Raw genomic sequence first — 55,767 nt, 5'->3', positions numbered from 1 at the left:
TTTATATGTACTGTATCTATATACAATAAATGAAATATACAATTATAAAATATACTTTATAAAATAAAAAAACATATACAAATAAAAAAAAAACAGGATAAGATGTTTTATGTTAATAATTCAGTGTAAGGTAATATGAAGAAACAGCGCCTGCCACTATGGTAAGTGACATCAGATCGCCATGGTGACGGTAGTTCCTGCATCATGTTTATTTTCTAATCGCGTCCTGATGCTCTGACATGCTGGTACTGTATATAAAGCCGAGTTTACTCTGTGAGCATTTGTTTCTCAGAGTTTTAATTTTTAATATTGGCACCTGTCCATGGTGTTACCCCGCCTCGTGGGATGGGCTCCAGGATTCCCAACAACTCTGAATACAGGATAAAGCAGTATAGACAATGAGTAAGTGAATGAGTGTCACCTGGCTGCAATACAGCAAACACTCCAGAAAACAACAACATTGCTGTACTATCGTGTGCTCATGTTGTTGTGTCTTTTGGTCTGAGATTGAAAATGCCAGCGTGGACACTAATCAAACCAGAACTAATGTATCATCATTTTTAGAAAACCAAACTTTGACCAAAAGTTACTGTCTGTTGTCTGGTTCAGGTGTAACCAAGTCTATTAATAACATGGTTTGATAATATCATGATATTAAATCAGGATAGAAACTACCAAGGAGGACATTTAAAGAGCATATTTATTGCAATTTATTTTTGAAAAAAAAAATAATATCTATTGCAAATCGCTATGTATATCTAGCAAAAATAACAAACAAAAATATGTTGATCAACATATTTGTTGTTATGAACTGAATTAGAGAGAGGACAATGTGGCTGTTTTGTAAAGATTAAGTGTGAGATAACTCTCTGATCATACAGCATGAATAAACGGTAAAGCCATGATATCGTAACAGCCCTATTGAACACCTGTGCATGTAGCTGTGACATAACTACTGAGGATTTATATGCAGCTCCCAATAATATATCTAGTGTAAATAAATCTACAATGAGAGATTTCTCTTTACAAAATCTCACTGTCTCTTCATCTCCCATCTCCCTTCATCTGCCATCTGATAATGATCTCCACTTTTTCACCGTGGAGATTGAGGTATATATGATGAAGACCACATTCATGACAGTAGATGTTTTGGTGCTGTAGATGAAGCAGGTAGAGGAAGAGGCCCTTTTCAAGAGAAGACTGTGTTTGGAGGAAGAAGATGAGTATGACGAGGTTTCACTAATTTTGAGAGAAGCTCCTCTCTTTTTGAGAGCTTGTTCCCTAGATTGGTGCACCATCCCAACATCATTGTTCATGACAACAATTAGGTTTATTGGGAGAGAAGAACAATGAGGTAACAAATAATGGATGAAGAGGACAACATTGAAGAGGCACCTCCCTGTCAAAGGCTGTATGAAGAGGAAGAGCTGACTGATTTGGAGAGAAGCTCATCTTCTTTGGGAAGCTTATTCCATTCTCAACTTCATCCTCAACTTTGGACATTGAGCACTGGAGGCAGCTGATCAGTGATCAACACTATCAATTAGAACTTCATTCTCAGAGATTTCTCTAACATGTAGCCATGTTATGGAGCTGGTGATTATCCTGGTTGTAAATGATAACCAAGGCTTTCAGTTTTAGAAACAAGGCCCCTAATATTAGGATAAATTACCGTAATCCCTTAAACCCTGAAACCTAACCTATATAAATAAAAACCTATGAACCCAACCTATATAAATAAACAGATTTTTTTTTGTATGAAATTAAAATTTTTAGCCTCATGTTTAAACCTTCTGTCTATGTAGTCCAATAAGAAGATCTATAACTCAGTTGGGAAATTTTAGTAGTTTATTTGTGCTACAAAGGCTTCTAATAAGGATGATGAGAATGGCTTTTCTGTTTTCCTTTTAACTTACAGTCCTCATTCACAGTTACTGTGTGAATATTATGTCTAAATTGATTAGAGGTAAAATTAGCTCAATAAGACCTGTTTTGTGGCAGCATGGTGGTGTAGTGGTTGGCACTGTCACCTTGCAGCTCCAGGGTCAAGTTTCGTTTCCCACCTCTGGGTTTGTGTGCATGGAATTTGCATGTTCTCCCAATGCTTGGTGGATTTCTTCCAGGTACTCTAGGGGACTTGCAAAAGAAGCAGTTTACTGAGTTTATGCAAGCAGAGCGAAGCACATCAGGCAAAACCAAGAGAGGGAGACTGTTAATGCGTGGATGAAAGCTCAGGTGGATATGGAGAAGTGCCGTCTACAGATGCAGAGGGAGGAACAATCGAGAGTCCAATGAGATGTTGGTGCAGATGATGGACAGACTTTTTAATTTCAATCTCTTTTTTCAGCATCACACATCCTTGCGTCTACAATTTACTGTTTGCTGAGAACCGCTTGCCAACGCTACTCACTCTGTGCACCATGCACAGGAACCAAATCCATCCCCATCCTTCCACAACCTAAAGGCTGTAAATCTTTGGAAAATATTTTTTGCTGTTTTTTTTTTTTAGATTAGCCCTTGTACCTTATGCACTGGTTACATGGTACTGTATACTATATTTCACATACTGTTTACATTTTATACTGTATTGCACATACTGTTTAACTTTTCTATTTTATTATACATATTATTTACTTTTATATTTTATTGGAAGTTAACACATTTTCTAAAATATAAAATTACAGTTCAATGTTTTTTTTTTTTTTTTGTTCCTCTTGCACACTTCTTTCCTATTGTATGTATGCAGACATCCCCAATCCCCTGGAAGATCCTCCTGTATGCTGGCTCCTGGATCATCTGGGAGGCACAGGGTCTCTGTCTTGCATTAATACATTGCACTATACAAGTATAAGAAAATTGAGAAATAACCTGTTTGTTAAATTTTTATATAAATATCATATTTGGCAGCTTCTTTTTATTAGAACACTTGCACAAAGATATTTTTATTAAATAATTTTTAATAAAACTTTATCTTTAACCAGTATTTTGTCTGAAAATACACTATAAAACACAAAACATACAGTTGCAAGAAAAGCTATGTGACGTTTTTAGAATTGCATGGATTTCTGCATTAATTTGTCATTAACTGTGATCTGATCTTCATCTAAGTCAAGGGTATTGACAAATATAATGTGCTTAAAATAATTAAAAACAAATTCTGATCGTTCATATCTTTATTGAACACACTCATTTAACATAAGTGAATTCTTGTCATTTTCTTTGTAAATGACAACAATACAGAAAGTAATGGAAGTTCAATTGAAAAAAAAGTTCTAAAATGTTTGCATATGATTTCATGAATATTGGCACCTTCACATGAAAATGAGCAATGAAGGTTACATGAATAAACAAGTGTGACTTGAACACATTAAGGGGGTGCTCTATCATTTTGACATTTTTTAAATATTCAATTCAATTCAATTTTATTTGTATAGCGCTTTTAACAATTGTTATTGTCGCAACGCAGCTTTACACAATCAAAAGAATTATTTAAAGTCTGTATGGAATGTGAGTGTGTATAAATCAAAATAAGAAATGAGCAGATCGTCCCATGTGAGCAAGAGGGTGACAGTGGCAAGGAAAAGCTCCCCGAGATGGTTATAGGAAGAAACCTTGAGAGGAACCGGACTCAACAGGGAACCCATAACAGTTGATGTTAATTGATGTTAATATGGAGTCCAGTTAGTTATTAAAGGCTCAGGTAGACTTGTAGGAAATTCCAGTCCTGAACTATCGAGCAACTGCAGCCAAGTCAAGTCCTCAGAGAAACAGCTGTCAACATCAGTCGAGGCCAGGTAGAGTGAAACCGTCCTCTGACACCAGACACATCCCAAAGAGACACACGGGGCATCCATGCGACGAGATCTCCAATCAGAAGCGGGGCACCAGGATGGGTCAGACAGGTCCGGAGGGCAGAGGGAGTCTGGATCACTGGCAGCTCAGGAACGACATGTGTAGCTCGACAGAGAGAGAGAGAAAAGGGAGAGAGAACAGGAGAGGGGAGAGCAGAAGAGGAGAGATAACAGTTAGGTATGGTCGCAGTCACATGATGTATTATGTGTATGTATATTTAGAGATAAAATTCATTGCGCTTTAATGTGTATTTGACAAACAAGGGCTTCTTCTAATACTACTATCCAGCAGGTGGCAGCAGATTTATGACATAAAAACTGTGCACAATTCCAGCATTACTTAGCAGCTATAATCACAGTTCTATAAGATAAAATAAAATAAATTTGCCAGTTTTCTGAACTCACATAACTCCCTCACATTCACACATTCTTTATACCTCTTATCCTGAATAGGGTTGTGCAAGGTCTGGGGCACTAGGTGGGATACACCCTGGACAGGTGCCAATCCATCGCAGGGCACAAGCTGCCTCACACACTTATACATACACTATGGACAATGTGGCAAACTCACACAGACACAAAGGCGCACTTGAACCTTTGACCCTTGAGTTACACAGGTCCCTGGGATAGTGACGATGAGTGAGGAAGTGAGGAAGAAACTACCAGTTTCCCATACCTAGTTGTTAAAATACTCATTATAATATTTTTATTATAATTATATAATAATTTACCTATACTAAGTACTAATGTGTTTTAATAGGGTTAATACCAGGTCCAAGTATTTACAAGAAACATTGGTAATAAAGACCAGAATAACACCCAGCTTCCTTATCATGGAATGGAACGCACAGTAGGTGTGATAAGTTACACTATATATATAGTCTTTTTTTTTTTTTTTTTTTTTTTTTTTACACACACAGTTTATATTGACTACTTGTTTGTTTCAAAATGATTCAGATTCATTAAGAGAAACCCTCATATGCACCTCGTGTGTTGTCAGTGGACTCTGTACCTCCACGCTGGCTTTGTGATTAAAGTTGGGTGGGGAGGAGTGAACTTTCCAGTGCTGATCAGACACATGTGCACAGATAGACTATCATTGCAGACCAAATGCCCATACAATTAGAAATATTGTATGAGAGCAGTAATGACTAATGACTTGATAAATCAAAAACGAAAGCTTTAGTCTCAGTCTGCTCTTATATAACAGGAAATACTGGGTCATGGGGAATAGGATCTCCTGTATATTATGTAATATTACCCAAAACCTTACAATAATTTGACAAGTATGTTACTATTTTAAGTTGATATCGATTCAAGTGACCTCAAAGTCCTCATCCCCTTTTTGGGTTTTAAAAATGCACATTTTACACTCATACAAACATATTGAAATGAAACCATTAACATAAAACATGTAATTTCATCAACTCTATTTCTTACTCGCTTTATAGTAAGACCAATAAATTATGTACACTTTTTCAATTGAACTTGAAAAGTGCAGTTAATCATAATCATATGGCAGCAAGTCAATGACTTTAGGCATGTAGACATGGTCCAAAGCTAAAATCATCTCAAACTGGTTTCTTGAACATGACAATGACGTCACTGTGCTCAAATTTCCCCCAGAGTCATCATACAATATCTCAATCCAATAGAGAACCTTAGGGTTGTGGTAGAATGGAAATTGCACATTATAATGTGCAGCTGACATGATCTACACCAACTGAGTGATGCTATCATGTCAATATGGACCCAAATGTCTTGCTGAATCTATGCCACAATTAATAAGTCAATTCTGAATTTAAAACTCCATCCAACCCACATGATAAAGTGGTTGGTGAGTGTATATAAAAAAATATTACATGACTGCCCTTGATATGGTGGCTTAGTGGTTAGCACTGTCCCCTTGCACCTCCAGGGTCTGGGTTCGATTCCCACCTTGGGTCTGTTTGCATGTTCTGCCTATCCTTGGTGGTTTTCCTACAAATATTCATATTTCCTCCCACAGTCCAAATATATGCACATTAGGCTAATTGGTGTCCACAAATTGTCTGTAGTCTGTGGGTGTGGGTTGACCAGAGGTCTCGAGTTGCAAAAATGAGAATAAATGGTGACCACTGGCCTCCACAGTCCCTAGTTGGATTACAGAGGTTCCCAGATGGGCCTTTGCTATGAAATTAGATAATCAGAGTATGCATGAGCAGTACTATGTACTTATGACCATTTCATATTCTTTTTTACTCTTTTTAGGCAGCACAATGTCAAGTACTATTATCTATTATCACCTAATAGCTTTAAGTCTTAGGTTTAATGTCAACTTGAGTTTGGTGTATTCTCCTAATGATTACATTAGTTTTGTGCTGGTACTATGAGTTACTCCATTGCATTTGTGAACACATACTCAATCAGCTCCTGACGTAAAAGCATAGATTCTCAAACAACCTATGGTAGTACAATTTCTTTACCGCAATACTATTTTAATATCCTACCAGTACAAATTTCCATTTATTTGCAAACCTTTACTCATAAATTGATGATATCTCATTATGTTCTAAAAGCTCCTACCAGTACACAGTAAATTACTCAGGTAAACAAGGGTAATATAGTCATTGGAAAATAAATTATATTAGAAAGGTGAAGTTGCTTTCAGATCTTTTAGATTTCAGGAAAATGCTCTGTCCCAGGTTGTAGGTCCAAAATACAAGGTCATATCACATCTGCCTAGTTATAACACCAATGAAACAGAGGAGTGGCACTGACAACAAGACACTTATTGTTGGACTTTGGGTTGTACTATCCTCCATTCACCTGCCTATATAACAACAGTCCTTCCTATACTCAGAAGCATACTGGACAGAGAAAACCTTCCGCAGGGAAAAGCCAGAAAGCGGTGAGTTGAAGAACACGAATTAAAAAAAAAAATACATCCAATTGTTGATTGTATTTAATTCCTCTACTGACATATCTCTTTATTTGTGTTTTAGCTAAAGAAAACAAAGATGAAGGTTTTCCTGGTCCTTGCCATTGTGGCATTTGCAGGTAAATGCAATATGATTTTTATGAAATGTCTGACTTGTTGTGAGTGGCATTTTTACTAGCTGTAAACAAAAAGCGTATTATAAACTCTCAAACAACAGCCCCAAACAGCCTCCAAAGTCATTTATATGTACGCATGTGCTCTCAGGTTGCCAAGCCAACTTGTTCTATGCTGATGAGCCCAAACCACAGTTGGAGCAACTGACTGATGCTTTCTGGGACTATGTCGCCAAGGCAACACACACTGCTGAGGACACACTGAAAATGATTAGAGAGTCTCAACTGGGACAGGAAGTCAAGTAAGTTTAAAACATTTTTTTCATTGACTTAATTGTGTGTCAAGTCTTGTTTCCTTATATATTTCTCCTTTTCCACTCTATAGCACTAGAATTACAGATGGTGCTAATGTGGCCAGTCAGTATGCTGTCACTCTTCAGAACCAAATGAACCCTCTGGCCCAGGAGATCATGGCCAAAATCACCAAGGAGGTTGAAGTTCTGAAGGAGCGTGTCGAGCTGGACCTGGCCACTGTAAAAGACAAACTGGATCCCTATTCTGAGGACCTGAAGACCCAAATTCAGCAGAGAGTGGAGGATCTGAGAGCAGCTGTTGCTCCCTACGCTGAGTCCTTTGACGCTGAAGCTCTAAAAGCCACCGTGCTGCAGAAGACTGAGGAGCTTAGGGGAAGTGTTGAGGAGAAGGTTAAGGAGATGCAGTCCAAGCTAGAGCCCTACACTGAAGAGCTCAAACAGAAAGTAGATCAGCACCTGCAGGAATTCCAGAAGACCGTGGCTCCTCTGACTGAAGATCTTCAGGCCAAGGTTGCTGAGAGAGCCGCTTTGGTTCAGCAGGGTCTGGCTCCCTATGCTGAGGACCTGAGAGAGAAACTCGACCCCTACGCCCAAAACCTGAAGGACCAGCTCACTTCTCTTTATGAGGCCTACTTCAAGACTAGCTAAATACTCCAAACACTATTTTTCACCCACTGGACTGTATTTTTTATATTAAACATCAAATGTTCAGTTCAATACTATGACATCAATTTCAGTACTAACAATACTTCAAACAGGAGACTGGCTATAAAGCCGTTACTTCCCACTTGTACCAATTGTAGAAACAATAACATTAAAATGTAATTGTTTAGTGTTTAACCATTGCTGCTAAGAATCTATATGATCTTTATGGATTTCTTTGTAATACATCACTGACATTACTTGTATTTATAACTATAATAAAAGTCAAACTAGAATATGTAAAGCACTTGATTGTTAATTTTCTACCAGCTAAACATTTTAACTATTTTAACCGAACTAACTGGCTTTTCATTTAGTCCTTAACAGTATTCAAATTCAAATTCAAATCAAATTGTTGAGGGACGTTACTTTTAAAAGTACAGTGGAACCTCAGATTACGAGCATAATTTGTTCCGGAAGCAGGCTCGTATTCCAAAACACTTAAAGCGCATTTTCCCATAAGAAATAATGGAAATTAAAATAATTCGTTCCACAGCCCAAAAAAATAAATACATAAAAATAATTAACACAAAATATAAAGTAAAAATAAAACAAATTAACCTGCACATTACCTTAAAAAAAGTAAAAATAAATCCTGACAGATAAGTGTTTCCACACTCAGTTGCTGTGTGTGTTTTTCTCTCTCCTGCGCTGCTGTGTGTGTGTTGTGTGTGCGGAGCATAATTTGACACCGTGCCGGTTGTGTGTGAGTGAAGCACCCCCTCTCTGTTACACACACACACACACACACACACACACACATTAAAGGCGAGAGAGAGAGAGTGAACCGGCACGGTGTCAAATTACCTGCGCGCAATTACTGACACACACTAACGACGAGAAAGAGTGTGTGTGTGCGAACACCAGTAAGAGACGAGCACTAAGACCCAGGGAGATGGGAGGGGAGATGATTACCCGCAGCGCAAGAGAAAGAAAAACCGTTGGCTCAGTTGTGATCACGTGACACTCGGCATCAAATCAAGAAGCGCATGCGTTATACATGATACTCGGTGCTCGTAAACCAAGACCAGACTCGTTTTCCAAGTCAAAGTCGTAATCCGAGGTTTTACTGTAATTAATTACATTGCAAAATTACTGTCTTTAAAAAGTAATCAGTTACAATTTTTACATTACTTTCTGATTAAAGTAACTAGTTAGAGTACTTTTCCATTGCACAAAATGAAGAATTCTGTGTGATTCCTCATGCATCTTGTGCCTATCCCACCTACGCGGTTTTACGCGGTGGTCATAAGCACGGGTTATCATGATTCAGAGTTTTGGCGCTGTGATTAGGCTTTCCTCTTTCCGCGCGTCAGTCCGCGCATAGTCAAACCGCATAGGTGAGATAGGGGTATAACAGCAGGAATAACAGAGGGGGGCGGGTTATCAGGGGCAGGGCTTGTAGGATGACGTTCACACACACACACACACACACACACACACACACACGGATTGGAAAGCATTGCTGTCTGACTTACGAATTACATAAATTGTCTAAATAACAGATTACATTTTTGAAAATAATAATATTAATTACATATGAAAATGTAATAATGTAAATTTGAAAACTTAAAACTAAATACTTAAATGGCAGACCTAACGTGTTAGATTACTTGTCACATCAAAAAAGTAATCCAAGTACTCTAACGCGTTACTTTACACGCAACACTTTAAAAATTTTAAAAATGTACAAAATGAAGACCTGTACATGAATACAAAGGTCCATAATACATAATGGATACCTGTACATGTTTTAACAATACAATACAATACAATACAATACAAGGTTACCAGTGTCAAAAATTACAAATTAATTCTAGCATTCTAGTTGCTATTGTGAACCAGTGAGGCAGACAAACATGCAATTGAAGAAGAATTCTCTCAAACTTTCCAGAAACACAATTTGGGATGATAGTCAGGGCTATATTTGAGGGGGGATGTAAGGGGATGCCCCTGTCGAAAACAAATGACAAAAACTATCCCCTCTGTAAAACCACCATCCCTCTTACCACCTTTAGAGTAATAATGCTGTGTATTATGTATAATTTGTCATAAAAATGAAATCATACATAGGGAGTTTTAACTCCCTATGTATGATCATCTACTGTACGAACATTTAATAATGACGATTAGCCAATCAGAATTCTATATTGTAACGTGCTGCTCATAAGCTCACGCTAGTAGAACAGTTCAAGCACAGCTTTTGTCATATTTCAGAAAAAAGAAAATATGAAGGTATGATACATATAATACACATAAATCCTCTCAGTAGAGATGCAAATTAAAAAATTAAGGATTCAGTTTAATAAAGGGGATTTTCGAAATGACTGACACCTTTAATGATTATAAAAGACACATTCTTTACCCAATTTGTGTCATTTCATTCTCAATTTAAAGAAGAGGTTGTGTTTTTTCATTAGACTTTGTGGCTTCACGGACATGCTTGGGTACAAATGGGTCAAAAATTGATTTTCAAATGTCATAATAGTAATGTGATTATTTGTGTGTGTGTGTGTGTGTGTGTGTGTATAAAAGAGAGAGAGAGAGAGAGAGAGAAAGTGACTGGTGCATAGTAATACCAAACTACAGTACTAATAAATTATTTTATTACTAATGTTTATATAGAATTTTATTTTACTCTTGTAATCATGGAAAGGATCAAATGATAGTTTTGACAATTGCATGTTTAAATGCATGTTTTGTTTTGATGGCTCCAAGTTGATTTAAATAGCTTATATTTTGTTAACTGTTTTAAAATATGACATATTTTACAATCATTTTTTGTGGTTAGTTGTAGCAAAAATAAAAAATAAAATAAAATACTTAACCATCATCCCCCTTGAATTTTTTTTTTTTTTACAATTCGGCCACGGTAAACTGTATCTGTCTGTGCTAAGCATATGTGATTCCCAGCTATTAATCTTTTTACTCTCCTCCTTGGGCTTTATATCTCTGCTGTGATACAATTTTCAATGATTTAGCTAAACAATCCCCAGATATATCTTTACGCACTAAAGAAAATTATTAAAATAAAAAAAAACATTGCAATGTAATCATTGGAAAAATAGATCCAGATACCTTAAAATATCTTAAACAAGGTGCATTTTGCATTCATTTTATCAAGGGTTCATTAAAGGCCTCTGTACCATTCTGTTGTCGGAAAAAAAATGCAATGTCATGTTATTGTGACGTCTGCCTAATAATGCCACTGAAAGGTAAAAAAAAAAAAAAGAGTGTAGCTGACAACTAGACACTTACTGTTGGACTTTGGGTTTTACTGTCCAGTTTTTTGCTTGCGTATATATGAACAGCCCTCGCTACACTCCCAGGCATACTAGACTGAAATAAAAGTTCAGCAAGGAATATCTACAAAGAGGTAAGCTGGAGAACATTGATAAAAAAGCTAAAAAGCTATTGTGTTGCAATTTTAACTTTCTTTATGTTTTTTTTTTTTTTTAGCTACAACAAAGACAACAAAGATGAAGGTTTTATTTGTGCTTGCCATTGTGGCATTTACAGGTAAATATGGATTTCAATTCAGTAATGTTTTGGTGGCTTTTATTATATATATATATATATATATATATATATATATATATATATATATATACAGTGGTGTGAAAAACTATTTGCCCCCTTCCAGATTTCTTATTTTTCTGCATGTTTGTCACACAAAATGTTTCTGATCATCAAACACACTTAACTATTAGTCAAAGATAACACAAGTAAACACAAAATGCAGTTTTTAAATGATGGTTTTTATTATTTAGGGAGAAAAAAAATCCAAACCTACATGGCCCTGTGTGAAAAAGTAATTGCCCCCTGAACCTTATAACTGGTGTGGCCACCCTTAGCAGCAATAACTGCAATCAAGCGTTTGTGATAACTTGCAACGAGTCTTTTACAGCGCTCTGGAGGAATTTTGGCCCACTCATCTTTGCAGAATTGTTGTAATTCAGCTTTATTTGAGGGTTTTCTAGCATGAACCGCCTTTTTAAGGTCATGCCACAACATCTTAATAGGATTCAGGTCAGGACTTTGACTAGGCCACTCCAAAGTCTTCATTTTGTTTTTCTTCAGCCATTCAGAGGTGAATTTGCTGGTGTGTTTTGGGTCATTGTCCTGCTGCAGCACCCAAGATCGCTTCAGCTTGAGTTGACGAACAGATGGCCGGACATTCTCCTTCAGGATTTTTTGGTAGACAGTAGAATTCATGGTTCCATCTATCACAGCAAGCCTTCCAGGTCCTAAAGCAGCAAAACAACCCCAGACCATCACACTACCACCACCATATTTTACTGTTGGTATGATGTTCTTTTTCTGAAATGCTGTGTTACTTTTACGCCAGATGTAACAGGACACGCACCTTCCAAAAAGTTAAACTTTTGCCTCGTCGGTCCACAAGGTATTTTCCCCAAAGTCTTGGCAATCATTGAGATGTTTTTTAGCAAAATTGAGACGAGCCTTAATGTTCTTTTTGCTTAAAAGTGGTTTGCGCCTTGGAAATCTGCCATGCAGGCCGTTTTTGCCCAGTCTCTTTCTTATGGTGAAGTCGCGAACACTGACCTTAATTGAGGCAAGTGAGGCCTGCAGTTCTTTAGATGTTGTCCTGGGGTCTTTTGTGGCCTCTCGGATGAGTTGTCCCTTCGCACTTGGGGTAATTTTGGTCGACCGGCCCCCCCTGGGAAGGTTCACCACTGTTCCATGTTTTTTCCATTTGTGGATAATGTCTCTCACTGTGGTTTGCTGGAGTCCCAAAGCTTTAGAAATGGCTTTATAACCTTTACCAGACTGATAGATCTCAATACTTTTGTTCTCATTTGTTCCTGAATTTCTTTGGATCTTGGCATGATGTCTAGCTTTTGAGGTGCTTTTGGTCTACTTCTCTGTGTCAGGTAGCTCCTATTTAAGTGATTCCCTGATTGAAACAGGTGTGGCAGTAATCAGGCCTGGGGGTGACTACAGAAATTAAACTCAGGTGTGATTAACCACAGTTAAGTTATTTTTTAACAAGGGGGGCAATCACTTTTTCACACAGGGCAATGTAGGTTTGGATTTTTTTTCTCCCTAAATAATAAAAACCATCATTTAAAAACTGCATTTTGTGTTCAATTATGTTATCTTTGACTAATAGTTAATGGTTTTTGATGAACAGAAACATTTAAGTGTGACAAACATGCAAAAGAATAAGAAATCAGGAAGTGGGCAAATAGTTTTTCACACCACTGTAAGTGCTAATAATCTATATGCATTTCTGTGCCCCCCAGGTTGCCAAGCCAATTTATTCCTTGCTGATGAGCCCAAACCACACATGGAGAAACTGACTGATGCTTTCTGGGGCTATGTTGCCAAGGCAACACGCACTGCTGAGGACACACTGAAAACAATCAGAGGGTCTCAACTTGGACAGGAAGTTAAGTAAGTTAAAATAACTTGAGCTTACGTACTCCTGATACTGTTATAAGACATATTTGCTTAAATATGCATAATTCTGCTTTTTACTCTATAGTACTCGAATTGCAGATGGTGTTAATGGGGTCAGTCAGTATGCTGTCACTCTTCAGAACCAAATGAGCCCTCTGGCCCAAGACATCATGGCCAAAATCACAGAGGAGGCTGAAGTTCTGGGGGAGAGACTGAAGCAGGATCTCACCAATGTAAGAGATAAACTGGATCCCTATGCTGAGGATCTGAAGTCCCAAATTCAGCAGAGAGTGCAGCACCTGAGAGCAGCTGTTGCTCCCCATGCTGAGTCATTTGACTCTGAAGTTCTGAAAGCCACTGTGCTTCAAACGATTGAGGAAAAAGTGAAGGAACTGCAGTCCAAGCTGGAGCCCTATACAGAAGAACTCAAACAGAAAGTCAAAGAGCACCTGCCGGAATTCCAGAAGACCGTGGCTCCTCTGACTGAGGATCTTCACGCCAAGATTGCTTTGGTTCAGCAGGGTCTGGCTCCCTATGCTGAGGATGTGAGCGAGAAACTCGATCCCTACGCCCAAATCCTGAAGGACCAGCTCACTTCTCTTTATGAGGCCTTCACCAAGACTAGTTAAATACAGCGGACACTATTTTTTACTCACTAGACAGTTTTTTCTTTTCTCACCCCAAATAATATTAAATACTTCATTTTATATTGCAAATTAGAAGAACACACTTTAAACAGTCGACTTTATCAGCTTGCTAACAATGCAGGAAAATGCCTTCACAAGTTGAAAAATTGCCAAAATATAATTGTGTTTTATTTGTGTAGTTTTGTATTCAGGTGTCCTTTTTGTATATTGTTCCTATTTTCTGTATTTATATGATTAAAAACCTACATGCAAACTGACATGTTTAAAGCAAATTATTCTTACCATATGCCATGCGTTCCTCTTGTTTCTTCAATAAATATTGGTAATATATTAGCTGTTTCCAGCAAAAATGCACTTTATAGATTTCCAACTTTCTAAATCAAGTAAAACCTATTTTTCCATAGATGACTTTTATATGCTAAATCAGAAGGATTGGATTACACTAGTCGCATCTTTGGAGCTTATGATAGATAACGTATTAAACTAAATCATAGTGAATAAAACACTATTTATGTGTTTGTCAAAGAACATTAAAAAGGTTAAAAATGTATGATCATGTTTGTAAATATTGCTTTTTCTCTACGTTTTCCTTTATGAAATGTCTCTGTAAAAATCTTTCCATTGGATAATTACTGCAGTGGTTAATATGGTTCAGCTGGCAACATGTTATTTAACCCTAACTGTTGCAGTAAGTAGCCTCTGATTTCTTAAACAACCAGGTAAAAAAAAAAAAAAAAAAAAAAAAAAACAGTATAACTTACAGCTTGTTTAATTGTGAATGTAAGAGCCTTTACACAGACAGCACAGAGAGAACTCAATGGATTGTTTGGGAAAAAAAGCTGTGTAGCCTTAAGAAAACCAGGAAGGCTAATTGGGAAAAAGGCTATGTGGTTTGAAGAGTCCAGATTTACACTGCTGCAAAGTGATCGGCACATCAGGGTAAGAAGAGAGGCGGATGAAGTGATGCACCCATCATGCCTAGTTCCTAATGTACAAGCCTGTGGGAGGGTGGTGTTATGATCTGGGGTTGCTTCTGTTGGTCACGTCTACGTTCAGCAACATTATTTGCCCAAACAATACGGTCAGTTAACTACCTGAACGTGATGAATGACCAAACGATTATTAACTTCTTTGATTGCATGGGTATTGTCCAAGATGACAAGGCCAGAATTTATTTAGTTTTTTCAGCCTAACGATGGCTCCCTCAACTCACAGACACCTGTTTGGACCTTATGTAGAGGGTTTGAATGAACAGCTACCAAATGCAAATTTAATACTTAGAATCACATTCAGGCATTTCGACTATTTGGTTGGACATGGAGGAATGCGGAAACAGGACACACCTCGCAGTGCAACTGCTCATCAGTCATTTGTTCCATAGTTTATGAGCCCCCCAAAATAGGCTAAATCATGTCAAATTTATTTAAAAAAATATTTTTTGAGTAACTTGCTGTATAAAGGTATCAGAACAAGGAACTTTTAAATAATTGGAGAATTATTACATTTGATACTTTTTTTGCAAGCAATCCTGGATAAAAACAACAACAACAACAACAACAACAAAACAAATAAACAAACATGAAAACAACAATTATAATACATTTCATTGTACACTATTATAAACATGCATTATTTGGTAATATATAGAGGTAAGATATAAGTGGCCTAGTAAAATGTGATAATTCCAATCAAAATTTACAACTTTCAATGCGAGATCAAAGTTCAGGAGTACAGCAAGCTTGTCTGAATAATAGTTTATCTGAACCTCCACTGTGACCATAAGATGTCAGAATTCCCCAACTTTCATTGTCTAATAGTCCAACAAAGCAAGTTCACAATCTTATGTTGTCATGTCATTGTCTATTTTTTTACTAATCATTTTATTAAAGCATTTAAATTCAAAACGTTGAAGCTTGAAGATGAACTTTTACCAGTGTCTGCATGTTATCTTTGCTTTTATTAGATTTATTGTTGCCTTAACTGAACCTCAGGCTCTGTAGGAACTGGAGGTCCATTTAGGTCATGATGTGGAACAGTGTTGACAGCAATGCACTACCTTCTGAACTTTGCACTTACAATACAACTCATGCCTCTGTACAGTATATAAACTGACTACTGAGCTTGTACTCATACACAAACAGCTGGCATCTAACAGAGCAGGTAAGAAAAAGCAGTTTGTACATATTGTGTTGTTGGTTATATTCTGTGTGTCTACATGTTTACTCAGTTTATTACATACAGTAATACATTTGTTTAATTTTACAGACACAAAACAAGAATGATGAAGGTCTTTTTGGTTCTGGTTCTTGCCGTATTCACAGGTATCTTTATTTTCTTGTATGTAATGGTATGTAGCTTGAAAGCTGTTGAATGTTTAAAGCCATATTGGCAATACATAACCCTGCACTCTTAAGGACAGATATAGTTCATTATACTAACTGAAATTATTTGGTTCTTTCACCAGGTTGCCAAGCCAACTTGTTCTATGCTGATGAACCTAAACCACAGTTAGAGCAACTGACTGATGCTTTCTGGGACTATGTGGCCAAGGCAACACACACTGCTGAGGACACACTAAAAACAATTAGAGAGTCTCAACTCGGACAGGAAGTCAAGTAAGATTAAAAAAAATGTGTTTATTTTCTTAATTGTGTCTCAAGTTATCTTTTCTCATGAGTATATTTCTCCTTTTCACTCTACAGTGCTAGAATTACAGATGGTGCTAATGTGGCCAGTCAGTATGCTGTCACTCTTCAGAACCAGATGAACCCTCTGGCCCAGGAGATCATGGCCAAAATCACCAAGGAGGTTGAAGTTCTGAAGGAGCGTGTCGAGCTGGAACTGTCCACTGTAAAGGACAAACTGGATCCCTATTCTGAGGACCTGAAGACCCAAATTCATCAGAGAGTGGAGGAGCTAAGAGCAGCTGTTGCTCCCTACGCTGAGTCCTTTGACTCTGATGCTCTAAAAGCCACTGTGCTGCAGAAGACTGAGGAGCTCAGGGGAAGTGTTGAGGAGAAAGTGAAGGACCTGCAGTCCAAGCTAGAGCCCTACACTGAAGAGCTCAAACAGAAAGTAGATCAGCACCTGCAGGAATTCCAGAAGACCGTGGCTCCTCTGACTGAGGACCTTCAGGCTAAGGTTGCTGAGAGAGCCGCTTTGGTTCAGCAGGGTCTGGCTCCCTATGCTGAAGACCTGAGAGAGAAACTCGACCCCTACGCCCAAAACCTGAAGGACCAGCTCACCTCTCTTTATGACTCCTACATCAGGACTAGTTAAATACTCCAAACTTACTGGACTGTGTTTTCTTTCCTCACTTTAAATATTAAATATCAAATACTCAATTCTATATTGCATATAAAAAATAACCATACCCTAAACAATGGACTTCATCAGCTTTCTAGCAATGTAGTGAAATGTTCTTACAAGTGGGAGAAATAAATATAAATATATTTTATTTGTATAGTGCTGTGATGTAGTGGTGTATTATTTGTAGATATCCTTTTTTGTGCATTGTTCCCATTTTTTGAAATAAGTAAACTATTCCTAACATACCCCATGATTTCTCTCGTTTTTTAAATAAATATTGGAAAAACATCTTTGCTATTTTCAGCAAGTGCACTTGATAGATTTCTAACAAAAGTAAAACTTATTTTCCACATATACTGTACTTTTCCCATGCTAAACCTAAAGGATTGGATTAATCTTTGGGACTTATGATATACGAAGTATTAAACTATCTAATTGTGAGGTAGGTCTAATATGAATCATACACATGTTATTTATTTATTCTTTTAAAAGATCAATTAAAAATGTATGATTATATTTGTAATTTCTTCTTTGTCTTTTTTACATTTAGAAGAGAGTTTAACTGTAGAAATATAAGACCTGCCCAATCACTTACAGTATGTTAGTAAAGTATATTAAATAGGTTAGTTTTTTTTCCCTCAATAGAATCTGAAAAAGACTAAAAGAAAGTAACTAAAATAATGCTTGGCCACAGGTTTTCCTCTATTATTTGGACAATATTAATTGTAACAGTTCCACTGATGTACACAACAAAGTTATTTTATTGTCATAACATTTTGTGAATCTTACACTGCAAAAAAGTCTTATGTGCTATCTACTTAAAAAAATATGGTAACAATATTGCACATAATATTTTTCAGCCGTTTTTAAGGCTTGATTTTTTAGTAGAATTTACTTGAATAAATCATGTAAAACATCCTAAATTATTTAGCCAGACACATGGTGATTTTAACATTATTAGTGGAATAATCTTTTTTAGTTTAAGCAGATGAAACAAAAGGTACTCATATGTATTAAGGGAAAATTACTTAATAATATAAAAAACATTTTATAATGAAATGAGTACATAATGCATTTTGGTGTTAAACATGCTTTTGTTTCATGTTTCACTGGTATCAAAATATTAAACACTGTGTAAAATAGTGTATATAACATTTACAGCAGTTTTAAAATCTGTGAAACAATTTGTAAAACAGTTTGTAACTGACAATTTCTATGCCATTGAAATTAACTGTTTAGCATTATATGCTAACATCTTTTCTTGTGGGAATAGTCACATTCTGTACTAAAACCTATGAAAACTTGTACAGTAAACAATTTCTAGCTTCATATCTTTGTAACATTGTAAAACACTAACTCCTCTAAACTTCTTTTAGTGAACTGTGGAGACACTACAACAAACTTACGTATGCTAATGGCGGACAGGATGTTTTCAGAAATGTCCACAATGTTTAATTTATTCATTTATATTGCTGAAACTAGTGAAAGAAAAGAGCTTATTTAAGAACTCAAAATAAAATAAAAAAAATTAGTAAGGGGCTTAACTTACTTAACATTTTACACTGTTCATCTGTTTCTCAAAATGGCGTCTGATCACTGCTTTTGTTGAGATTCAAATGAAGTTTACTTAATAAAACCCGGATAATTGGGCCAATTCTCTTAAAATAAATATGAAGCCTTTTTTCTTCAAATGATTTGCCTAAATGGTTCCTCAAATTAAGCCTAGAAATTGCACTCATTTCCTTAAAAAAATAGGTAGAATTTATTTCTTAATTTTATTATTGAAAAGATTTTAACATATTGTAGCATTTTTCACCACTAGAAGGAACTTGGAGAGACGAGCGAGCTCCCTTGCTGCCCAATGCAAATGGCTGGGAGTATTTTATTTAGCACACAGTCATACAAAAGAATGAGCAGCACATTCACACAAGAACCACCAATTTAATTCAGCCTACACACGAACCAGAGCACATTCAATAGGTCACACACACACTCCACACACAAACATGGCCGAAGCCACTAACCCAAACACCCTTCCCCAACAGGGTGAACACACAGGCCCCTCCCGCAAGGCATGATGGTCGTCAGCCGAAGCCCCGCCAAAGCCACAATATTATAAGAAACACAGAAAAAAATTTTTTTAAATGAAATATGCACATTATTTCTAATGATTATATCAATTTTTTTTAATGAAAATTACAAGCCTCATGATTCATTTTTTACAGTGTAGGCTGTGTCCCAAATTGCATACTATTGTACGAAACACCCTATTCCTACCCTAAGGTTGAAAATCTATGCAATATAAAAATATACACTTCCTAGACAACAATAAAAAAAAATGGATTTAATTAAGCAAAAGGATTTAACTACTGCAATTAGCTAAGCTAAATATTTTTTTAGTGTGTAAGTGAACGTATAAAATGTCTAAAGTCCGGTATATCATATGTTTGTGTGTGTGTGTGTTATGGTGGGGAAGAAAAGCGCCGGACTCACGGGTTTCAATGAATCAGTCCGGAAGCACAATGATAAAAAAAAATGTCTGACCTGTAAAGCTGTCATGATGGTGAATAATCCTAATTTAGGAAATCTTCAACAAAACAGAGTTTGCAGTCCAACACAGTGGAAAACAGCTCCAAGACAAAATGGCATCTGGGATTCCTTTCACGATTTAAAGGCGCAGAGACACCATTTCACTGTGAGAAATTTTATTTCCTTTAATTTATCCACTCTGGCAGTGTGAAAAGGGGACATATTTAGTCAAGTATACTGGTGTGCTTTACATTGTATAAGATTACATTGTATAAGGAGCAGAGGTGTGGACTCGAGTCATGTGACTTGGACTCGAGTCAGACTCGAGTCATGAATTTGATTACTTTAGACTCGACTTGACAAAATATAAAAAGACTTGCAACTCGACTTGGACTTTAACATAAATAACTCGGACTTTCACTTGGACTTGCGCCTATTGACTTGTAAAGACTTGCTACTTCCCATAAAAAGCCCAAAGATAAAAAGTATGTTAACACGGTCCGCTCTATCTCTGTTTATGTGTCTGTGCGCGTGTGTGTGACAGAGCGCATGCGCGCATTCGGCACGACATCCAATCAAAGTACCGTAGATTCTTTTGATTCGACAGCGTCCAACGTGACAACAACGTGCACGCGCCAGTTCGCGAAATGATACCGAAGGTAGCTTCGTTTGGCTATAAAAAATTGTCTATATGCGCGGACCACTGAGCTTCTACAGAACGCAGTAAAGGCCAAAAAGGAAATTGTTAGCGTTTTTTAATCCCCTGACAAACTCTAGCCATCAGGATGTGTTTCCCTTGTTATCTTGGACATATTTAGAATGATGAACCTCGGCTGAGCCACTTGTACGCTGTAAACATGTCAGTACATGCGTTGTATTGTTTATATTTAATCACTGGTATACACTACCCATGATTTGTTTATGCTATTTTATCAAGGGATTTCTTTTAAATACAGTATATATTTAATACAAAGAAATGGACCACTACGAGTGCTGATTTATTTCATATGCAGTTTGGGTTTATTCAAATAATGTGACCTAGTGAATTGACATCATGCAGATAAAATGCTAATTATCTCGCATAATAATAATAATAATAATAATTGTTATTATTATTATAATTATATAATATTTATTAATAATAATAATAATAATAATAATAATTATTATTATTATATAATATTTAATTATAATATAATATAATAATAATTATTATTAATTTATATATAATAATTATTATTATTACTATTATTATTATTATTAATGTCTTGAGACTGTATCTGACGGGTCTCTATTTTGGCATTATGGTTTTGCTGAAAAGGCAAATTCGATATGAAATATCAGACAAAATACTGACATGTTTACAGCCTACAAGTGACTCAGCCGAGGTTCATCATTCTAAATATGTCCAATATAACAAGGGAAACACATCCTGTTGGCTAGAGTTTGTCAGGGATTAAAAAACACTAACTGTCCTTTTTATTCTTTACCGCGCTCCGTAGAATCTCAGTGGTCCGCGCATAACCCTTCGTGGGCGAGCCTTCTCCTAAATGCGCGTTCCCTGTGGCCTTTTCACGGGGGTGGGGCTAAAAAAACGCCTTCTGATGGGGGAACCAACTTCGACACAGCACCGGATTGTTTGTATGAGGTAGCCTACGTGAGTGTATCAAGGTAGGGAGCAAAGTTCTTTAATGTTATGTGAAGAAAACAACGTTACTGTTTGTATGAAGTAGCCTACTTCATTGAGAATATGTGCTACCATTTTACATTGCTACTAGCATTTACTAACATTTGTATTTTTATGTATCTGAGCAATGTTCTTTCATTAAAAAAAGGTTTGTTTAATAAATACAGATCTTACAACCAAACATAATCTGTATAAATTTTATTTTTCTGCTAAAAAGACTTGAAAAGACTCGAAAGTCAAACTCTAGGACTTTGGACTTGACTTGAGACTTGTTGGCTTTGACTTGCAACTTGCCTTGGGACTTGCCTGTCTTGACTCGGGACTTGACTCGGGACTTGAGGGCAATGAATTGAGATTTACTTGTGACTTGCCAAACAATGACTTTGTCCCACCTCTGATAAGGAGTATAAGACTTACTTTCTCCGACTTATGACCAAATCAGACTTACGACTGTGCTCCCGGGTAAGAAACTCATTCTACAGTGGGGACTACTTGTACAGAGGTATCATGGGGTATCAAAAAAATAAACTTTTAAATGATTGGAACATTATTACATTTGATCCTTTTGTGTCAGCAATCCTGAACAAAACAAACAAACAAAAAAACAACAAACATGATAAAAACAACAATTATAATAAATTTTATTGCAAATATTGTACACTATCATAAACATGCATTGTTTGGGGAAAAATACAGGGCGCCTAGTAAAATGTGATAATCCCAATCAAAATCTACAACTTGCAATGCGCTATCAAAGTTCAGGAGTACAGCAAGCTTGTCTGAATAATAGTTTATCTGAACCTCCACTGTTACCATGAGACATCAGAATTCCTCAACTTTCATTATCCAATAGTCTAGTCCAACACAGCAAGTTTAAAGTTTAAGAATCCTTTTCATAAATGGTAACAGAATCTTTTGTGTTGTCATAAGCTTTGTCTATTCTAAAAATATTCAATATTAAATAAAAAGTTCAAGGGGTTCGGACAAAATCTTTTTTGTATTAATCATCTTATTAAAGCATTTCAAGTTAAAGCTTGAAGATGAACTTTTATCAGTGTCTGCATGTTATCTTTGCTTTTATTAGATTTATTGTTGCCTTAACTGAACCTCAGGCTCTGTAGGAACTGGAGGTCCATTTAGGTTATGATGTGGAACAGTGTTGACAGCAATGCACTACCTTCTGGACTTTGGGCTCTCAATACAACTCATGCCTCTGTACAGTATATAAACTGATTACTGAGCTTGTACTCATACACAAACAGCTGGCATCTGACAGGGCAGGTAAGAAAAAGCAATTTGTACAGATTGTATTGTTTGTTAGATTTTGTCGTGTTAATTTCTACATTTTATTCAGTTTTTTTTACATACAGTAGTTGTTTATCTTTACAGACACAAAACAAGAATGATGAAGGTCTTTTTGGTTCTGGTTCTTGCCGTATTCACAGGTATCTTTATTTTCTTGTATGTAATGGTATGTAGCTTGAAAGCTATTGAATGTTTAAAGCCATATTGGCAATACATAACCCTGCACTCTTAAGGACAGATATAGTTCATTATACTAACTGAAATTATTTGGTTCTTTCACCAGGTTGCCAAGCCAACTTGTTCTATGCTGATGAACCTAAACCACAGTTAGAGCAACTGACTGATGCTTTCTGGGACTATGTGGCCAAAGCAACACACACTGCTGAGGACACACTAAAAACAATTAGAGAGTCTCAACTCGGACAGAAAGTCAAGTAAGATTTTTAAAAATTGTGTTTATTTTCTTAATTGTGTCTCAAGTTATCTTTTCTCATGAGTATATTTCTTCTTTTCACTCTACAGTGCTAGAATTACAGATGGTGCTAATGTGGCCAGTCAGTATGCTGTCACTCTTCAGAACCAGATGAACCCTCTGGCCCAGGAGATCATGGCCAAATTCACCAAAGAGGCTGAAGTTCTGAAGGAGCGTGTCGAGCTGGAACTGTCTACTGTAAAGGACAAACTGGATCCCTATTCTGAGGACCTGAAGACCCAAATTCAGCAGAGACTGGAGGAGCTAAGAGCAGCTGTTGCTCCCTACGCTGAGTCCTTTGACTCTGATGCTCTAAAAGCCACTGTGCTGCAGAAGACTGAGGAGCTCAGGGGAAGTGTTGAGGAGAAAGTGAAGGACCTGCAGTCCAAGCTAGAGCCCTACACTGAAGAGCTCAAACAGAAAGTAGATCAGCACCTGCAGGAATTCCAGAAGACCGTGGCTCCTCTGACTGAGGATCTTCAGGCCAAGGTTGCTGAGAGAACTGCTTTGGTTCAGCAGGGTCTGGCTCCCTTTGCTGAGGACCTGAGAGAGAAACTCGACCCCTACGCCAAAAACCTGAAAGACCAGCTCACCTCTCTTTATGACTCCTACATCAGGACTAGTTAAATACTCCAAACTTACTGGACTGTGTTTTCTTTCCTCACTTTAAATATTAAATATCAAATACTCAATTCTATATTGCATATAAAAAAATAACCATACCCTAAACAATGGACTTTATCAGCTTTTTAGCAATGTAGTGAAATGTTCTTACAAGTGGAAGAAATAAATATAAATATATTTTATTTGTATAGTGCTGTGATGTAGTGGTGTATTATTTGTAGATATCCTTTTTCGTGCATTGTTCCCATTTTTTGAAATAAGTAAACTATTCCTAACATACCCCATGATTTCTCTCGTTTTTTAAATAAATATTGGAAAAACATCTTTGCTATTTTCAGCAAGTGCACTTGATAGATTTCTAACAAAAGTAAAACTTATTTTCCACATATACTGTACTTTTCCCATGCTAAACCTAAAGGATTGGATTAATCTTTGGGACTTATGATATACGAAGTATTAAACTATCTAATTGTGAGGTAGGTCAAATATGAATCATACACGTGTTATTTATTTATTCTTTTAAAAGATCAATTAAAAATGTATGATTATATTTGTAATTCTTTCTTTGTCTTTTTTACATTTAGAAGAGAGTTTAACTGTAGAAATATAAGACCTGCCCAATCACTTACAGTATGTTAGTAAAGTATATTAAATAGGTTAGTTTTTTTTCCCTCAATAGAATCTGAAAAAGACTAAAAGAAAGTAACCAAAATAATGCTTGGCCACAGGTTTTCCTTTATTATTTGGACAATATTAATTGTAACAGTTCCACTGATGTACACAACAAAGTTATTTTATTGTCATAACATTTTGTGAATCTTACACTGCAAAAAAGTCTTATGTGCTATCTACTTAAAAAAATATGGTAACAATATTGCACATATTATTTTTAAGCAGTTTTTAAGGCTTGATTTTTTTTAGTAGAATTTACTTGAATAAATCATGTAAAACATCCTAAATTATTTAGCCAGACACATGGTGATTTTAACATTATTAGTGGAATAATCTTTTTTAGTTTAAGCAGATAAAACAAAAGGTACTCATATGTATTAAGGGAAAATTACTTAATAATATAAAAAACATTTTATAATGAAATGAGTACATAATGCATTTTGGTGTTAAACATGCTTTTGTTTCATGTTTCACTGGTATCAAAATATTAAACACTGTGTAAAATAGTGTATATAACATTTACAGCAGTTTTAAGATCTGTGAAACAATTTGTAAAACAGTTTGTAACTGAATTTCTATGCCATTGAAATTAACTGTCTAGCATTATATGCTAACATCTTTTCTTGTGGGAATAGTCACATTCTGTACTAAAACCTATGAGAACTTGTACAGTAAACAATTTCTAGCTTCATATCTTTGTAACATTGTAAAACACTAACTCCTCTAAACTTCTTTTAGTGAACTGTGGAGACACTACAACAAACTTAAGTATGCTAATGGCGGACAGGATGTTTTCAGAAATGTCCACAATGTTTAATTTATTCATTTATATTGCTGAAACTAGTGAAAGAAAAGAGCTTATTTAAGAAATCAAAATAAAATATAAAAATTAGTAAGGGGCTTAACTTACTTAACATTTTACACTGTTCATCTGTTTCTCAAAATGGCGTCTGATCACTGCTTTTGTTGAGATTCAAATGAAGTTTACTTAATAAAACCCGGATAATTGGGCCAATTCTCTTAAAAATAAATATGAAGCCCTTTTTCTTCAAATGATTTGCCTAAATGGTTCCTCAAATTAAGCCTAGAAATTGCACTCATTTCCTTAAAAAAATAGGTAGAATTTATTTCTTAATTTTATTATTGAAAAGATTTTAACATATTGTAGCATTTTTCACCGCTAGAAGGAACTTGGAGAGACGAGCGAGCTTTCTTGCTGCCCAATGCAAATGGCTGGGAGTATTTTATTTAGCACACAGTCATACAAAAGAATGAGCAGCACATTCACACAAGAACCACCAATTTAATTCAGCCTACACACGAACCAGAGCACATTCAATAGGTCACACTCCACACACAAACATGGCCGAAGCCACTAACCCAAACACCCTTCCCCAACAGGGTGAACACACAGGCCCCTCCCGCAAGGCATGATGGTCGTCAGCCGAAGCCCCGCCAAAGCCACAATATTATAAGAAACACAGAAATTTTTTTTTTTAAATGAAATATGCACATTATTTCTAATGATTATATCAATTTTTTTAAATGAAAATTACAAGCCTCATGATTCATTTTTTACAGTGTAGGCTGTGTCCCAAATTGCATACTATTGTACGAAACACCCTATTCCTACCCTAAGGTTGAAAATCTATGCAATATAAAAATATACACTTCCTAGACAACAATAAAAAAAAAATGGATTTAATTAAGCAAAAGGATTTAACTACTGCAATTAGCTAAGCTAAATATTTTTTAGTGTGTAAGTGAACGTATAAAATGTCTAAAGTCCGGTATATCATATGTTTGTGTGTGTGTGTGTTATGGTGGGGGAGAAAAGCGCCGGACTCACGGGTTTCAATGAATCAGTCCGGAAGCACAATGATAAAAAAAAAATGTCTGACCTGTAAAGCTGTCATGATGGTGAATAATCCTAATTTAGGAAATCTTCAACAAAACAGAGCTTGCTGTCCAACACAGTGGAAAACAGCTCCAAGACAAAATGGCATCTGGGATTCCTTTCACGATTTAAAGGCGCAGAGACACCATTTCACTGTGAGAAATTTTATTTCCTTTAATTTATCCACTCTGGCAGTGTGAAAAGGGGACATATTTAGTCAAGTATACTGGTGTGCTTTACATTGTATAAGATTACATTGTATAAGGAGCAGAGGTGTGGACTCGAGTCATGTGACTTGGACTCGAGTCAGACTCGAGTCATGAATTTGATTACTTTAGACTCGACTTGACAAAATATAAAAAGACTTGCAACTCGACTTGGACTTTAACATAAATAACTCGGACTTTCACTTGGACTTGCGCCTATTGACTTGTAAAGACTTGCTACTTCCCATAAAAAGGCCAAAGATAAAAAGTATGTTAACACGGTCCGCTCTATCTCTGTTTATGTGTCTGTGCGCGTGTGTGTGACAGAGCGCATGCGCGCATTCGGCACGACATCCAATCAAAGTACCGTAGATTCTTTTGATTCGACAGCGTCCAACGTGACAACAACGTGCACGCGCCAGTTCGCGAAATGATACCGAAGGTAGCTTCGTTTGGCTATAAAAAATTGTCTATATGCGCGGACCACTGAGCTTCTACAGAACGCAGTAAGGGCCAAAAAGAAAATTGTTAGCGTTTTTTAATCCCCTGACAAACTCTAGCCATCAGGATGTGTTTCCCTTGTTATCTTGGACATATTTAGAATGATGAACCTCGGCTGAGTCACTTGTACGCTGTAAACATGTCAGTACATGCGTTGTATGGTTTATATTTAATCACTGGTATACACTACCCATGATTTGTTTATGCTATTTTATCAAGGGATTTCTTTTAAATACAGTATATATTTAATACAAAGAAATGGACCACTACGAGTGCTGATTTATTTCATATGCAGTTTGGGTTTATTCAAATAATGTGACCTAGTGAATTGACATCACGCGGATAAAATGCTAATTATCTCGCATAATAATAATAATAATAATAATTATTATTATTATTATTATTATAATTATATAATATTTAATAATAATAATAATTATAATTATTATTATTATTATAATATAATAATAATAATTATTAATTAATAATAATAATTATTATTATTACTATTATTATTATTAATGTCTTGAGACTGTATCTGACGGGTCTCTATTTTGGCATTATGGTTTTGCTGAAAAGGCATATTTGATATGAAATATCAGACAAAATACTGACATGTTTACAGCGTACAAGTGACTCAGCCGAGGTTCATCATTCTAAATATGTCCAATATAACAAGGGAAACACATCCTGTTGGCTAGAGTTTGTCAGGGATTAAAAAACACTAACTGTCCTTTTTATTCTTTACCGCGCTCTGTAGAACCTCAGTGGTCCGCGCATAACCCTTCGCGGGCGAGCCTTCTCCTAAATGCGCGTTCCCTGTGGCCTTTTCACGGGGGTGGGGCTAAAAAAACGCCTTCTGATGGGGGAACCAACATCGACACAGCACCGGATTGTTTGTATGAGGTAGCCTACTTCATTGAGAATATGTGCTACCATTTTACATTGCTACTAGCATTTACTAACATTTGTATTTTTATGTATCTGAGCAATGTTCTTTCATTAAAAAAAGGTTTGTTTAATAAATACAGATCTTACAACCAAACATAATCTGTATAAATTTTATTTTTCTGCTAAAAAGACTTGAAAAGACTCGAAAGTCAAACTCTAGGACTTTGGACTTGACTTGAGACTTGTTGGCTTTGACTTGCAACTTGCCTTGGGACTTGCCTGTCTTGACTCGGGACTTGACTCGGGACTTGAGGGCAATGAATTGAGATTTACTTGTGATTTGCCAAACAATGACTTTGTCCCACCTCTGATAAGGAGTATAAGACTTACTTTCTCCGACTTATGACCAAATCAGACTTACGACTGTGCTCCCGGGTAAGAAACTCATTCTACAGTGGGGACTACTTGTACAGAGGTATCATGGGGTATCAAAAAAATAAACTTTTAAATGATTGGAACATTATTACATTTGATCCTTTTGTGTCAGCAATCCTGAACAAAACAAACAAACAAAAAAACAACAAACATGATAAAAACAACAATTATAATAAATTTTATTGCAAATATTGTACACTATCATAAACATGCATTGTTTGGGGAAAAATACAGGGCGCCTAGTAAAATGTGATAATCCCAATCAAAATCTACAACTTGCAATGCGCTATCAAAGTTCAGGAGTACAGCAAGCTTGTCTGAATAATAGTTTATCTGAACCTCCACTGTTACCATGAGACATCAGAATTCCTCAACTTTCATTATCCAATAGTCTAGTCCAACACAGCAAGTTTAAAGTTTAAGAATCCTTTTCATAAATGGTAACAGAATCTTTTGTGTTGTCATAAGCTTTGTCTATTCTAAAAATATTCAATATTAAATAAAAAGTTCAAGGGGTTCGGACAAAATCTTTTTTGTATTAATCATCTTATTAAAGCATTTCAAGTTAAAGCTTGAAGATGAACTTTTACCAGTGTCTGCATGTTATCTTTGCTTTTATTAGATTTATTGTTGCCTTAACTGAACCTCAGGCTCTGTAGGAACTGGAGGTCCATTTAGGTTATGATGTGGAACAGTGTTGACAGCAATGCACTACCTTCTGGACTTTGCTCTCAATACAACTCATGCCTCTGTACAGTATATAAACTGATTACTGAGCTTGTACTCATACACAAACAGCTGGCATCTGACAGAGCAGGTAAGAAAAAGCAGTTTGTACAGATTGTATTGTTTGTTATATTTTGTCGTGTTAATTTCTACATTTTATTCAGTTTTTTTTACATACAGTAGTTGTTTATCTTTACAGACACAAAACAAGAATGATGAAGGTCTTTTTGGTTCTGGTTCTTGCCGTATTCACAGGTATCTTTATTTTCTTGTATGTAATGGTATGTAGCTTGAAAGCTATTGAATGTTTAAAGCCATATTGGCAATACATAACCCTGCACTCTTAAGGACAGATATAGTTCATTATACTAACTGAAATTATTTGGTTCTTTCACCAGGTTGCCAAGCCAACTTGTTCTATGCTGATGAACCTAAACCACAGTTAGAGCAACTGACTGATGCTTTCTGGGACTATGTGGCCAAAGCAACACACACTGCTGAGGACACACTAAAAACAATTAGAGAGTCTCAACTCGGACAGGAAGTCAAGTAAGATTTTTAAAAATTGTGTTAATTTTCTTAATTGTGTCTCAAGTTATCTTTTCTCATGAGTATATTTCTCCTTTTCACTCTACAGTGCTAGAATTACAGATGGTGCTAATGTGGCCAGTCAGTATGCTGTCACTCTTCAGAACCAGATGAACCCTCTGGCCCAGGAGATCATGGCCAAATTCACCAAAGAGGCTGAAGTTCTGAAGGAGCGTGTCGAGCTGGAACTGTCTACTGTAAAGGACAAACTGGATCCCTATTCTGAGGACCTGAAGACCCAAATTCAGCAGAGAGTGGAGGAGCTAAGAGCAGCTGTTGCTCCCTACGCTGAGTCCTTTGACTCTGATGCTCTAAAAGCCACTGTGCTGCAGAAGACTGAGGAGCTCAGGGGAAGTGTTGAGGAGAAAGTGAAGGACCTGCAGTCCAAGCTAGAGCCCTACACTGAAGAGCTCAAACAGAAAGTAGATCAGCACCTGCAGGAATTCCAGAAGACCGTGGCTCCTCTGACTGAGGATCTTCAGGCCAAGGTTGCTGAGAGAACTGCTTTGGTTCAGCAGGGTCTGGCTCCCTTTGCTGAGGACCTGAGAGAGAAACTCGACCCCTACGCCGAAAACCTGAAAGACCAGCTCACCTCTCTTTATGACTCCTACATCAGGACTAGTTAAATACTCCAAACTTACTGGACTGTGTTTTCTTTCCTCACTTTAAATATTAAATATCAAATACTCAATTCTATATTGCATATAAAAAAATAACCATACCCTAAACAATGGACTTTATCAGCTTTTTAGCAATGTAGTGAAATGTTCTTACAAGTGGAAGAAATAATTATAAATATATTTTATTTGTATAGTGCTGTGATGTAGTGGTGTATTATTTGTAGATATCCTTTTTCGTGCATTGTTCCCATTTTTTGAAATAAGTAAACTATTCCTAACATACCCCATGATTTCTCTCGTTTTTTAAATAAATATTGGAAAAACATCTTTGCTATTTTCAGCAAGTGCACTTGATAGATTTCTAACAAAAGTAAAACTTATTTTCCACATATACTGTACTTTTCCCATGCTAAACCTAAAGGATTGGATTAATCTTTGGGACTTATGATATACGAAGTATTAAACTATCTAATTGTGAGGTAGGTCAAATATGAATCATACACGTGTTATTTATTTATTCTTTTAAAAGATCAATTAAAAATGTATGATTATATTTGTAATTCTTTCTTTGTCTTTTTTACATTTAGAAGAGAGTTTAACTGTAGAAATATAAGACCTGCCCAATCACTTACAGTATGTTAGTAAAGTATATTAAATAGGTTAGTTTTTTTTCCCTCAATAGAATCTGAAAAAGACTAAAAGAAAGTAACTAAAGTAATGCTTGGCCACAGGTTTTCCTCTATTATTTGGACAATATTAATTGTAACAGTTCCACTGATGTACACAACAAAGTTATTTTATTGTCATAACATTTTGTGAATCTTACACTGCAAAAAATCTTATGTGCTATCTACTTAAAAAAATATGGTAACAATATTGCACATATTATTTTTAAGCAGTTTTTAAGGCTTGATTTTTTTTAGTAGAATTTACTTGAATAAATCATGTAAAACATCCTAAATTATTTAGCCAGACACATGGTGATTTTAACATTATTAGTGGAATAATCTTTTTTAGTTTAAGCAGATAAAACAAAAGGTACTCATATGTATTAAGGGAAAATTACTTAATAATATAAAAAACATTTTATAATGAAATGAGTACATAATGCATTTTGGTGTTAAACATGCTTTTGTTTCATGTTTCACTGGTATCAAAATATTAAACACTGTGTAAAATAGTGTATATAACATTTACAGCAGTTTTAAGATCTGTGAAACAATTTGTAAAACAGTTTGTAACTGACAATTTCTATGCCATTGAAATCAACTGTCTAGCATTATATGCTAACATCTTTTCTTGTGGGAATAGTCACATTCTGTACTAAAACCTATGAGAACTTGTACAGTAAACAATTTCTAGCTTCATATCTTTGTAAAATTGTAAAACACTAACTCCTCTAAACTTCTTTTAGTGAACTGTGGAGACACTACAACAAACTTAAGTATGCTAATGGCAGACAGGATGTTTTTAGAAATGTTCACAATGTTTAATTTATTTATGTATATTGCTGAAACTAGTGAAAGAAAAGAGCTTATTTAAGAAATCAAAATAAAATATAAAAATTAGTAAGGGGCTTAACTTACTTAACATTTTACACTGTTCATCTGTTTCTCAAAATGGCGTCTGATCACTGCTTTTGTTGAGATTCAAATAAAGTTTACTCAGTAAAACCCGGATAATTGGGCCAATTCTCTTAAAAATAAATATGAAGCCCTTTTTCCTCATATGATTTGCCTAAATGGTTCCTCAAATTAAGCCTAGAAATTGCACTCATTTCCTTAAAAAATAGGTAGAATTTATTTCTTAATTTTATTAGTGAAATGTTCTTAACATATTGTAGCATTTTTCACCGCTAGAAGGAACTTGGAGAGACGAGCGAGCTTTCTTGCTGCCCAATGCAAATGGCTGGGAGTATTTTATTTAGCACACAGTCATACAAAAGAATGAGCAGCACATTCACACAAGAACCACTAATTTAATTCAGCCTACACACGAACCAGAGCACATTCAATAGGTCACACACACACTCCACACACAAACATGGCCGAAGCCACTAACCCAAACACCCTTCCCCAACAGGGTGAACACACAAGCACACACAGAAAACAATTTTTTTAATGAAATATGCACATTATTTCTAATGATTATATCAATTTTTAAAAATGAAAATTACAAGCCTCATGATTCATTTTTTACAGTGTAGGCTGTGTCCCAAATTGCATACTATTGTACGAAACACCCTATTCCTACCCTAAGGTTGAAAATCTATGCAATATAAAAATATACACTTCCTAGACAACGATAAAAAAAAATTGGATTTAATTAAGCAAAAGGATTTAACTACTGCAATTAGCTAAGCTAAATATTTTTTAGTGTGTAAGTGAACGTATAAAATGTCTAAAGTCCGGTATATCATATGTTTGTGTGTGTGTGTGTGTGTTATGATGGGGGAGAAAAGCGCCGGACTCACGGGTTTCAATGAATCAGTCCGGAAGCACAATGATAAAAATAATGTCTGACCTGTAAAGCTGTCATGATGGTGAATAATCCTAATTTAGGAAATCTTCAACAAAACAGAGTTTGCAGTCCAACACAGTGGAAAACAGCTCCAAGACAAAATGGCATCTGGGATTCCTTTCACGATTTAAAGGCGCAGAGACACCATTTCACTGTGAGAAATTTAATTTCCTTTAGTTTATCCACTCTGGCAGTGTGAAAAAGGGGACATATTTAGTCAAGTATACTGGTGTGCTTTACATTGTATAAGATTACATTGTATAAGGAGTATAAGACTCACTTTCTCGGACTTATGAACAAATCAGACTTACGACTGTGCTCCCGGGAAAGAAACTTGTTGTACGTTGGGGACTACTTGTACAGAGGTATCATGGGGTATCAAAAAAGGAAACGTTTAAATGATTGGAACATTATTACATTTGATCCTTTTTGTGTCAGCAATCCTGAACAAAACAAACAAACAAAAAAACATGATAAAAACAACAATTATAATACATTTTATTGCAAATATTGTATACTATCATAAACATGCATTGTTTGGAAAAAATACAGGGCGCCTAGTAAAATGTGATAATCCCAATCAAAATCTACAACTTGCAATGCGCTATCAAAGTTCAGGAGTACAGCAAGCTTGTCTGAATAATAGTTTATCTGAACCTCCACTGTTACCATCAGACAACAGAATTCCTCAACTTTCATTGTCCAATAGTCCAACACATCAAGTTTAAAGTTTAAGAATCCTTTTCATAAGTGGTAACAGAATTTTTTGTGTTTTCATAAGCTTTGTCTATTCTAAAAATATTCAATATCAAATAAAAAGTTCAAGGGGTTCGGACAAAATCTTTTTTTTATTAATCATTTTATTAAAGCATTTCAAGTTGAAGCTTGAAGATGAACTTTTACCAGTGTCTGCATGTTATCCTTGCTTTTATTAGATTTATTGTTGCCTTAACTGAACCTCAGGCTCTGTAAGAACTGGAGGTCCATTTACGTTATGATGTGGAACAGTGTTGACAGCAATGCACTACCTTCTGAACTTTGCACTTACAATACAACTCATGCCTCTGTACAGTATATAAACTGACTACTGAGCTTGCACTCATACACAAAACTGGCATCTGACAGAGCAGGTAAGAAAAAGCAGTTTGTACAGATTGTATTGTTTGTTATATTTTTTCGTGTTAATGTCTCCATTTTATTCAGTTTTTTTTACATACAGTAGTTGTTTATCTTTACAGACACAAAACAAGAATGATGAAGGTCTTTTTGGTTCTGGTTCTTGCCGTATTCACAGGTATCTTTATTTTCTTGTATGTAATGGTATGTAGCTTGAAAGCTGTTGAATGTTTAAAGCCATATTGGCAATACATAACCCTGCACTCTTAAGGACAGATATAGTTCATTATACTAACTGAAATTATTTGGTTACCAGGTTGCCAAGCTAACTTGTTCTATGCTGATGAGCCCAAACCACAGCTGGAGCAGTTGACTGATGCTTTCTGGGACTATGTGGCCAAAGCAACACACACTGCTGAAGACACACTAAAAACAATTAGAGAGTCTCAACTTGGACAGGAAGTCAAGTAAGATTTTTAAAAATTGTGTTTATTTTCTTGATTGTGTCTCAAGTTATCTTTTCTCATGAGTATATTTCTCCTTTTTACTCTACAGTGCTAGAATTACAGATGGTGCTAATGTGGCCAGTCAGTATGCTGTCACTCTTCAGAACCAAATGAACCCTCTGGCCCAGGACATCATGGCCAAAATCACCAAAGAGGCTGAACTTCTGAAGGAGCGTGTCGAGCTGGAACTGTCTACTGTAAAGGACAAACTGGATCCCTATTCTGAGGACCTGAAGACCCAAATTCAGCAGAGACTGGAGGAGCTAAGAGCAGCTGTTGCTCCCTACGCCGAGTCCTTTGACTCTGATGCTCTAAAAGCCACTGTGCTGCAGAAGACCCTTGAGCTCAGGGGAAGTGTTGAGGAGAAGGTTACAGAGATGAAGTCCAAACTAGAGCCCTACACTGAAGAGCTCAAACAGAAAGTAGATCAGCACCTGCAGGAATTCCAGAAGACTGTGGCTCCTCTGACTGAGGATCTTCAGGCCAAGGTTGCTGAGAGAGCTGCTTTGGTTCAGCAGGGTCTGGCTCCCTTTGCTGAGGACCTGAGAGAGAAACTCGACCCCTACGCCGAAAACCTGAAAGACCAGCTCACCTCTCTTTATGACTCCTACATCAGGACTAGTTAAATACTCCAAACTTACTGGACTGTGTTTTCTTTTCTCACTTTAAATATTAAATATCAAATATTCAATTCTATATTGCATATAAAAAAATAACCATACCCTAAACAATGGACTTTATCAGCTTTCTAGCAATGTAGTGAAATGTTCTTACAAGTGGAAGAAATAAATATAAATATATTTTATTTGTATAGTGCTGTGATGTAGTGGTGTATTAATTGTAGATATTCTTTTTTGTGCATTGTTCCCATTTTTTAAAATAAGTAAACTATTTTTAACATACCCCATGCTTTCTCTTGTTTTTTTAAATAAATATTGGAAAAACATCTTTGCTATTTTCAGCAAGTGCACTTGATAGATTTCTAACAAAAGTAAAACTTATTTTCCACATACACTGTACTTTTCCCATGCTAAACCTAAAGGATTGGATTAATCTTTGGGACTTATGATATACGAAGTATTAAACTATCTAATTGTGAGGTAGGTCAAATATGAATCATACACGTTTTATTCATTTGTTAAAGTCTTTTAAAAGATTAATTAAAAATGTATGATTATATTTGTAATTCTTTCTTTGTCTTTTTTACATTTAGAAGAGAGTTTAACTGTAGAAATATAAGACCTGCCCAATCACTTACAGTATGTTAGTAAAGTATATTAAATAGGTTAGTTTTTTTTTTTTTTCCTCAATAGAATCTGAAAAAGACTAAAAGAAAGTAACTAAAGTAATGCTTGGCCACAGGTTTTCCTCTATTATTTGGACAATATTAATTGTAACAGTTCCACTGATGTACACAACAAAGTTATTTTATTGTTATAACATTTTGTGAATCTTACACTGCAAAAAATCTTATGTGCTATCTACTTAAAAAAATATGGTAACAATATTGCGCATATTATTTTAAAGCAGTTTTTAAGGCTTGATTTTTTAGTAAAATTTACTTGAATAAATCATGTAAAACATCCTAGTTATTTAGCCAGACACATGGTGATTTTAACATTATTAGTGGAATAATCTTTTTTAGTTTAAGCAGATGAAACAAAAGGTACTCATATGTATTAAGGGAAAATTACTTAATAATATAAAAAACATTTTATAATGAAATGAGTACATAATGCATTTTGGTGTTAAACATGCTTTTGTTTCATGTTTCACTGGTATCAAAATATTAAACACTGTGTAAAATAGTGTATATAACATTTACAGCAGTTTTAAAATCTGTGAAACAATTTGTAAAACAGTTTGTAACTGACAATTTCTATGCCATTGAAATCAACTGTCTAGCATTATATGCTAACATCTTTTCTTGTGGGAATAGTCACATTCTGTACTAAAACCTATGAGAACTTGTACAGTAAACAATTTCTAGCTTCATATCTTTGTAACATTGTAAAACACTAACTCCTCTAAACTTCTTTTAGTGAACTGTGGAGACACTACAACAAACTTAAGTATGCTAATGGCAGACAGGATGTTTTCAGAAATGTCCACAATGTTTAATTTATTCATTTATATTGCTGAAACTAGTGAAAGAAAAGAGCTTATTTAAGAAATCAAAATAAAATATAAAAATTAGTAAGGGGCTTAACTTACTTAACATTTTACACTGTTCATCTGTTTCTCAAAATGGCGTCTGATCACTGCTTTTGTTGAGATTCAAATGAATTTTTCTCAATAAAACCTGGATAATTGGGCCAATTCTCTTAAAATAAATATGAAGCCCTTTTTCTTCAAATGATTTGCCTAAATGGTTCCTCAAATTAAGCCTAGAAATTGCACTCATTTCCTTAAAAAAATAGGTAGAATTTATTTCTTAATTTTATTATTGAAAAGATTTTAACATATTGTAGCATTTTTCACCGCTAGAAGGAACTTGGAGAGACGAGCGAGCTCTCTTGCTGCCCAATGCAAATGGCTGGGAGTATTTTATTTAGCACACAGTCATACAAAAGAATGAGCAGCACATTCACACAAGAACCACTAATTTAATTCAGCCTACACACGAACCAGAGCACATTCAATAGGTCACACACACACTCCACACACAAACATGGCCGAAGCCACTAACCCAAACACCCTTCCCCAACAGGGTGAACACACAGGCACCCCTCCCGCAAGGCATGATGGTCGTCAGCCGAAGCCCCGCCAAAGCCACAATATTATAAGAAACACAGAAAAAAATTTTTTTAAATGAAATATGCACATTATTTCTAATGATTATATCAATTTTTTTAAATGAAAATTACAAGCCTCATGATTCATTTTTTACAGTGTAGGCTGTGTCCCAAATTGCATACTATTGTACGAAACACCCTATTCCTACCCTAAGGTTGAAAATCTATGCAATATAAAAATATACACTTCCTAGACAACGATAAAAAAAAATTGGATTTAATTAAGCAAAAGGATTTAACTACTGCAATTAGCTAAGCTAAATATTTTTTAGTGTGTAAGTGAACGTATAAAATGTCTAAAGTCCGGTATATCATATGTTTGTGTGTGTGTGTGTTATGGTGGGGGAGAAAAGCGCCGGACTCACGGGTTTCAATGAATCAGTCCGGAAGCACAATGATAAAAAAAAATGTCTGACCTGTAAAGCTGTCATGATGGTGAATAATCCTAATTTAGGAAATCTTCAACAAAACAGAGCTTGCTGTCCAACACAGTGGAAAACAGCTCCAAGACAAAATGGCATCTGGGATTCCTTTCACGATTTAAAGGCGCAGAGACACCATTTCACTGTGAGAAATTTTATTTCCTTTAATTTATCCACTCTGGCAGTGTGAAAAGGGGACATATTTAGTCAAGTATACTGGTGTGCTTTACATTGTATAAGATTACATTGTATAAGGAGCAGAGGTGTGGACTCGAGTCATGTAACTTGGACTCGAGTCAGACTCGAGTCATGAATTTGATTACTTTAGACTCGACTTGACAAAATATAAAAAGACTTGCAACTCGACTTGGACTTTAACATAAATAACTCGGACTTTCACTTGGACTTGCGCCTATTGACTTGTAAAGACTTGCTACTTCCCATAAAAAGGCCAAAGATAAAAAGTATGTTAACACGGTCCGCTCTATCTCTGTTCATGTGTCTGTGCGCGTGTGTGTGACAGAGCGCATGCGCGCATTCGGCACGACATCCAATCAAAGTACCGTAGATTCTTTTGATTCGACAGCGTCCAACGTGACAACAACGTGCACGCGCCAGTTCGCGAAATGATACCGAAGGTAGCTTCGTTTGGCTATAAAAAATTGTCTATATGCGCGGACCACTGAGCTTCTACAGAACGCAGTAAGGGCCAAAAAGAAAATTGTTAGCGTTTTTTAATCCCCTGACAAACTCTAGCCATCAGGATGTGTTTCCCTTGTTATCTTGGACATATTTAGAATGATGAACCTCGGCTGAGTCACTTGTACGCTGTAAACATGTCAGTACATGCGTTGTATGGTTTATATTTAATCACTGGTATACACTACCCATGATTTGTTTATGCTATTTTATCAAGGGATTTCTTTTAAATACAGTATATATTTAATACAAAGAAATGGACCACTACGAGTGCTGATTTATTTCATATGCAGTTTGGGTTTATTCAAATAATGTGACCTAGTGAATTGACATCACGCGGATAAAATGCTAATTATCTCGCATAATAATAATAATAATAATAATTATTATTATTATTATAATTATATAATATTTAATAATAATAATAATAATAATAATAATAATAATAATTATATAATATTTAATTATAATATAATATAATAATAATTATTATTAATTTATATATAATAATTATTATTATTACTATTATTATTATTAATGTCTTGAGACTGTATCTGACGGGTCTCTATTTTGGCATTATGGTTTTGCTGAAAAGGCATATTTGATATGAAATATCAGACAAAATACTGACATGTTTACAGCGTACAAGTGACTCAGCCGAGGTTCATCATTCTAAATATGTCCAATATAACAAGGGAAACACATCCTGTTGGCTAGAGTTTGTCAGGGATTAAAAAACACTAACTGTCCTTTTTATTCTTTACCGCGCTCTGTAGAACCTCAGTGGTCCGCGCATAACCCTTCGCGGGCGAGCCTTCTCCTAAATGCGCGTTCCCTGTGGCCTTTTCACGGGGGTGGGGCTAAAAAAACGCCTTCTGATGGGGGAACCAACATCGACACAGCACCGGATTGTTTGTATGAGGTAGCCTACTTCATTGAGAATATGTGCTACCATTTTACATTGCTACTAGCATTTACTAACATTTGTATTTTTATGTATCTGAGCAATGTTCTTTCATTAAAAAAAGGTTTGTTTAATAAATACAGATCTTACAACCAAACATAATCTGTATAAATTTTATTTTTCTGCTAAAAAGACTTGAAAAGACTCGAAAGTCAAACTCTAGGACTTTGGACTTGACTTGAGACTTGTTGGCTTTGACTTGCAACTTGCCTTGGGACTTGCCTGTCTTGACTCGGGACTTGACTCGGGACTTGAGGGCAATGAATTGAGATTTACTTGTGACTTGCCAAACAATGACTTTGTCCCACCTCTGATAAGGAGTAAAAGACTTACTTTCTCCGACTTATGACCAAATCAGACTTACGACTGTGCTCCCGGGTAAGAAACTCATTCTACAGTGGGGACTACTTGTACAGAGGTATCATGGGGTATCAAAAAAATAAACTTTTAAATGATTGGAACATTATTACATTTGATCCTTTTGTGTCAGCAATCCTGAACAAAACAAACAAACAAAAAAACAACAAACATGATAAAAACAACAATTATAATAAATTTTATTGCAAATATTGTACACTATCATAAACATGCATTGTTTGGGGAAAAATACAGGGCGCCTAGTAAAATGTGATAATCCCAATCAAAATCTACAACTTGCAATGCGCTATCAAAGTTCAGGAGTACAGCAAGCTTGTCTGAATAATAGTTTATCTGAACCTCCACTGTTACCATGAGACATCAGAATTCCTCAACTTTCATTATCCAATAGTCTAGTCCAACACAGCAAGTTTAAAGTTTAAGAATCCTTTTCATAAATGGTAACAGAATCTTTTGTGTTGTCATAAGCTTTGTCTATTCTAAAAATATTCAATATTAAATAAAAAGTTCAAGGGGTTCGGACAAAATCTTTTTTGTATTAATCATCTTATTAAAGCATTTCAAGTTAAAGCTTGAAGATGAACTTTTACCAGTGTCTGCATGTTATCTTTGCTTTTATTAGATTTATTGTTGCCTTAACTGAACCTCAGGCTCTGTAGGAACTGGAGGTCCATTTAGGTTATGATGTGGAACAGTGTTGACAGCAATGCACTACCTTCTGGACTTTGGGCTCTCAATACAACTCATGCCTCTGTACAGTATATAAACTGATTACTGAGCTTGTACTCATACACAAACAGCTGGCATCTGACAGAGCAGGTAAGAAAAAGCAGTTTGTACAGATTGTATTGTTTGTTATATTTTGTCGTGTTAATTTCTACATTTTATTCAGTTTTTTTTACATACAGTAGTTGTTTATCTTTACAGACACAAAACAAGAATGATGAAGGTCTTTTTGGTTCTGGTTCTTGCCGTATTCACAGGTATCTTTATTTTCTTGTATGTAATGGTATGTAGCTTGAAAGCTATTGAATGTTTAAAGCCATATTGGCAATACATAACCCTGCACTCTTAAGGACAGATCTAGTTCATTATACTAACTGAAATTATTTGGTTCTTTCACCAGGTTGCCAAGCCAACTTGTTCTATGCTGATGAACCTAAACCACAGTTAGAGCAACTGACTGATGCTTTCTGGGACTATGTGGCCAAAGCAACACACACTGCTGAGGACACACTAAAAACAATTAGAGAGTCTCAACTCGGACAGGAAGTCAAGTAAGATTTTTAAAAATTGTGTTAATTTTCTTAATTGTGTCTCAAGTTATCTTTTCTCATGAGTATATTTCTCCTTTTCACTCTACAGTGCTAGAATTACAGATGGTGCTAATGTGGCCAGTCAGTATGCTGTCACTCTTCAGAACCAGATGAACCCTCTGGCCCAGGAGATCATGGCCAAATTCACCAAAGAGGCTGAAGTTCTGAAGGAGCGTGTCGAGCTGGAACTGTCTACTGTAAAGGACAAACTGGATCCCTATTCTGAGGACCTGAAGACCCAAATTCAGCAGAGAGTGGAGGAGCTAAGAGCAGCTGTTGCTCCCTACGCTGAGTCCTTTGACTCTGATGCTCTAAAAGCCACTGTGCTGCAGAAGACTGAGGAGCTCAGGGGAAGTGTTGAGGAGAAAGTGAAGGACCTGCAGTCCAAGCTAGAGCCCTACACTGAAGAGCTCAAACAGAAAGTAGATCAGCACCTGCAGGAATTCCAGAAGACCGTGGCTCCTCTGACTGAGGATCTTCAGGCCAAGGTTGCTGAGAGAACTGCTTTGGTTCAGCAGGGTCTGGCTCCCTTTGCTGAGGACCTGAGAGAGAAACTCGACCCCTACGCCGAAAACCTGAAAGACCAGCTCACCTCTCTTTATGACTCCTACATCTGGACTAGTTAAATACTCCAAACTTACTGGACTGTGTTTTCTTTCCTCACTTTAAATATTAAATATCAAATACTCAATTCTATATTGCATATAAAAAAATAACCATACCCTAAACAATGGACTTTATCAGCTTTTTAGCAATGTAGTGAAATGTTCTTACAAGTGGAAGAAATAAATATAAATATATTTTATTTGTATAGTGCTGTGATGTAGTGGTGTATTATTTGTAGATATCCTTTTTCGTGCATTGTTCCCATTTTTTGAAATAAGTAAACTATTCCTAACATACCCCATGATTTCTCTCGTTTTTTAAATAAATATTGGAAAAACATCTTTGCTATTTTCAGCAAGTGCACTTGATAGATTTCTAACAAAAGTAAAACTTATTTTCCACATATACTGTACTTTTCCCATGCTAAACCTAAAGGATTGGATTAATCTTTGGGACTTATGATATACGAAGTATTAAACTATCTAATTGTGAGGTAGGTCAAATATGAATCATACACGTGTTATTTATTTATTCTTTTAAAAGATCAATTAAAAATGTATGATTATATTTGTAATTCTTTCTTTGTCTTTTTTACATTTAGAAGAGAGTTTAACTGTAGAAATATAAGACCTGCCCAATCACTTACAGTATGTTAGTAAAGTATATTAAATAGGTTAGTTTTTTTTCCCTCAATAGAATCTGAAAAAGACTAAAAGAAAGTAACTAAAATAATGCTTGGCCACAGGTTTTCCTCTATTATTTGGACAATATTAATTGTAACAGTTCCACTGATGTACACAACAAAGTTATTTTATTGTCATAACATTTTGTGAATCTTACACTGCAAAAAATCTTATGTGCTATCTACTTAAAAAAATATGGTAACAATATTGCACATATTATTTTTAAGCCGTTTTTAAGGCTTGATTTTTTAGTAGAATTTACTTGAATAAATCATGTAAAACATCCTAAATTATTTAGCCAGACACATGGTGATTTTAACATTATTAGTGGAATAATCTTTTTTAGTTTAAGCAGATAAAACAAAAGGTACTCATATGTATTAAGGGAAAATTACTTAATAATATAAAAAACATTTTATAATGAAATGAGTACATAATGCATTTTGGTGTTAAACATGCTTTTGTTTCATGTTTCACTGGTATCAAAATATTAAACACTGTGTAAAATAGTGTATATAACATTTACAGCAGTTTTAAGATCTGTGAAACAATTTGTAAAACAGTTTGTAACTGACAATTTCTATGCCATTGAAATCAACTGTCTAGCATTATATGCTAACATCTTTTCTTGTGGGAATAGTCACATTCTGTACTAAAACCTATGAGAACTTGTACAGTAAACAATTTCTAGCTTCATATCTTTGTAAAATTGTAAAACACTAACTCCTCTAAACTTCTTTTAGTGAACTGTGGAGACACTACAACAAACTTACGTATGCTAATGGCGGACAGGATGTTTTCAGAAATTTTCACAATGTTTAATTTATTTATGTATATTGCTGAAACTAGTGAAAGAAAAGAGCTTATTTAAGAAATCAAAATAAAATATAAAAATTAGTAAGGGGCTTAACTTACTTAACATTTTACACTGTTCATCTGTTTCTCAAAATGGCGTCTGATCACTGCTTTTGTTGAGATTCAAATGAATTTTTCTCAATAAAACCCGGATAATTGGGCCAATTCTCTTAAAATAAATATAAAGCCGTTTTTCCTTAAATGATTTGCCTAAATGGTTCCTCAAATTAAACCTAGAAATTGCACTAATTTCCTTAAAAAATAGGTAGAATTCATTTTATAATTTTATTAGTGAAATGTTCTTAATATATTATAAGAAACACAGAAAACAATTTTTTAAAATGAAATATGCACATTATTTCTAATGATTACATCAGTTTTTTTTAAATGAAAATTATGAGCCTCATGATTCATTTTTTACAGTGTAGGCTGTGTCCCAAATTGCATACTTTTGTACGAAACACCCTATTCCTACCCTAAGGTTAAAATCTATGCAATATAAAAATATACACTTCTTAGACAACAATAAAAAAATGGATTTAATTAGGCAAAAGTATTCAACTACTGCAATTAGCTAAGATCCATCCATTGGATAATTACTGCAGTGATTAATATAATTAAACTGGGAACAAGTTATTTAACCTTAACTGATGCAGTAAGGAGCTTCTCATTTCTTAAACAACCATGTTAGTTGGCCAAAAAAATTATGTCAGTTGACTACCTGAACATACAGCATGACCAAAGTTTTTCCATAAAAAAGTTTTTTTTTTCTTGTTTGATGACACAGCTATATTCCGAGATGACAACACTTGGATTCATTGTGCTCAAATTATGTAGCATTGGTTCAGAGAGCATGAAGCACACATGCATTGGCCACTACAGAATTCAGACCTTATACCCATTGACAATCTTTGGGATGTGTTGGAGAAGGCTCGACTTGCCCATGATCAGTATGAGATCTTGGAGAGAAATGAATGCAAATCTGCATTGAAATAAATGTTGTGACATTGTGTAAGCGCATTAAGATGATGCTATGGTCACAATCAAAGCACATATTCTGCCACCTCAAGAATGTTCTGCACATTATTCATAAACAGAATCACTTTCAGGAGTTTTACTTGTTTGATTAGTCATGGAACAATGAGGAAACATGCCACACCGGGCCATGCAACTGCTTGTTAGATGTTTAAATCATGTCAAATTTATTTATAAAATATTTTAGAATAACTTTATTTGATTGATGTGCTGTACAGGTAGTCCCAGACTTATGAACATTTAAGTTAAAATTTTCCTCAAATAAGAATTGACGGAAGTAGCTCACCTATATTGTACAAAAAATGGATACCAATATTTACAGTTATGCACAATATTTTTTTATCCAAATTTAGGAAATCCGAGTTCACAGTCCAACACAGTGGAAAACAGCTCTAAGACAAAATGGCATCTGGGATTTCCTTCGCGATTTTTAAAGGCACAGGGACAAAATTTCACTGTGAGATTAATTTTAATTAAATTTCTTTTAATTTATCCACTCTGGCAGTGTAGAATCACAATCTACAACTTGCAATGCGAGATCAAAGTTGAGGAGTACAGCAAGCTTGTCTGAATAATAGTTTATCTGAACCTCCACTGTTACCATGAGACATCAGAATTCCCCAACATTCATTGTCCAATAGTCCAACACAGCAAGTTTAAAGTTTAGGAATGTTTTTCATAAGTGGTGACAAAATCTTTTGTGTTTTCATAAGCTTTGTCTATTCTAAAACTATTTAATATCAAATAAAAAGTCCAAGGGGTTTGGACAAAATCTTTTTTTTTTATTATTGTTAGAATATTATTAATTTATTGTTGCCTTAACTGAACCTCAGGCTCTGTAAGAACTGGAGGTCCATTTAGGTTATGATGTGGAACAGTGTTGACAGCAATGCACTACCTTCTGGACTTTGGGCTCTCAATACAAATCATGCCTCTTTACAGTATATAAACTGACTACTGAGCTTGTACTCATACACAAACAGCTGGCATCTGACAGAGCAGGTAAGAAAAAGCAATTTGTACAGATTGTATTGTTTGTTATATTTTGTCGTGTTAATTTCTACATTTCATTCAGTTTTTTTTTACATACAGTAGTTGTTTATCTTTACAGACACAAAACAAGAATGATGAAGGTCTTTTTGGTTCTGGTTCTTGCCGTATTCACAGGTATCTTTATTTTCTTGTATGTAATGTTATGTAGCTTGAAAGCTGTTAAATGTTTAAAGCCATATTGGCAATACATAACCCTGCACTCTTAAGGACAGATATAGTTCATTATACTAACTTGGAAATAATTTGGTTCTTTTACCAGGTTGCCAAGCCAACTTATTCTATGCTGATGAGCCTAAACCACAGTTGGAGCAACTGACTGATGCTTTCTGGGACTATGTGGCCAAAGCAACACACACTGCTGAGGACACACTAAAAACAATTAGAGAGTCTCAACTCGGACAGGAAGTCAAGTAAGATTTTAAAAAATTGTTTTTATTTTCTTGATTGTGTATTAAGTTATCTTTTTTTTATGTGTATATTTCTTATTTTCACTCTACAGTGCTAGAATTACAGATGGTGCTAATGTGGCCAGTCAGTATGCTGTCACTCTTCAGAACCAGATGAACCCTCTGGCCCAGGAGATCATGGCCAAAATCACCAAAGAGGCTGAAGTTCTGAAGGAGCGTGTCGAGCTGGAACTGTCCACTGTAAAGGACAAACTTGATCCCTATTCTGAGGAATTGAAGACCCAAATTCAGCAGAGTGTAAAGGCGCTAAGAGCAGCTGTTGCTCCCTACGCTGAGTCATTTGACTCTGAAGCTCTGAAAGCCACTGTGCTGCAGAAGACTGAGGAGCTCAGGGGAAGTGTTGAGGAGAAAGTGAAGGACCTGCAGTCCAAGCTAGAGCCCTACACTGAAGAGCTCAAACAGAAAGTAGATCAGCACCTGCAGGAATTCCAGAAGACCGTGGCTCCTCTGACTGAAGATCTTCAGGCCAAGGTTGCTGAGAGAGCCGCTTTGGTTCAACAGGGTCTGGCTCCCTATGCTGAGGACCTGAGAGAGAAACTCGACCCCTACGCCCAAAACCTGAAGGACCAGCTCACTTCTCTTTATGAGTCTTACATCAGGACTAGTTAAATACTCCAAACTTCCTGGACTGTGTTTTCTTTCCTTCCTACAAATATTAAATATCAAATATTCAATTTTATAATACATATCAGAACACACCTTAAACAGTGGACTGTATCAGCTTTTTAGCAATGCAGGGAAATGTTCTTACAAGAAATAACTCAAATATAATTATATTATAAGTAATAACTCAAATATAATTGTCTTTTATTTGTGTAGTGCTACCATGTAGTGGTGTATTATTTGTAGATGTCCTTTTTTGTACATTGTTCCCATTTTTGGAAAAAAATAAACTATTCTTAACATACCCCATGATTTCTCTTGTTTGAATAAATATAATACTATTATAATATAAAATTTCTATTTTCAATATGTGCTCTTAATAGATTCATAAACTTTTCACATGCTCAACGTAAAGAATTGGATTCATCTGTGGAATGTATGATATGATTTGGAACATGATTGTAAATAATACATATTTTATTTGTTTGTTTAAGTACTTTAAAAGATTAATTGAAAATGTATGAATATATTTGTAATTCTTGCTTTGTCTTTTATTAAAGAAGAATAGTTTTATTACAAATAAACGTTATTGCGTTTGTAAGAGAGTTTAGCTGTACAATTATAAGACCTGCTCAATCATTTATGCATAATAAAAAAGTATATTAAATAGGCTTAGTTTTTTTAATGCTTTAATAAAAATTATAGCAAAAAATTTAAAGATTTTGTCCACCCTCTTTTTTAGTTCAAATTGAATAGAATAGACAAAGCTCATGACATCACAGAAGATTCTGTTACTACTTATAAAAAGGATTCTTAACCTTTCAATTCAATTCAATTTTATTTGTATAGCGCTTTTAACAATTGACATTGTCACAAAGCAGCTTTACACAATCAAAAGAATTATTTAAGTCTGTTTGAAATGTGAATGTGTATGAATCAAAATGATAAGACTGTCCCTAATGAGCGAGCCTAAGATGATGGCGACAGTGGCAAGGAAAAACTCCCTGAGATGGTAATCGGAAGAAACCTTGAAAGGAACCAGATTCAAAAGGGAACCCATCCTCATTTGGGTGAAAATAGATTGCAGGGATTGATCTGCATAAAACTATGTGAGACTGGAAGATGGCGCCGGTGAGGTCGGCTGCCGTCACGACTGCTCCGATCTACTTTTCGTTATTTTTGTATTTTAAGGTAATTTACAGGAACTTTCTTCTTTTTCCATTATTCTCTTATTTCTTGTCAATTGTTTTTAAAAAAATTCTAAGGTCACAGGCGGTCGTATAAGCATTTCCCTACATATCGTACTGTGTATGACTGTGTACTGTATGTGACAAATAAAATTTTAATTTGAAGCTCAGTATAACAGGAGATGTGTTCAATTTAATGGAGTCCAGTTTGTTCCTGGAGGCTCAGGTAGACTGTAGGAAATTCCAGTCCTGAACTATTGAGCGACTGAAGTCACAGGTCCTCAGAGAACAGCTGTCTGCATCGTTTGAGAACAAGACCGTCTTCTTAGAAAAGTGGAACCATCCCCAGTCACCACATGCATCCTCGGCAGACCACACAGGGCATCCATGTGATGAGATCTCCAACCAGAGGCAGGACTCCAGGACGAGTTAGACAGGTCCAGAGGGCAGAGGAGGTCTGAAACACTGGCAGCTCAGGAGCGACATGTATAGCTCGACAAAGAGATAGGTAGAGGAAAAAGGAGAGAGGGAGAGAGAGCAGAATAGGGGAGAGCAAAAGAGATGGAGAGATGGCAGTTAGGTATGGTCGCAGTCGAACAATGTATAAGGTGAATGTATATTTAGTGCAGAGTGCAAGCAGAGACTCCGACAGGACTTACTATGACAGCATAACTAAAAGGGAGAGCCAGAAGGTAACACAGACAAGAGGGCTTCCAGAGATGTAAAGCAAACAATCACCTCACCATCCACAAACCTGAGTGATCAATGAGAGTGAGGAAGACAGCATCTAAACATACCAGTTCACCGTAATACTCTACGTCCATGAGTCCCCCAGATCTGCTCCTTTACCCAAGACAAATCTATTTATAAAAATGCTTGATTAAATAAATAGGTTTTTAGCCTGGACTTAAACACTGGGACTTTGTCTGAATCCCGAACACTATTTGGAAAACTATTCCATAATTTTGGGGCTTTGTAAGAAAAAGCTCTGCCCCCTGCTGTAGTTTTAATAATACGCGGTACTGATAAGCAGCCTGCATCCTTTGATCGAAGTAGGCATGACAGATTGTAAGACACTAGCAGTTCACTCAGGTACTGCGGCGCAAGACCATTTAATGCTTTATACGTCAATAGTAGTATTTTAAAATCGACGGAAATTTCACAGGAAGCCAATGCAGTGTGGATAAGATAGGGGTGATGTGCTCATATCTTCTGGTTCGAGTGAGGACTCTCGCTGCTGCATTCTGGACTAACTGAAGCTTGTTTAAGCACCTCGTTGAACAACCAGACAGTAAGGCATTGCAATAGTCCAACCTAGAGGTGATAAAAGGATGAACTAGTTTTTCTGCATCATTTGGTGACAATATGTTTCCTATCTTGGCACTATTTCTAAGGTGAAAAAATGCTATCCTGGTAATATTATTTACATGTGCTTCAAATGAAAGGCTGAAATCTATAATCACACCAAGGTCTTTTACTGTTGAACTTGATGGAACAGAAAGGCCATTTAAAATCACAGTGTGATCAGAAAGCTAACTTCTAGCTGCTTGTGGTCCTATGACTAGAACTTCTGTCTTATCAGGATTCAGCAGAAGGAAATTAATTAACATCTAATTTCTTATGTCCTGCACACATTGCTCAACTTTAGTAAACTGGTTTTTCTCGTCTGGTTTTGCTGAAACTAATACCATGTTTATGAATTATGTTGCCCAAAGAAAGCATGTAAATGAAAAAAAAAAACAGTGGGCCTAAAACTGAAACCCTTTGGAACAACCTTTGAAATTGCTTTGGAATAGAACACTAGACAGTAAAAGTTGTGGGATTCTGAGGTCTCCTAGTAACAGTGGAACCTTGGTCTGAAGTCTTGAAGTTTGATTTCAAATAGCAAATTGTAGATTTTGATTGGGTTTATCACATTTACTAGGCCACTTACACCTTACCCACATGCATGTTTATGACAGTGTACAATATCTGCAATAAAATGTACTATAATTTTTGTTGTCATTATGTTTGCATGTTTTGTATTTTTGTATTTTTTTGTTCTGGATTTCTGACAAGAAATGCAATAATGTTCCGATCATTTAAAAGTTTCCTTTTTTGATACCACATGATACCTCTGTACAAGCAGTCCCCGATTTGCAAACGAGTTATGTTTCAGGAGCATGTTCATAAGTCCAATTTGTTCCTAAGTCTGACAGATAAATCTTGTATGCCTTTGACACGCATACATAATGTAAAGCATACCAGTCCACTTGACTAAATCTTTCTCTACACTTCCCGGACTCAATTTTGTCTTAGTGCTGTTGTTCACTGTTTTGGACGGTGAGCTCTGTTTTGTTGTGGATTTCCTAAATTAGGATTATTCACCATCATGACAGCTTTAAAAAACAAACAAACAAACAAAAAAAACTAAGCCTATTTAATATACTTTTCTATCATACATAAGTAATTGGGCAGGCCTTATAATTGTACAGTTAAACTTTCTTCCAAATGTAAAATTGCTTTGACTTTTGTAATAAAACAATTCTTCTTTTTAAAAAAAGCAAGAATTACAAATATAATCAAACATTTTCAATTGATCTTTTAAAGTACTTTAACAAATAAATAAAGTGTGTATAAATAAATAAAGTATTCACATTAGAGCTACCTCATAGTTCAATACTCAAGAATGTATTAAACTTATGAACATTTAAATATTGCCTCCTCAAGAATGTTCTGCACAAAATTCTGCTGTCATCCACTTTAGTTGTCTTCCGTGGGCTTCCAGGTCTTTTTCTATTACTGAGCATGCCAGATTATTTCTACTTCTTTTAAAAATGTTCAAAACTTTTTTTATATATATTCATAAGCCCCCAAAATAGGCTAAATCACATAAAATTGATTTATAAATTATTTTAAAATAACTTTGAGTTAAATGCTGTACGGAGGTATTATGGTGTATCAAACTTGAGGAAACTTCATGATCAGAGCATTTTCACTTCTGATCATTTTCTTGCCCACAGTCCTGGATAAAACCAACCAAACAAACAAAACATAATAACAACAATTTTAATACATTTAATTGCAGATATTTTACACTATTATAAACATGCATTATGTTTGTAATCAGTAAAATGTGATAAACCCGGTCAAAATCTACAAGTTGCTATGTAAAATGAAAGTTCAGAAGTACAGCAATTCCCTAAGTTCAAAGTTTAAAAATCCTTTTCATAAGTGATAACGCAATCTTCTTTGATGTCATAAGCTTTGTCTATTCTTAAAATATTCAATATCAAATAAAGAATTTAAGGAGGTTGGACAGAATCTTTATTTTTACTAAACATTTTATTAAAGTATTTAACTTAAAACAATTTAGGCTTGAAAATGTACTTTTACCAGTGTCTGCACGTTATTTATGCTTTATTAAATTTATTGTTAATGAACCTCAGGCTCTTGAGGTCCATTTAGGTTATGATGTGGAACAGTGTTGACAGCAATGCACTACCTCCTGGACTTTGCGCTTACAATACAACTCATGCCTCTGTACAGTATATAAACTGACTACTGAGCTTGCACTCATACACAAACAGCTGGCATCTGACAGAGCAGGTAAGAAAAAGCAGTTTGTACAAATTGTATTGTTTGTTATATTTTGTAGTGTTAATGTCTACATGTTTATTCAGTTTATTACATACAGTAATACATTTGTTTAATTTTACAGATACAAAACAAGAATGATGAAGGTCTTTTTGGTTCTGGTTCTGGCTGTATTCACAGGTATGTCCATATTCATGTATGTAATGTTATGTAGCCTGAAAACGGGGTTAATGTTTATATCCTGTCATGATAGTGTGGTTGGATATGCAGAGGCCAACCTTGACATTTCCATATTAACATTGCACCCTCCAAGACAGATAGTGCTCATTGTACTAACTAAAATTATTTGGTTCTTTCACCAGTTTGCCAAGCCAACTTGTTCTATGCTGATGAGCCCAAACCACAGTTGGAGCAACTGACTGATGCTTTCTGGGACTATGTGGCCAAGGCAACACACACTGCTGAGGACACACTAAAAACAATTAGAGAGTCTCAACTTGGACAGGAAGTCAAGTAAGGTTAAAATAAATTGTGTTGACTCTCTTGATTGTGTCTCAGGTATTTTTTTTTTCATGAGTATATTTCTCCTTTTCACTCTACAGTGCTAGAATTACAGATGGTGCTAATGTGGCCAGTCAGTATGCTGTCACTCTTCAGAACCAAATGAACCCTCTGGCCCAGGAGATCATGGCCAAAATCACCAAGGAGGCTGAAGTTCTGAAGGAGCGTGTCGAGCTGGAACTGTCCACTGTAAAGGACAAACTGGATCCCTATTCTGAGGACCTGAAGACCCAAATTCAGCAGAGAGTGGAGGAGCTAAGAGCAGCTGTTGCTCCCTACGCTGAGTCCTTTGACTCTGATGCTCTAAAAGCCACTGTGCTGCAGAAGACTGAGGAGCTCAGGGGAAGTGTTGAGGAGAAAGTGAAGGACCTGCAGTCCAAGCTAGAGCCCTACACTGAAGAGCTCAAACAGAAAGTAGATCAGCACCTGCAGGAATTCCAGAAGACTGTGGCTCCTCTGACTGAGGATCTTCAGGCCAAGGTTGCTGAGAGAGCCGCTTTGGTTCAGCAGGGTCTGGCTCCCTTTGCTGAGGACCTGAGAGAGAAACTTGACCCCTTAGCGCAAAACCTGAAGGACCAGCTCACCTCTCTTTATGAGTCTTACATCAGGACTAGTTAAATACTCCAAACTTACTGGACTGTGTTTTCTTTCCTTACTACAAATATTAAATATCAAATATTCAATTCTGTATTGCATATCAAAAGAACACACTTTAAACAGTGGACTGTATATCAGTTTGCTAACAATGCAGTGAAAAGTTCTTACAAGTGGAAGAAATAAATATTTCTTTGTGTAGTGCTGTGATGTAGTGGTGTATTCTTTGTAGATGTCCTATATTGTACATTGTTCCCATAAAAAAAAAAGTAAACTATTCTTAACATACCCCATGCTTTCTCTTGTTTCTCAAACAAATAATACTTGCTATTTTCAGCATAGATAGATTACCAACTATTAAGTACATCTTATTCAGAATATTTTTACAAGCTAAATCCACAGGATTGGATTTATCTTTGGAGCTTATGATATTAAGTAATAAACTAAATAATAGTGATGTAGGTCTAATGTGAATAATGCATTTTTTTGAAGAACTTTAAAAGGTTTGATGAACATTTATGATTAGGTTTGAAATGACTGCTTTATGTCTGTAAAAAAGAAGAATTAGTTTTGTTACAAAAAACAATGCAATTTACATTTGAAATAGAGTTTAACTCTATATTTATAAGACCTGCCCAATCACTTACAGTGGCAAGAAAAAGTATATGAACCTTTTTAAATTTCATCCTTTTACATTTACATGTAGGCATTTGGCAGACACTCTTATTCAGAGCGACTTACAAATAGTGCTTTAAAGTTTCCATCCTTGGATAGATACTTTACACTGGGTTACTGGGTTACTAACTACAGTAAGTGCCATTAATTAAACACAGTTGTCTTCTTGTTTTTGTTTTGGGTGGACTGAGCGATTAGTTGAGTATTGGCCACTCACATTGTTTTTCCTAAGAAATAATTTGTTGTGCTTTCCTACTGTGACTCTGACTGAGAAAAAGTGTTGTATTTATTATAATGACTTATTCTGTTCACATTTAACAATTCAGTAAATATTTTATATTATTGTTACAGTGTAATTTTATGGTTTTCCCATTCACAGTGAGCATTGCATGTGGTGGCTCTCAGTGCACAATGCATCCCTCACTTCAGCGTTCTACTGTTTGTCTCAGGAAATTTACGAAAAGACAAAGGCAAATGCAGAACTGCAAATACTTTAAGAATGAAAAAGAAAAAACACATGAATAACACTGTAACAAAACGAATAACAAGCTAAACAAACCAATAGCATGACAAAAAAATGAAAATTCAAAACCTAATTTAACAGGTGCCATCTAGTGATTTGGTAAAGAATTGTCAGGTGCAGCACCTAAACTTGCGTGGGACTGGTTTCCTGGGTAATGTGACAATTGTGGCGTGGCCAAAAGGAGTGCAGACGCCATGGTGAGGCTAACCTGCAAAATCTCCAACTACTGTAGATAAATGTTGAATGAATTTATTGTTGGCATAAGTCCTTACAGTGGTATTTGTATTAGTAGTTATTTATTTATTTAAATAAAATATGTTTCTTACAGGTGTTTTAGACAGTTGGCGTTATATACGTAACGCTGGTGTGTTTCCGTTTATCGTTATACTGAGGCACTTTTACATTAGCAAGGTGAGCTTAGCTAACATGTTATCGCAGTGTACTGAAGTTAGGGAGCTTAACATTCATAACTGTATCTATCTTTCTTCCCTACTTTGCCTTGACATTTGCCCAGCAATGTCGTTCTGCTCCCCCCCAGCATACACAGCCGCATTTTTAACAGTTTAACAGTAGTAAGTTAAGGGTTATAAAAATGTCTGTTTTAGTTTGGCTTTAGAGTCGCTAATGCTTATCTACGAATGTTATATCAGTTAATTTCATTTGTATAAAAACCGAATGAGTAAATACCTGGTTAATTTAAAACATCACTCCAAACATGTAGTTACTCCTGAGAATGACAATGTAAAACTGTCTATGTCTATAAAAATATCTAACCATTTTAAATATCAATGCAATTCGTGTCTTTAACCCATCATTAAAATTCAAGAAACATTCTTTTACACACTCTATTGGTATATATAGTGTAAAGCTCCGTAGTGGGCACAGAAATCATGGACATGAGGGTTTGCTGCAGTGAACTCAGGTGCTCTTTATTTTTTTTTTTGTGCTCAGTGACAGAAAAAGAATGCGACGTTTATACACTCTGTTGTATAAGTCTTAGTTATAAACACTCTGAGTTTGGTGTGGGGAAAAGGGAGGTGAGAAGACGAGACAGTCACTAATGCGCAGTCCACGCTAGAATGAAGCAGTGCACCTCTTCTCTGAGGAGTGCGAGGGAAAGTGCTCTCACTGGTGTCTGAGTCTCCGGAGAGAGGAAAATGGCATGTTTTGCTCATTCTACTCACCGGCATACGCCCCCGGGCTCGGGCGATCTACGATGCCCTGCCCCTTTTTTACAGGATTTACGTTAGCTGTCCAAGATGCTATAAGCCCGTTGCCACAGCACCCCCAGTGTTGGATTAAGAAACGAGAAATCTTGGGGTGGTGGTAACAGAGCACTATGTCCATTAACCTCTGGTACGTGACCAGAGCCTCGTGGAGTCTGAATGAAAGAACACAATACTGCCAGTGTCCTTGTCCTGTGCTAGAGGCCATCTTTTCTTTTGCCTCTGGCATTAGGGCCACCTGCCAATATCCTTTTGTTAGGTCAAGGGTAGACATAAACCTGGCTTTTCCCAGCCAAACAATGAGGTCATCCACTCAGGGTAATGGGTAGGCATCGAATTCTGATATCTGGTTCAGACACCAGAAGTCATTAGAAAGTTTGAGTGACCCATCGGGCTTAGGTACCGTCACTATGGGGCTGGAGCAGGAACTAATTGACTCCTCTATGATGCCATTTTGAAGCATATTTTCCACATGTGCTTTGATTGGCCTCCGGGGCTCGGTACAGTCTTAGGCAGATGATCATGCTGGGCATTGTTTTGATATTGTGCATTCCTGGGCAGGCCCTGGTTGGTGGAGAACACATCTTGGAATTGATCAAGAAGCTTGTTCAGATCATGATGTGCTCTCGTTAGGTCCTCTCCCCGTTGGACTATTTTGCGACCTACAACTGATTGTGAGAGGGCAGCAAGAGCTAAGATGTGCGGCCGTGGTTCGATCCACCATTTAAGCAAATTTATATGTTATACAGTAGTATAGTGCGTTTTTTCTTACCGGGCTGCTACGGATGGTAGTTTACGGATCCCACTTGTTCTACTAAGGTGTAGGGTCCTCGCCAATGGGCAAGGAATTTACTGCTGCTGTCCTGTTTCCGCTTTTTAAGTGCTTGCAAACAATGGGAAGTACTCTGCTTATCTTCTCTTAGATTATGTACGTACTCCACCACTGAGCGGAAAGGTGATGGTTGCTCCTCTCA

General features: G+C 35.9%; 9 protein-coding genes across 13 annotated transcripts; all 9 read left to right on the top strand.

Moving 5' to 3' along the window:
- The first annotated feature begins 6,687 nt into the window (after positions 1-6,687).
- Positions 6,688-8,144, top strand: LOC128520552 (apolipoprotein A-I-like). The gene is made up of 4 exons (XM_053494838.1): positions 6,688-6,741; positions 6,836-6,890; positions 7,036-7,186; positions 7,270-8,144. The coding sequence occupies exons 2-4, from the start codon at positions 6,851-6,853 to the stop codon at positions 7,844-7,846; spliced, it is 768 nt and encodes a 255-aa protein (XP_053350813.1). The 5' UTR covers positions 6,688-6,741; positions 6,836-6,850; the 3' UTR covers positions 7,847-8,144.
- A 3,042-nt stretch (positions 8,145-11,186) lies between these two features.
- LOC128520580 (apolipoprotein Eb-like) lies at positions 11,187-14,228 on the top strand. Of its 2 annotated transcripts, none has more exons than XM_053494887.1 (4): positions 11,187-11,276; positions 11,360-11,419; positions 13,168-13,318; positions 13,410-14,228. In XM_053494887.1, exons 2-4 carry the CDS (start codon positions 11,380-11,382, stop codon positions 13,951-13,953), a joined length of 735 nt encoding a protein of 244 aa, XP_053350862.1. In that variant the 5' UTR covers positions 11,187-11,276; positions 11,360-11,379; the 3' UTR covers positions 13,954-14,228. The 2 variants fall into 2 exon arrangements, with proteins under 2 accessions (XP_053350862.1, XP_053350863.1); XM_053494888.1 differs by having other exon boundaries at positions 11,246-11,276; positions 11,371-11,419.
- A 1,982-nt stretch (positions 14,229-16,210) lies between these two features.
- Positions 16,211-17,525, top strand: LOC128520450 (apolipoprotein A-I-like). Its single transcript, XM_053494695.1, has 3 exons — positions 16,211-16,292; positions 16,436-16,586; positions 16,674-17,525. Exons 1-3 carry the CDS (start codon positions 16,250-16,252, stop codon positions 17,248-17,250), a joined length of 771 nt encoding a protein of 256 aa, XP_053350670.1. The 5' UTR covers positions 16,211-16,249; the 3' UTR covers positions 17,251-17,525.
- Positions 17,526-22,845: 5,320 nt separating this feature from the next.
- Positions 22,846-24,176, top strand: LOC128520461 (apolipoprotein A-I-like). The gene is made up of 3 exons (XM_053494711.1): positions 22,846-22,941; positions 23,085-23,235; positions 23,324-24,176. The coding sequence occupies exons 1-3, from the start codon at positions 22,899-22,901 to the stop codon at positions 23,898-23,900; spliced, it is 771 nt and encodes a 256-aa protein (XP_053350686.1). The 5' UTR covers positions 22,846-22,898; the 3' UTR covers positions 23,901-24,176.
- A 5,051-nt stretch (positions 24,177-29,227) lies between these two features.
- On the top strand, positions 29,228-30,715 carry LOC128520434 (apolipoprotein A-I-like). 2 transcript variants are annotated; one of them, XM_053494674.1, is made up of 4 exons: positions 29,228-29,316; positions 29,425-29,480; positions 29,624-29,774; positions 29,863-30,715. In XM_053494674.1, the coding sequence occupies exons 2-4, from the start codon at positions 29,438-29,440 to the stop codon at positions 30,437-30,439; spliced, it is 771 nt and encodes a 256-aa protein (XP_053350649.1). In that variant the 5' UTR covers positions 29,228-29,316; positions 29,425-29,437; the 3' UTR covers positions 30,440-30,715. The 2 variants fall into 2 exon arrangements, with proteins under 2 accessions (XP_053350649.1, XP_053350648.1); XM_053494673.1 differs by lacking the exon at positions 29,228-29,316 and having other exon boundaries at positions 29,409-29,480.
- A 3,341-nt stretch (positions 30,716-34,056) lies between these two features.
- Positions 34,057-35,754, top strand: LOC128520409 (apolipoprotein A-I-like). 2 transcript variants are annotated; one of them, XM_053494639.1, is made up of 4 exons: positions 34,057-34,083; positions 34,192-34,247; positions 34,386-34,536; positions 34,625-35,754. In XM_053494639.1, exons 2-4 carry the CDS (start codon positions 34,205-34,207, stop codon positions 35,199-35,201), a joined length of 771 nt encoding a protein of 256 aa, XP_053350614.1. In that variant the 5' UTR covers positions 34,057-34,083; positions 34,192-34,204; the 3' UTR covers positions 35,202-35,754. The 2 variants fall into 2 exon arrangements, with proteins under 2 accessions (XP_053350614.1, XP_053350615.1); XM_053494640.1 differs by having other exon boundaries at positions 34,076-34,083; positions 34,176-34,247.
- A 4,814-nt stretch (positions 35,755-40,568) lies between these two features.
- On the top strand, positions 40,569-42,051 carry LOC128520438 (apolipoprotein A-I-like). Of its 2 annotated transcripts, XM_053494679.1 has the most exons (4): positions 40,569-40,652; positions 40,761-40,816; positions 40,960-41,110; positions 41,199-42,051. In XM_053494679.1, exons 2-4 carry the CDS (start codon positions 40,774-40,776, stop codon positions 41,773-41,775), a joined length of 771 nt encoding a protein of 256 aa, XP_053350654.1. In that variant the 5' UTR covers positions 40,569-40,652; positions 40,761-40,773; the 3' UTR covers positions 41,776-42,051. The 2 variants fall into 2 exon arrangements, with proteins under 2 accessions (XP_053350654.1, XP_053350655.1); XM_053494680.1 differs by lacking the exon at positions 40,569-40,652 and having other exon boundaries at positions 40,745-40,816.
- A 3,181-nt stretch (positions 42,052-45,232) lies between these two features.
- On the top strand, positions 45,233-46,755 carry LOC128520429 (apolipoprotein A-I-like). Its single transcript, XM_053494667.1, has 4 exons — positions 45,233-45,330; positions 45,440-45,495; positions 45,641-45,791; positions 45,881-46,755. The coding sequence occupies exons 2-4, from the start codon at positions 45,453-45,455 to the stop codon at positions 46,455-46,457; spliced, it is 771 nt and encodes a 256-aa protein (XP_053350642.1). The 5' UTR covers positions 45,233-45,330; positions 45,440-45,452; the 3' UTR covers positions 46,458-46,755.
- Positions 46,756-51,190: 4,435 nt separating this feature from the next.
- Positions 51,191-52,594, top strand: LOC128519724 (apolipoprotein A-I-like). The gene is made up of 4 exons (XM_053493549.1): positions 51,191-51,226; positions 51,339-51,394; positions 51,577-51,727; positions 51,817-52,594. Exons 2-4 carry the CDS (start codon positions 51,352-51,354, stop codon positions 52,391-52,393), a joined length of 771 nt encoding a protein of 256 aa, XP_053349524.1. The 5' UTR covers positions 51,191-51,226; positions 51,339-51,351; the 3' UTR covers positions 52,394-52,594.
- The last annotated feature ends 3,173 nt before the right edge of the window (positions 52,595-55,767 follow it).

Source organism: Clarias gariepinus, chromosome 4 (genome assembly GCF_024256425.1).
Source record: "Clarias gariepinus isolate MV-2021 ecotype Netherlands chromosome 4, CGAR_prim_01v2, whole genome shotgun sequence".
In the NCBI taxonomy this organism is placed as follows: Eukaryota; Metazoa; Chordata; class Actinopteri; order Siluriformes; family Clariidae; genus Clarias; species Clarias gariepinus.
The sequence above is the reverse complement of the archived record's forward strand: the minus strand, read 5'-3'. Positions and strand labels throughout refer to the sequence as shown.

Bases quoted from the DNA above. Each gene is read 5' to 3' on its own strand.
- LOC128520552 (XM_053494838.1), top strand. From the start codon at position 6,851: ATGAAGGTTTTCCTGGTCCTTGCCATTGTGGCATTTGCAG. The intron at 6,891-7,035 runs GTAAATGCAATA...ATGTGCTCTCAG, and splicing joins TGCCATTGTGGCATTTGCAG to GTTGCCAAGCCAACTTGTTC. The intron at 7,187-7,269 runs GTAAGTTTAAAA...TCCACTCTATAG, and splicing joins CAACTGGGACAGGAAGTCAA to CACTAGAATTACAGATGGTG.
- LOC128520580 (XM_053494887.1), top strand. From the start codon at position 11,380: ATGAAGGTTTTATTTGTGCTTGCCATTGTGGCATTTACAG. The intron at 11,420-13,167 runs GTAAATATGGAT...TGTGCCCCCCAG, and splicing joins TGCCATTGTGGCATTTACAG to GTTGCCAAGCCAATTTATTC. The intron at 13,319-13,409 runs GTAAGTTAAAAT...TTTACTCTATAG, and splicing joins CAACTTGGACAGGAAGTTAA to TACTCGAATTGCAGATGGTG.
- LOC128520450 (XM_053494695.1), top strand. From the start codon at position 16,250: ATGATGAAGGTCTTTTTGGTTCTGGTTCTTGCCGTATTCACAG. The intron at 16,293-16,435 runs GTATCTTTATTT...TTCTTTCACCAG, and splicing joins GGTTCTTGCCGTATTCACAG to GTTGCCAAGCCAACTTGTTC. The intron at 16,587-16,673 runs GTAAGATTAAAA...TTCACTCTACAG, and splicing joins CAACTCGGACAGGAAGTCAA to TGCTAGAATTACAGATGGTG.
- LOC128520461 (XM_053494711.1), top strand. From the start codon at position 22,899: ATGATGAAGGTCTTTTTGGTTCTGGTTCTTGCCGTATTCACAG. The intron at 22,942-23,084 runs GTATCTTTATTT...TTCTTTCACCAG, and splicing joins GGTTCTTGCCGTATTCACAG to GTTGCCAAGCCAACTTGTTC. The intron at 23,236-23,323 runs GTAAGATTTTTA...TTCACTCTACAG, and splicing joins CAACTCGGACAGAAAGTCAA to TGCTAGAATTACAGATGGTG.
- LOC128520434 (XM_053494674.1), top strand. From the start codon at position 29,438: ATGATGAAGGTCTTTTTGGTTCTGGTTCTTGCCGTATTCACAG. The intron at 29,481-29,623 runs GTATCTTTATTT...TTCTTTCACCAG, and splicing joins GGTTCTTGCCGTATTCACAG to GTTGCCAAGCCAACTTGTTC. The intron at 29,775-29,862 runs GTAAGATTTTTA...TTCACTCTACAG, and splicing joins CAACTCGGACAGGAAGTCAA to TGCTAGAATTACAGATGGTG.
- LOC128520409 (XM_053494639.1), top strand. From the start codon at position 34,205: ATGATGAAGGTCTTTTTGGTTCTGGTTCTTGCCGTATTCACAG. The intron at 34,248-34,385 runs GTATCTTTATTT...TTTGGTTACCAG, and splicing joins GGTTCTTGCCGTATTCACAG to GTTGCCAAGCTAACTTGTTC. The intron at 34,537-34,624 runs GTAAGATTTTTA...TTTACTCTACAG, and splicing joins CAACTTGGACAGGAAGTCAA to TGCTAGAATTACAGATGGTG.
- LOC128520438 (XM_053494679.1), top strand. From the start codon at position 40,774: ATGATGAAGGTCTTTTTGGTTCTGGTTCTTGCCGTATTCACAG. The intron at 40,817-40,959 runs GTATCTTTATTT...TTCTTTCACCAG, and splicing joins GGTTCTTGCCGTATTCACAG to GTTGCCAAGCCAACTTGTTC. The intron at 41,111-41,198 runs GTAAGATTTTTA...TTCACTCTACAG, and splicing joins CAACTCGGACAGGAAGTCAA to TGCTAGAATTACAGATGGTG.
- LOC128520429 (XM_053494667.1), top strand. From the start codon at position 45,453: ATGATGAAGGTCTTTTTGGTTCTGGTTCTTGCCGTATTCACAG. The intron at 45,496-45,640 runs GTATCTTTATTT...TTCTTTTACCAG, and splicing joins GGTTCTTGCCGTATTCACAG to GTTGCCAAGCCAACTTATTC. The intron at 45,792-45,880 runs GTAAGATTTTAA...TTCACTCTACAG, and splicing joins CAACTCGGACAGGAAGTCAA to TGCTAGAATTACAGATGGTG.
- LOC128519724 (XM_053493549.1), top strand. From the start codon at position 51,352: ATGATGAAGGTCTTTTTGGTTCTGGTTCTGGCTGTATTCACAG. The intron at 51,395-51,576 runs GTATGTCCATAT...TTCTTTCACCAG, and splicing joins GGTTCTGGCTGTATTCACAG to TTTGCCAAGCCAACTTGTTC. The intron at 51,728-51,816 runs GTAAGGTTAAAA...TTCACTCTACAG, and splicing joins CAACTTGGACAGGAAGTCAA to TGCTAGAATTACAGATGGTG.